Source organism: Dipodomys spectabilis, unplaced genomic scaffold (genome assembly GCF_019054845.1).
Source record: "Dipodomys spectabilis isolate Male_0828 unplaced genomic scaffold, ASM1905484v1 ptg000032l, whole genome shotgun sequence".
In the NCBI taxonomy this organism is placed as follows: Eukaryota; Metazoa; Chordata; class Mammalia; order Rodentia; family Heteromyidae; genus Dipodomys; species Dipodomys spectabilis.
Genome location: NW_024870709.1, coordinates 29,593,303 through 29,665,391, shown reverse-complemented (window position 1 = coordinate 29,665,391; position 72,089 = coordinate 29,593,303). Strand labels below are relative to the sequence as shown.

Below are 72,089 nucleotides of genomic sequence, written 5' to 3'. Positions count from 1 at the left end.
AGGGACTCTGTTGCTCACTGGATGTTGTTGGCCGGAGCCACATTGGATGGTAGAACTAACTGTTCTTTGGATAGTATTTCAGACTCCAACTTGAGCTTCTATGCAACACTCGTTATTATTGACAACTCTTTACGGATCCTATATAATACTTCTCTGACTTTTCCACCTACCCAAAGAACAAAAAAGAACATATACTACTAACATTCCTTTGCAGTCTCACATTGATTTGGTCTTTAAGTTTTCACGAGAAATTTGCATTCTTTTCCTTAAAAGATCGGTACTGGTTTTTATATTAAAAAATGATGTCTAATTCATTGATTAAAATAAACAATTTAGGAAATATACTACATTGTTTGCTTTAGTTGCTTCCCATAATTCTTGGCCGACTGCCCTGTAATCTCTTGAGATTTGGCTATGTCAGTTTCAGGAACATGGTCTTATAATAAATGTATATTACTTGAGTTTTTCTTAGTGTCTGTTCCCTGATGATCCAAACTATTTCACTGGTTTTTAGAAAATCTAAGTGTGTGTGTGTATGTGTGTGTGTGTGTGTGTGTGTGTGTAAATTCTGTTCTAACATACCATTTTAGTTTCAATTGTCAGAAGATAGCATTCCAGATATTTTAATTATTTATGAATTTGGGACAAAACTAAATACTAGCTACAGAACAACAGTCCATTATATGAACCCAATCATGCTTATGTATTTACCTTTTATATCTTCCTGTATATTAATTATATTTTTGTTTTTCTTAAGTCAGTGTTGATTTTAGGAATGAAAGAAATTTATATTCTGTCACATAAATTTCACTAAAGAAATAATAGAAGAGGCAGAAAGTTGACATGGGCACTACAAAGAGAATAAAGGATGAAGATTAGAAAGAAAACTCAGCCAGGGGCTGAGAAGGTGGCTCAGTGGTAGAGCGCTTGCCTTGCATGCCTGAGGCCCTGGGTTCGATTCCTCAGCACCACATAAGCAAAAAGAAAAAAGCCGGAAGTGGCACTGTGGCTCAAGTGGTAGAGCGCTAGCCTTGAGCTAAAGAGCTGAAGGACAGCGCCCAGGCCCAGAGTTCAGGTCCCACAACCAGACCCAAAAAAAAAAAAAAGAAAGAAAGAAAACTCAGCCAAGAGTAAGATCTGTGTGGAAGAATTGTTTCCATTTAGATTTGAGTTGCAATTTAATTATGTTAAGAACAAAGTGTTTTTATAGGCTGAAGTGCCATTGATAGTTATTAATTATTATTATTTATTAAAATCATAATAAGAACTAGATTTTAAATTAAGTATTGATTCTCAATAAATTAAATTTAAATAATTAAGTATAATATTAATGGTGAGGGATTTCAGGAGAGTAGGGAATCTATCATGAAACTCTCTTTTTATAGATATAAATCATATAATTTTCTGAGCCAACTTTTTGTTCACTGCTAGCATTGGTGTTCTTCACTGGTTTATAGGGGCTGGGAAGGTGTCTCAGTGGTAGAGTGCTTGCCTTGCATGCATGAGGCCCTGGGTTCAATTCCTCAGCACCACATAAACAGAAAAATCTGGAAGTCGTGCTGTGGTAGAGTGCTGGCCTTGAGCTGAAGAGCTGAGGGACAGCCCCCAGGCCCAGAGTTCAGGCCCCATGATTGACAAAACAAAAATCAAAACAAAACAAAAAACTGGTTTATACATCCTAATCATGATTACGGCCAGTGACATTTGCGTAGGCCCCAATGATGACTGTGTGCACCTATTCATTTCCAAAGCCTTTATTGGATGTTATCCATACTGGATACAATCACAGAAGACTGAGATCTGCCCCTGCCCCATGAGCCCACTGCCTGGAGAGAGACAGAAATTGGCAAACACACATTGTAGCACAGCATGATACATGCAAGAAGGAAAATGTGTCAGAAGGCCAGGAAACGTCTTCACAAACAACAGAACCTCTGGTAGGATTTTGACAGAAATGCATCTGGATGTGAAATTTCAGACAAAAGGATTTGAGGCAGAAGCACTCAACGTTTGTGGAGGTATGAAACAACAGGGTATGAGAAGGACAGCCAGTATATCAGAATGACTGCAAGAGTTGGGAAGAAATGAATCATCTAGTAAGAAAAGAAATAGGATCACTGTCAGGTTCATCTCCCTCTGTGACCTTTGCCTAATGCTCTGACTCAGTTAGCTCCGACTTCCTTATCTCCGAAGTTTCTTCCTAGAATTAAGGTGAATATAGAATGAAACAAAATAGTTCAAAATTATGGACCAGGGAATGGCCCCTAACAATCTAAGCACATTGTTTCTTGATTTTGACAGATAAACTTGGGGGGTGGAACACCACACCTGTGACCCTGCAGGAACATTTCAAACTCACTACCAGGAGAGTTTGAGAGGCAGAAAAGAGAAGAGTTTGGAGCGGGTTTATTTGTGTGTGGGTGTGGGTGGGGGGTGGGGGGGGTAAGTGACAGGGAGAGAAAGAGACAGACACTACAAAGTAGGAAATGCTTTCCACCTGTGTTCTCTCCCGAGAGATGTGTCCTTCAACCCTGTTTTGGACATTCATGGGAGCTTGACAACAAAGTGTATTTATGTGAGTGATTTCCACTACAGGGAAACATAATGAAATCCTAATTAAAGTCCTTGCTTTGTTTTATTTGAATATATTCTGACTACTTCTATTAGCATGCATATACATAATTAGTGGTGCAAGGGGAAGGTTTTCATTGTGCCATGTCTGAACATGTATATAATGTATGCTGACTAAACTCAGCCTCTCTATCACTCTCCCTTATTCCGCATCCCTTTCTTAAGATAATTTCTTTGTTCTATTTGCATACATACAAGTAAACTACCCCAACTATGTTCATTCTCAACTACCCTCTTTCTTGGCCTTTCCTTTCTAACAGACACCCTCTGCGATAGAGCCTATTTCTTTCTGGGTTTTGATTGAGCAGCCACCTTACATTCCTGAACATTGTGCCCAGACTTGGTTCTCTCAATCACGCAGCACCCTTCCGCAGTTGATGCTGGAACTTACAAATCATAAACCAGGAATTTATAAATCATCCTTGATCCTCTCTCATCCACATCCCCCCAAACTCAATCAGGAGATCTAACTCGAGAAAAACAAGCTCATCCTCTTCCTTTCACTTGAACAGTAGCTTCCTCGGCTCTAGGCTTTGATTTCTTGGCAATGTAGTTGCATGAGCATCCGCACTGGGCCTCTTCACCCAGAAAAGCCATCCCACGTGGATCAGGGAATCTAATACTACAACAACTCTGTTCAAAAACCTTTCAAGGTAAGTCATTGTCTACAAAATTAAGGCCAAACACGGCAGAAAAAAAATCCCCCTTTTCTCTCTAACTTCACCTCTACACATACAGCCTCTGACACGTTGGGCACTGGCTTTACCAAGCTACAGATTGTTTCTTAGATAAAAAAGCTCTCACCTTCCACTTTCATTTCCCTCTGCAAAGCTAGTCACACATGGCAGCATCAGCAGTTTAACCCTGGTCTTGCTGGAAATGAACACTCTCAGGCCCCTCCCAGGAACCACCAAATCAGTAACCACCAAATCAGTAACGATCTTATTCTTTTGATTCATGAGAGAGTCATCTTCTCAGAAAATGAAGTTTTTATTAAAAGTGTGAAACACAGGTATGGTATTCTTAATGACATAAGGTAGGTGTTAAGTTTAGATAATTATAACCAGATTTTTTTTACCTACATGAATGTCTGGTGGGGCATCCGTATATCATGTTGGATACAAGAAGGTTCTTTGCTGTACAAGATTAAATCAAGCATATGAGGGCATTCAGTATTTCTGGCCTTCATCCACTAGAGTTCAGAACTGGTTTCCCATCAGTGACCCCTGTAATGCCCCCTAAAAATTACCTTTCCCACTAAGAACCTTTACTCTGCCTGATAGTCACTGCAGCTCCTTGCAAGCCTGCTTACAGTCACCTTGTGCATCTTTCTAGGTATCATCTTAGAACCTTGTGTATAGTTCTGACCCACCCTCTGGGATACACCAGCTGCTATTAGAGCAGCAATGTCTCGTCTCAACTCTGCATCCCCAGAAATTCACCCAATCCGAAACTGAGTAGATATTCGACAAGGTTGTTGAAGATGGCTCTGAAGTGAAAACAGAAAATAAAATGAAATGAACAAATCTAAGAGTATGTAGATGGAAGATATTATTATCCAATGAAATGGAACTCCCCCTCCCAATTTATCACTTTTCTCTGAAGATAGTATGATCAAATGGACATTTGGCCATCCATTTTTCTGTCCTTTTTATAACATTATTTATATCTGTACAGTCTTTAGTCTTTAATTCAATGTACTCAGTACAAATTATGTGCCAGGCACTCAACTATACTTTTCTTTGACAAATTCACAATGCATCATGAGAAAAAGCTAAGTACAAAACTTGGTATATTTAAATGTGACATTATGCTTCCCCGGGTGGTACCAAGGGAAAGAGTGATTAATTCTGACTAGGATATTTAAGGGGGAACTTTTCAGAGATGGAATCCATACCTTCCATATATAATGGCATAAAGGTTCCTATTTTGAAGCTCTTATGAAAGGGCAATACGAAGAAATACCTGACTTATTCATTATACTTTTCAAAGTCTCTCCAAAAACCTAATGGGAGGTCAGCATTTCCTTAAAGGTTTACTCTCCTATGTATAATCCAGAATCCCCTCCCCCAATTTTTGAGTGACTTGAGGTTTTCCCACAGACCTGAAGCCAACAGCTAAAACTGACCTTACCAAATGAGATAGCACATCCTCGCTCACTTCTCATTAGGCTATTTGAAATTATTATCAAATTTTTCCCCACAAATGTATTAAATATAGCACCGTGCCTGAAAGAAATTTATCACTAAAAAATTTACTTCTTAACTCAAATAGCAAATAGACTAGGCTTGGAATATGTTTGCATTTTTAGGATGGGCTGTGGGAAGAGTGGTAATGTTTTTAAGGGAAACTTTTGTCTAATATTTGAGAACTACAACGTAGATATCTGTCTTCTTCTGTCTTAAAGTAGTGCATGGCTTTTGGCATGTGTGAAGTGTGTAACAAACATTTGTTGGATAAATTAATGCATATATACATAAAAGATTCTGTTTTTCTAAGTTTTGAGCTTCAGAATTTTTATTGAATTCACTAGAATATAGGAAGTAAAAAAGTTTGAAAGAGAGCAACTGGGAAGGTTTATCCTTCCCATCCTAGACTGAATGCTGTCTTTGAGGCACCAAAGACTCAAGGTCAGGGAGTGCTGTGAGCTCTGAACCCAGCACAAAGGTGGCCTTTCTCCCCCTTTTCCTTCTCTTCCCTGGTTTTCTGAGCTGGTGCCAGCTGAGTCTAGATGGTGCGCACTTTACACTTGAGTGAAACACTCCCTGCCCTCAGATCTGGGAGCTCCACGCTGCTGCCTCCATCTGCTGCTTCTGATAAATGCCCATATTTTAAATATATTATCATCAGCATCATACTCCAGCGTGGTGCGCTGGCCCTATCCAGCAAACAGCCCCGCTGGCACAGAGATACTGCTTGGGTGCAAAAATTTGGGCAGGGAGAAGTCTTAGCTCTCTGGCAGGAAAGATGAGAAAAAAAAAGGGTGTGTGGGGGGGGGGGGGGGGGAGGGGAATTGCTTAGAGAAGCTACTGGCAAAGACCAGGGCTGTGCCCGGCAGGCAGACAGAGGCTGTGAGCATCTACACAGAGCTCAGGCTATCCCTGAAGAGGGTGAGGATTTCTCAGCATGTGCATCCTGAGAGCACAGCAGAAGTGCAGTGTGGGCTGCTTTGCTTTCCTCTGAAAACTACTCAAACGTGTTAACCTGGTCTTCTGACAACACTCTTAAGAAAAACCTCCAGGAAATTAAGATTGGCAGGAAATTTGCCTCCAGCCCTCAGAGCCTCCTTAGGACCCCATTTGTATCCAAGCACCCCTGCTAGTTTCAGCTGGCAGTTGCCTCCCTTCAGTGTTTTTTCCTTCCAGCAACTCATCTCTAGCCAGCACAATCACCATTTGCATTTGGGAAGACAGAGCCATGCAGTGTGGAAGGCCTCCCTGAAGGACAGGATCACAGCATGCTATTGTCTCTCAGTTCTGGGACCAGTGAATCTTAGATCTGGAAGGGAAGTTAAGGAACAACCAATCCAGTTCCTTTATCCTAAAGAGGCTTCTTAATTTCTCCCATCCCAAACTGATCCTGATACCCTGCCGTCTACCCACTCCTTTCTTAGTTTTTCTTATTTCAGGGGTATGACTCCATTTTTCCAGTTAGTCATGGCCAAACACTGGGAAGTTGAAATTGATCTCTTGGTTTCTTTTATACATATCCTGTATCTGATCTGGCCCCAAATCTTCCTCCTGCCTTCAAAATACAGCCAGTGTCTGGTGCTTTGTTGCTACCTCCAGTGCTACATCTCTACCTAAGCCTCCTTTACCTTTACCTCCCCTCCGTGTTATTGCAATGGCCATGAGTCTGTCTGGGCCAGACGGGAACAGCCGCCTGTTTGGAAAATAAGGTTTTACTGGAACATAGCCTTGCTTATTAATTGACCTTGTCCAGGGCTGTTTTCTTGATACAATGGATGATTCAGTACATTGCAACAGAAATGTAAAAAATACATACTGTCTCTCACTATTTCCAGAAAGTTTTCCAACATAGGCAGTGGCCTATTTATTAGAGGGTAAGTTGGATCATTTACAGCCTCACTCACATACAAAGGGCTTGTGAGAACTGGAGCTCCCACCTCCTGATCTCATGCCTCACTCTATCCTCCTTGTTCACTTTGCCTTAGCACACTGACCCCCCCCCCCCCACACACACACACTTCCTTATCTCTCTGTAATAAGTCAGGCCTGCCTCTGAGTCAGGGACTTGCAATTTTTCCCCCTCAATCTGAAGAGACATATGCAAGTGACTCTACCTGACTCACTAGCTCTGTGCTCATTGTTTACTCTAATGTCACCTTCTGGGAACCTTCTCTGACCACCTCATGTCAAGTGTCAGTCCATTCATTGCCTTATTTTTCTTCCAGGTATCTATCACCATTTAACCTACCAACTTCAACATTCTTTGCGTCTTTTGTCCCTTCCTTCTCTTCACTAACGTGTCAACTCCAGAGGACAGGGTTTGCTAGCTTTGCTTTCCTGACATGCCTACACTACCTGAGAAGGTTCCAGGTCTTTCACAAATGGATGAGTCCTGGGACTCATGGTATGGATGCTACAGCACAAGTGAAATTCCTCTGTGTTATAGCAGGGTTTCTCCAAACAGTCCTTCTCAGATCGTTGCTAGAACGCTACACAGAGAGGACCTGTGTGCTCCTGAAGGCTTTGACTGTCCACCTCCACTTCCCTTCTTCCTCTTACTTCTTCCCCAGTAACCTGTCTCATGCCCTGGCCCTGACTTGAGACCATGTCTATAATTTCTAAACTGTCTCAGGACTTATTCTTTCCTCTTATGCCTATTTTTATTAAAATGTATGTTCCTGGCTCCCATTACCCAAATTATCTTCCTAGCTGATAAACTCATTAGAGTCCAAATATTAATGAATAATAATGTCTCTACCTCCAGGAAAATAATTTGCATTTAAACAACTTCTAGTGCCTGGATACAAAGAGGTAAGTGATGTGGGAATCACCATCTGCCCTAGGCCTGGACCAGCTGGAAGAGCCATAGAGAGGTCCCTAGAGTAAAATCCAATCACAGCCCATGGGAAACTGTCCACTCGGCCAGTGCAGGGTGAATCCAGCAATATATATACCCTCAGAGCTTGCATGCACACAGCCAGGCAGGGTGCCAATTAGAGGCATTGAGAACATCCTAACTTGCATAGAAATAAGCCTGTCATTTGTGATATATGTACGCACTTACATGTATTACCATTAATTCCTTCCCTTAGTGCTTTGATAGCTTTCTGGGTAGCTTATAGTCATACAGGCACAGAACAGTTTTGGAGTGGGGGAGGAAGGAAACTGGATCAGCATAAAGCTCAGGCCTCAGAAAGGAAAGACTGGTGGTACTGATGGCAGATTATTAGAGTACGAATTGTAAGCACATTCCTCTTTGGGGCAAGCACACAGTTCAGAGTGCAGTGAAGATTCTGAGGGTGAAGAGGAGGACTAGATTGAGTAGTGCCACTTTTTCATTAAAGGACAAGTTATGAATACCAGTGCAAGGACACTAGTAGACTTTCTCAGACAATCCAATACTGTCAGACAAAATTACAGGAACAACATGAAAACAGGAGAGGGACTGACCCATTAACAAGTCCAACAGACTTGTCCATAGCAGCTCATTCCATCTGCTTCCCGCAGAGGAGCAGTACTCACACGTGACCTGTACAAGATGCTGCTGACCTTCCCAGGACAGAGCAGGTAGGGCCATGCTTTTTGCCTCGTGTATCAGGACCAGCTCCTGGTTTTAGGTTGGCCCCTGTGGCTATTGAAAACAAACACTTTTTCCTTCCAATTATGATAGAATATAACTTTGTTCTTCTCTATCCAACCCATGGCCATGTGGGTTCTTCTGAATTGGCCACCTGGTGGAATGGGTATTGATCTGTCTTTCCTCCAGGGGACTCCTGGTTTTGTTTACCTTATTCTGTGGACAAAGAGACACCATTGTGTAATCACATGGAGTCTTTCCACATTTTATCAAAACAGCATCTTTTAGGTGGAAACTCAAGAGAGATTTTTGCAGATTTCATATATTAAATATCATGATGGACACACAAAGGGGAATTTTGTAACTTAGCGTGACACTGGATTTTCAAGCTGTTTCCCCACTCATGAAACATGGAACTAAATAATCCTCAAAGCCCTTGGAAGTATACGTTGACTTGTATCACAGCACAAGTGGTATCTAATACCAGTCCCCTTTAGCATGAACTATTGGACACTCTATGTTGTCCACACCAGGGATTTCATTTGTGGCTGAGATGCTTCATCTCCTGGGTGTTGACATGGCCCACCTGGTGCTTGTCATCTGTAGCAAGTATGAACTTCTCAACAGCTATGAGCAGTTAGGGTTCTGAGGGATTCTGCATTGCACTATTAAAGGATCTCTCCCATCAAAGCACTGGGAACAGGGAGACCAAAGACACTGACCATGATGGATTTCTCTGAAGGAAGAGCACCTGTCTTCTGAGGTCAGACCTCAAACCAGCAGCTCTCAAACCTCAGTGTACGCCAAAATATCCTGGAAAATTCTCTAAAACCGAGACTTTTGAGCTCTACACGAGCATCTGTTTTAGAAGATACATTTCCACCCAGTTTTCAGGTATCACTCTTCAAAAAATATTCTTCAACAACCACCTCTCCCATCTCAGTCCCACATCTAACCTGTTTCCTTCCTGTCACTGTAGTTCAAGGGTAGAAGTTGCAAGTCCTCAGCAGCAGTCAGTATGAAGTCTAGGATGCCACTCAAAGCAGATATATGGAGGTAAAAGAAATATGGAAATGGGCAACCATTTTTATAATTTTTATAATTACAAATACGTATCTATCATCTGTCATCATGATGTTAGTTTGTCCACTTTAAAGCCCACTGGAGCCGGACGCTGGTGGCTCACGCCTGTAATCCTAGCTACTCAAGAGGCTGAGATCTGAGGATCGCGGTTCAAAGCCAGCCGGGCAGGAGAGACCGTGAGACTCCTATCTCCAATAAACCACCAGAAAACCGGAAGTGGCGCGGTAGCTCAAATGGTAGAGCGCTCGCCTTGAGCTGAAGAGCTGAGGGACAGCGCCCAGGCCCAGAGTTCAAGCCCCACGACCGACCAAAAATAAATAAATAAATAAAGCCCACTGGAAGAGAGAGGTTGCATGCATTGGTCCCCACTTGCAGTAATTGGCCAATGTTAGAGTCAAGGAGTTTGGCAGATGTATTCTGAGAACTCATGGACTATAGTAAACAATCTTTACAAGGCAGCTTTTTCCAGTAGTTTTGCATAGGTGTTCAAGCAGGTCTGTAGCGAAGGGCACACATAGCGAGCTGTGGTATAGACAGACAACAAAGACTTCTCAGATGTTTCCTTGCTGCTGTTGGTGGGGAACTGATCTGAAATAGACGAGACTAAATCCAAAACGCAGAAAGCTAAACTGAAGCTAATTTCAAAGAACATTTGTGCTTTTTTCCCCTAGAAAACCTTCCACTGTAAGGATATAAAAGACAAAGCATCTTTAAAGACCTAATTCTTTCTATATCTTGCCTCCAAAGAGGAAAAATGTGGTAAAATATTATCAATAGGTTGGGACTAAGGAACTGTGAGTCTACAGTGTGGTCTTCTATTCAAGGATGTTTCTGTGTGTGAGAGAAAGGAAGTGGGGAGCTGGCAAGCCTGCTGGGGAGATCTCAGAAGAGTTGGACTGTGGTTAAATACTATATATGGTGGCTCTCAGGGATAGAGGACAACACATTTTTCTGTTCTTAGACTCCCTTTGCAGGTCAGCGGAAGCCCTCTTCTACTTCACCTTCATTCCAGGACACAGGCTGAGGTAGCTGCTATGATCTGGCCCTGGCTGTTAGTCATGGAGAAGGGGAAAAGAGTGGTAAATTGCATGCTAAGTTTTGAAGCATTTGTCTATGAGTAAGATGGAAAGAATACCCACCCAACTCAAGTCCAGGCAGAACCTTTGAAAGTGGTTTTGTTCATATGTATTATGGATCTTGGAATAATAACATACTCTATTTAGGGTAGGTTCTAAACTCAGTGGCTACTGTCATAGGTGAAGAGGACAGGACACAGAAACAACAAAGCTCATGTGCAGATAGACAGACACTAGAATGAGATAACTCAAAATGAAGTTACACAGCTTCCCTGGCTTTGAAACAATCAGACAGCCATGTTACCAACTTCTCTGCTTCTCTGATGGCCTTCTCTTGCAGATGGCCTATTGTGGGACTTCTGGGCCTCCATAAACACATGAGCCAATTATCCTATTTAATGGCCTCTCATTCTCTATGTATCTATATCTTGGCTTAGATGTATCAGTGGGTTCTACATTTGCACATTCTATAAAACTTGGAAGGACAAGACTCAGAAAAAATAAACTGTGTCTGTAAGACATATAAAGAGACTATTTTCTTGTTATTGGTTTCTGAAAAGTAAAGTATAACAACTGTTTACAAGTTATTCCCATTATATTATCTATTATAACTAAACTAAACATGACCCAAAGTCCATGAGATAAGGTACACAGGTTGTATGCAAATGCCACACTAAGGACTTAAGCATACTCAGGTTTTGCTACTCACAACATTCTAGATCTAATCCTAAAACTAATACTGTAAAAGTAATGAGTGATATGTATACATACAATTATTGTCTCATAATGTATTTGTATATATATGTAGAATACATACATGAAATATACACATAGATGTATAACTCCTTATATATCTATGTATATATACATATGTATATTATATGAATTATATATGTATATTATGATGCATGTATACATGTATAGTATATGCCATATGCCATGAACATATATATCTTGTGTATATATCTCTTTGGACACATATGGTTAATATAGAAACTGATATAAGCCAGGTACTGCTGGCTTACACCTGTAATTCTAGCCACTCAGGAGGCTGAGATCTGAGTATCATGGTTCAAAGTCAGCTCAGACAGAAAGGCAGTGAGATTCTTATCTCCAATAAACTACTCAGCAAAAGCAGAACGTGGCACTGTGGCTCAAGTGGTAGTGTGCTAGCCTTGAGCAAAAGAAGCTCAGGGACAGTGTCAAGACCCAGAATTCAAACTCCAGGCCCAGTAAACAATAAAAAACAAAGAACTAAGTAAAAATACAATATAACCATGGCAAATTCCATTTCCTCTGAGCTAGTGATAGAAGGAGATACACATATGTAGAAACAACTATTGACACATATTAGTAGTAGTATGAACAAAGTGTCATGGTAGAGGTAATGAGACACACCAAGTGACAGAATTATGGTCAAGAAGTAAAGTAGGGCTGAGCACCAGTGCCTGTAATCCTAGAGACTCTGGAGGCTGAGATCTGAGGATCTCAGTTTAAAGCCAGCCCAGGCAGGAAAATCCGTGAGACTCTTATCTCCAAAACTGGAAGTAATGCTGTCCTCAAAATGGTAGAGTGCTAGCCTTGAACAAAAGAAAAAGCTCAGGGACAGTGCCCAGGCGCTGAGTTTAAGCTCCATGACTAAACACAAAGAAAAAAAAAAGTAAAGGAGGCTAAGAAAGGATTTTTGGAAAAGGTGGTGTTTGGTTTTGGCTTTGAAGGGTGAGGAGAGATGAAAATAATATGAGGATGAACACATAAATAAGAAAAAGCAGATAACAGAAACACAGAAGGCACCTAGGAATGGAATAATCCAATGCTGCTAGTCTAAGTACTTGAGTATGGGACAGAAGCCGGCTTGGATCTCAAAGAGCAGAAGTTTTAATATACAGGATGAAGGAGGAAGAGAGGAGGGAAAAGAAGGAGGAGGAGGAAGAAATAGCGAAAGATGAAAAAGACACATCCACAGGAAATGCAGTCATCTGATAACATAGTAGAGCCAATGATGCTCTAATAAATTAAAATAACTTAAGGGTTAATCTAGCCATTCAGTTCACAGATGTCTAAAACACTCTTCTAGGTTTAAGGCACAGCTCTTCCATGTCAGGTATACTCTCTTGGGGTTAAAAACTTATCTTGAAAGACAACATAACAACTTTGACATTAGAGGGTCAAAGGAAAAAAATAGGGGACTGAGGACAAGAGAGAATGACCTAGAGGAGACAGTTAGTAAGCACGTATCAGTGTGGACAAAGAGAACATTATGCTTCTTTCCCTTCATTTTCTCATCCCTGAACTGGGCTTCATGGTGCCCTGCTCTGAAGATTCATTTAGTTACACATAGTTAATGGGTACTACCTACATTCAGAAGTTCTCAGGTGCATTATTGCCTCCCCTGATGCCCAAGAAACCCATTACAGAAAGAGAAACTGAATTCAAAAAACAAAATGAAAATGTTTTCATAAACTGAAAGAAAATTTTTAAGGAAGTGAGTTATAAGAGTACAAGATGCTCCGGGAGAAGAGAGCAGGTTGCTGTGGGTTTGTACCCTTGCTCCCAACATGAGCCCCAAGAGCAGAGGTGATCACTCAGGTGGCCTTTAATGCCCTGACTTTAGTCTATTCATTTCCTGTACAAAGAAGACATAAAGCAGTCTCAGTAGCTCTCAGCCTGAGACAGAGCATCACTGGATTTCTACCTCTGAAGGTTAGGGACAGTCCTTTCTAGTCACTTGTCAGTTCTGGGAGGGAGGGGTTGGTTGCTTCCAGGAACAGCTGACAGCCTTTTTTAGCCAACCAGCTGCTCTGTGATACACAATGTCCCTAATGCTCCAAGTCTGGTGCCTGATTCTTTTGTATCCACAGCAGCAGCAGTGGGAGAAGAATCGATCAGTTCCTGTGATAGCCTCAGGGGGTCAAGGCTGCCATTCAAATCATGACCACCATAATTATTAACCATTGTTTTAGAGAGATGTCTGCTAGACAATTGTTTTTCTTTCTTCTTCAATCATTAGGAAAAATCAAATTTCATTACGGTAATGTGTGTGCCTCAAATCACATCAACACCATTATTAAGCACCTTCTGTTTGCCCTGTTCAACAAGGAATCTTTCAGGAAGGAATACTAAATGACCTCTCCAGTGTTAAAGAACTGATAATTATGGAAAACAGGAACACATACACAGAGGAAACAATTGTATAGTATGTAATATACTGCTATTGTGTCATAGACAGTGGTGATTTTATTAATTCTGTGGCTATGAGTGCTTGAGAGGAGATACCCAGGAAACAGGAGTAGAATATTTGTTAGCACAGTTAATGTAGTTATCAAACCTTGGGCCTCGAGTGTATGGGAAAAAAAATAAGGCAAGACTAGAAATGCATGTAGTGAAAGTGCTCCTAAAGAGTATTATTAGAGTTACCAAAATTTAGTGCAGCTAATCAACCTCAATCCAATATATCAACCAATATGTCAAACTATAACCTCAATTCCAATATGAATATAAGAAAAATTTAGGTAAGATTCAAACACAGTACGGGTGATAGGAAGTTTATTAGGAAATAAAGAAATCAGAGAAAGGGATTCCACAACAAACATGTGCCAGAAGATAGTATCTCTGTTCCTCTTTAGTTATCTTCTGCCACATTCTGGAGTGCAGGCTCTGACTGTCCTGAGAGTAGGGGAGATTTACTGAATTATATTTGACCCCTAGGACATGGTTTTACTTGCTTGGATAAGGTAAATTAAAGATTGTTTGGCCCAAGAGCTTTTGTTTGTATGCCTCATGTTGGAATGAAGCTTTCCAGTTATCTTAGGTAGACTTACTTTCTTTTTTTCTTTTTTTTTTTTTTAGAAAGACTAGATCAAAGGCCAACAAAATCAGCACCAGGAAATGGGTACATGCAGGAGGCATGTTGGGGCCCTGAGGAGAGGAGTAGACAAATGAAGGGGAAATGAGGAGAAAGCAATCAATAATTCATTGTATACACCACAAAATTAAGAAAAGTAAAGGAAGAGGTAGGTTGAAGGGGGGTGGGGTTAAGAATGTTGAAGGAGGTGACATTGACCAAAATGCACGGACATTCACAAACTGTTTTATTAAATGGCACCTCTTGTACAACTGCTTAAAAATAATTTAGCCAGGTGCCTGTGGCTTATGACTATCATTCTGGTTATTCAGGAGGCTAAGATCTAAAGATTGCATTGGAAACCAGCCTGGGAAGTCCCCGTGAGACTCTTCTCTCCAATTAACCCATCGAAAACTGAAAGTGACACTACAAAGAGGCTCAGGTCCTGAGTTCAAGCCCCATAACTGATCAAAAAATTTAAAAACATATTTTGTGACATTTTAAGACATTTGTGGCCTCACAGGCTGGTCACGTTTGAGTTGGAATTATTTGCAATCTTAAAAACTTGCAATCCCATCTCTCTCTCTCTCTCTCTTTTTTGTTTTTAAGTTTTGCATCTCTTTTAACTGCTACCTATCAATATGATAGTGGGAAATTGCTTTCTTTTCCAGCAGGTGAGAGAAAAATAAGCAGGGGAATGGACAGGATCTACACCTCCATTAGTGCAACCAGCAGAGCCTGACTTTTTGACGTGAGAGTTTTTCTTGCAGGATCAATGGGTAAAGGCAGCTTTAAAAGGGCTTCTGCGTCAGAATGAGTGATGTGGCCCCGGTGATTCAGCCACAAATCCAAAGGCCTCGTCCATGTGGTGGTTGGAATCACATCCTGAACCCATTTTTCAAGCACGTTAAACCGAAGTATGGGGCAGAGGTGGGCCCCTTGGGTAGTGACACACCAGGCTCAAGCACACGGCAGGGAGGGGGAAGTTACGATATTTCAACGCTGGGGTCCATTTGTCAGGATGCTGAGACGTTCCTGTGGTCTTCATGTTCCACTCATTAAAAAAAAGTGCTTGTCATCACCCAGGGACTGGGTTTGATCAACGCTGCTCAGAGGATGAAAACACCCAAGAACAAAGTAAGAAAAGATGGACCAGATCCGCCTCTGAAACGAGATGAGGCCACTGAATGCTTGGGGGGGGAGGGACACCAGCGCCCCTCCAGGGTCCAGAGTGGAAGCTAGTTGTGGGCAAGGCCAGTGTACCGCCCTGCCCATGGCAATGCGCGCGCTCTGGGGCCCAGTGACCCCCTGGGCAATGTAGAGATGGGGCTGTGCTCTGTGATGCCAGAAAGGGGCGCAGGTGAGAACCTAGGACAGTCCTGGTCCAGACCCTGGATGGAAGGAGAGAAAGAGGGAGACAGGATCCGACCTTTGAGTCTCCAATGAAGATGGTTGGGTGAGATCCTGCAAGCGTGCAGAGTGAAGTGGAGCGAGGGCACGGAGGGAGCCGTGGGGCGCAACGGGCGTCGCAGGGGTGTGTCTAATGCGGCTGGAGAGGGGTGGGGAGAGGGGTTCCCCCAAAGCCTGAGCGCACCCCATCCCCCTCCTGCGGCCGACTAGACCCCCCCCCCGAGGAGAGGGGGCGGCGGGACGTGACCAAGAAGCGTAGCGCGCGCCCCTGCCCGGGAGCGGGATCCGGGGCTCGGTGGTGCGGGCGTTGGGGAGGGCGCCGCGTCAACAGCAGAGGCGGCGAGGTGGAGTGGAGTGCGCGTGCGCGGCTCGCGGGAGGGGCGCCCGGCAGGCGAAGTGAGGAACGGGGGGGGGGGGGGGCGGGTTGGAGAGAGGCGGGGGGGGGGGGGGGGGGGGGGGACGGGACGGGAGCGAGCGTGCGCGTAGCCGGAAAGCTTGGGCGGCCGCTCCCGCCTGAAACTGCTGCCCTGCTGCTGCTGCTGCTGCTGCTGCGGCCGCGGCGGCGGCGGCTGCCTGTCCTTCCTGGAACGGCGGCGGAGGCGGCAGTTGCTCCGGACACCAGCGGCGGTGGCCGCTACCCCGGGCGGCGCGGAGATGTGGCCCTTGGTGGCAGCGCTGTTGTTGGGATCGTCGTGCATCGGTGAGTGGTTCCGGGCTCCGGGGCTCCAGGTTGATGCTCTGCGCCCCCGCGGGCGCCCCCGCCGGCACCCCCCAGCTCCGCCGGCCAGGCTGCGCCCCGGAGCCGGGTGGCCAGGGCTGGAAGTGGGGGGGGGGGGCACGACGCGCGGGCCCTGCGCGCCCCGAGTGCCGACGTGGGAGGGCCCAGTGGGGAACCGGGCGCCCCCCTGGTTCCCTCCTCTCCGTCATCTGGCTCTACCCCCCGCCTCCGCCCAGGGGGAGAGCGGGGGCTCATCTCCCTTACCCTATCCGCACCTCCAAACGCGCACACCGAGGAACTCCTGCGAACCTCAACTGTAAAGGAAAGCCAGGCAGCGAGGTGGGGAGGTGTGTGTCGGGGGGTGCAGCTGTGAAGACCCCCCCCGTCTTGCACCCCTTTCCTGTCTCACTGCTCCTCAGCATTTGGGGTTGGAGAATGGGGAAGAGGGCCCGGGCCTCGTGATAATGGAAAGTGCGCATTTTGGCGAAGTCGACCGACCGAGAAGGGGTTTTGCCCTGGAGCGTGAGCATCGGGGCGAATGGGGTGCGAAAGGGCGCAGTTAAGTTTCATTCGGACCCGGCCTTTACTAGAAGAATCTTCTGGTCGCTTATTTGGGTTATTGTGTTCGTTCTGGCTGCCGCCGCTGTTGTTTATAACCTCACAGATAAGCTTTCTGGAAACTCTCTTGCTCCCCGCGCACCCTCGACACTCCCCACAGATCCCAGAATTGTAGGTTGAAGTTTTTGTTTTTGTTTTTTTGTTGTCCCCCCCCCCCCCCACACACACACACTGCATTTGGGGAGAGCGTTTTTTAAAAGTTGTCCGGATTTCGCCTGAAATACGAAGCTGGTAACCTTCAATCAAAATCCTGTGTGCAGCAGGGAGGGAGGGTTTGGGTATCTCTTGACGTCAAAGATGTCCCCTCACTCCCAGCCTTTAGAATCTCTCTCCCTTTCTAAATACGCATGTTTTTCTCCGTAAAAACCCGAGGAAGGGAATTAGGAATTTTCGTGGCTCCACAGTGGTTGGCACAGTTCATACCTAAAAAGCCCTTTGTGAACTTTTTTTTTTCCTGTCCGAATTGAATTTGAGCAGGCAGAACAGCAATTACTACATCTATCCTCGAACGCTAAATTAATTTTAATGTTTAATTATTAGCCTCGGCGTAGCGCGCATAGAGGCTGATGTCTTGGAACTGTTTCCAGGATGCTGTCTGGAAGTCAGCATCCGTCTCTGCCTCTCTCCAAGCACTCTGGATGCTGAACTGTTAATAATCAAGATCTCTGTTGTCTAAATGGCTGATGGTAGCTGTTCCCCCTCCCCTCGCCCCCCCCCTCCCCCCGCCCATCATCGTCTTTAGTGTGCTTGTTGCCACTGCTATCATTATAGCTAAAATGATACGGATTTCAGGTAGCTGTTGTGTAATAGGAAAGCTTTGGTGTGGAGCCAAAGACAAATTTGTATCAGAATGTTGCTAATTCCGGCTGTGGGCCTCAAAGCTTGTTTACAGAATACAAAGTGTAAATCATGCACTATTTTAAAAACAAGTACTGTTTTCAAGTAGATTAAAAAAAGGTTGAAATGGTATTTTGGTGGTTAAATCTGTTAGGCCTTCTTTAGCTACAGTTAACATAACACTTAATTAACACTCATTTTTGTATAACATTAATTAATGTAATTCTCTAAAGAATCGTTAAAATTAAGAATTTGTAGTATTATACTTGCTAATAGGAACCTAAAAAACACTAACCAAACTACAGGCAGGGTGTATTTTCATTATGTTAGGTGTTAACTAGAAAACAGGAAGTGATCGTTGTCATAAGATAAAATGGAATTTTGTGTGTTTAATGCTAAAAGGAACATATGTGGAGGCATGCTGACAGTCTCAGAACACAAGTAACTATAAGGCAAGGGATTTAGGAGGAGATTGAACTGAGACTCTAGAGTAAATCAGTCGTGGATATTTACTTTGATTTATACTGCAGTTTGCTTTTGCTTTTAGTTTCATTTATAATAGAACTAGTAGTAGTAGTAGTAATCAGGTAATTTCTTTGTAACCTTTATAGTTTCATTGACTTTCATGGTAAAAGAAGTTGTGTACGGCTTTTAGCCAATTAAAGGGAGACTGAAGCCCACTGTTATGATTTACAAGCTACAGAATGAATGGCTGTGTTTCTCCCCCGTAAGTCCAATTATACTTAGTTTAAAAGCACATCAGTTTCAGTGGTGATCACTAACTAGTAAATGCAACCTTAAATAAATAATGTCAGTGATGCAGATGAACTGTCTAATGGTTGAGAGATTTTTCTTTGTTCAAAGTGACTTTTGAAAATCAAACATAGTAAAATGACTGAATTGTTGTTTTTTTTTTTTTAAAGTGAAACCATTTTATTGTGTGAGTCTCATAGTAACTTGGTTTGTTTAAATGAGCGTGTTTTGTTTTCTGCTAAAGGATATATTATTTGAATCCCAAATTGCCATTTTAAGGAAGCAAATGCTATGTAATGTCCTTGTTGATGGGCCCCAGAAGTCTAGAGACTTAGAGTGTTGCAGCATTACATGAAATGCCCACCATTAGAGTGCTTGCTCAGACTGCCATCTGTATATTCTGGAAGTGTCTTCTCTTTGCCACTGAGGTGTTAATGGAGAATTGAAAGGCCACATTCTAAAGATGAAAAATAGCTGCCCAGTTCCTACCTATTGGTAAACAGTCTAAATCCAAAATGATCACTTAAGAAAGAAAGCACAGCTAAGTCTGAAGTCTTTCATGTGAATTCAGCTATAGCTGTTTTTTATAGCATTGTTTTTTTAAAAATACAGTAATGTACTTTTTGTGACATAAATTTAAGGCAACCATTTTGCCTGTCTTTGTCGTTTAGGTTTTTTGCTGTCATGGCTTTTTATACAAGACACATTAGTACATTTTTATATCTTATGCCTTAGCCTGCCTAATGAAATGCAGGCTTGGGTTATAAAGTCACTTTCGCTTTGTGTACTACTGCCAGATATTTATTCTGTGACAAAGGAACAAGAATAATAGTGTAGGATCAATTTGACTAAATTCACAGTGGCATTAAAGGGAAGAGCACACAGGAAATTTAATTATGATATACTTAGACTAAGACAACAGACCCTGGACTTTCCCTCTTTAAGGTATGTGGAGTTAAAGCAGGAAGCTGAAGCTCCACTTTCCTCTGAGTATTTCATTCCAGATCTGTAGAGCAGTTGCACAAGATTCAACATCTAGTTAAGTCCAACATCTGAGCTTTAGTTTGGAAGAGTTAATGTGAATGCTTGAATATCAGTCATATTGACAGGTTAAAAGACAAAAAAAATAAAGGGTTTAGTAAGTACAAGGACTGTCTGAATTGCTTTTTTTTTATTTTATTTTTAGCAACTCTCTTGGATTCTCCCCCCTCACATCTCTTGACAGCATGTTTTAGCTTCCTGGTATGAATTTTGTAAAACTGTAAGTTAGTTACTCAAAGGAGTGACACCATTGGAATCCTACCTTACTATGCCATACTTCAATTTGTTTGTATATAACATAAGAATATGAGCCTATATATTTTTTCATCTATGTTTGTAATCTAGATCTAATTCCCACATATGTTTCTGTGAGCTGACTTTCTTAATACACTTAGCATAATTTTTCCAGGTCCACTCAACTCCCTGAAAATGATATTATTCTTCCTGATGGATGAGTAAAATTCCTGTGTGTGTGTGTGTGTGTGTGTGTGTGTGTGTGTGTGAGAGAGAGAGAGAGAGAGAGAGAGAGAGAAAGAGAGAGAGAGAGAGAGAGAGAACCTATATGTTCATAAGTGTATGTATGTGTATTTTATGTGTATATGTATATATATATGCATATCGGTACACACATATACCACATTTCCTGTTTTATCCCTCAGTGGCTCAGTGGTACTTACTGTACTCAAAGTTCTTGAAGTTCTCTGTGAGATCATAATTCTGGCTGATACTGACTTTAAACTGCTTTGCCTCTGTGATATTCTGTACTGACGGCTCACATGGAAACCTTTGAATCCAATGGGGAGCAGTTGCAAATCAATAGCAACACTGTACCCCCCACTATTGAAGCCCCCACTAAGGAGAAATATGAGTGGGTCTTCCTTTCTGTACATAACTTGATTCAGTCTGAGATCACTGTTTTTCCTCACAGGTACTAGTCCTGAGAACAAAACTGATAAAAGAATACTTTGTGACTGGTATCTTTCTTCCTTTTGTGCTTGATTTACCTTAGTAGCTTCAGGGATTTCCCACCTCATCTCTGAGCATCGATTCTTCCTTCTCTGCCATAAAAATAGTAGTGAATGTTATTGACTCTCAGCTGCCCTCTCACTGTTAAACTAATTTGAATATCATATTCAACTTCCTCTTACTTGCTTCCGTCACATTTAGGATTTCTGTTCACCTATCCAGTGGAATGCAGCCACCATCTTGGATACCTGCCAAGTCAACTTGTTCTTCAGTCTTGCATCCTAGATTGTTCCCTTTCCATCAATTCTTTCCGCAGAACTAACAGCCATATTCAATTTTTATCCCATATTAAAAAAACAAAACAAGAAAATTAAAAAACAACATGAGCTGAAAGTTCTTGCCCTTGACCTCACCTCTATTCACTTAACTTTTTTCTTTCTGCCTTCTTCGTGTGCCATCGTTATTATAAGAGACTCACTTCTGCTTCTTCTCTTATTCACTTCCCCAGTGCAATTTCTATATGATTCATTGTGGCCATTGACATTGGGACAGACTTTAAAAATGCTAATTTTCACATAGCAGCTATTTTTACATACTCTATTTAACATGTATTTTGTTCACGTGAAGAGACACCACCCCGCCCTTGGTCTACAGTGGTATTCATTTTTGCCTTCTATTTCTCTTGTTTCTTTACTTCACCTCCTTGACTTATTCCCATTTAACTGTTAGCTCCATAAATATTGGTGTTCCCCCAAGAGTTATCCTCTACTCCCTGCCTAAGTGCTTTACAGGGAGTCTCTGTTCCATCTTTTTTTTTTTTTTTTGTCTGTCATGGGCTTGAACTCTGGGCCTGATTGCTGTCTCTCAGCTCTTCAGCTCAAGGCTAGTGCTCTACCACTTGAGCTACAGCTCCATTTCTGGTTTTTCGTGGTTTATTGGAGATAAGAGTTTCACGGACTTTCTTGCTTGGGCTGGCTTTGAACCATGATCCCCAGATCTCAGCCTCCTGCATAGCTAGGATTATAGGCGTGAGCCACTGGTGCCCGGCTTGTTCCGTCTTCTTTATGCTCATGATTTCAGTTGCCAGCTATATTCATGGTCTTTACAGTGCTGATCTTTTATATCCAGATCCATATGTTTGGAGATTTATTGAACATCTCGTCAGTGAACTTTTAGTACGTTCAAATTCATGTTGAGACCATGTTCTTTCCAGATCTTTAAGCCGCTTTTTCTATAATTAATCCATAACCAAACTAGTTCTACATACTATTTTTGTTAACCAATTTCATTTTCCCTTTTTAATCTTCCTCACCTCCCACATCTGACTTCTGTTGATCTTGCTGCTTTAATTTTTCCTGCCATTTTTAGGCCTTCTGTCTAGCTGTCATGTATCTGGACTTTTGCAGTAGCTCTTAAATAGGTGTCCCTTCTCTACTCCCTTCTTGCCCTTAATCCCCTTTTCATATCACCGGTAATGATATTTTTAACATGAAAATGAATCTTAGTGGTTCACAATTGTTTCTGTTATCAAGTCTAAACTTTTCAGCATGTCATTCAAGGAATTTTAGAGCTCTCTTACAATTCTTTCCTAGAGAAAGGATTTTCTTTACCTTATTTGCTAGAGCTCACTTGAATACTTTTCTGAGTTACTTTCTTGATTCTTCTATGTACACATTGCTGTCTCTTCCTAGGAAGTCCCTCCCCTCTGAACATTCCAAGTCACTCTTGAAAGCTCAGTTTTGATATTGCTCTCTAATAAGTAAGTTTTTGAGGAAATTTTCTATTTCAGCATGCGATAGCTTGATATTTTCCATTAAAACTTGCAGATTCATGAGTCTCTAGTCAGGCTGATTAGAAAATTTTTCCATTTGGAAGAGTGGATCCTCTCCATATGACTTTAATTTTTTTCTTTCTTGAAAATGTGGTATATGTACAATGGAGTTTTACTCATCCATTAGGAAGAATATTAGGACATTGCAGTGAAACAGATGGAAATGGAAGATTATGCTAAGTGAAGTTATCAGGCTCAGAGAGATAAAGGGCGCATGTTTTCTCTCATGAGGAAGTTAGATCTAAATTGTAAATGTATTTGAAAATTTATAAAGGTCATATGCAGATATACACAAACAAATTAACTAAAAGTAGGGTAGACATGGTATACACTGGGGGAAAGTCCAATGTGTAAATTCATATGAGTAATTAACTTACAGTTTACCAAAACAAATACCAGGAATTTGGAGTATGTGTTGGGGGAGGAGGGAAGGTGACAAGATGATGGGCCAAAAAACTAGGTGAACATGTGGGAGGGAAATATATTTGATACTGGAACCCCTCTGTACATCACCTTTACAGTAAATTCTTTTTTAAAAAAGAGGATGGGAGAGACAAATGGAGAGAGGAATGGTGAGTGAATACAGTCATTGTATTCAATGTATGTATGTGAAAATAGAACCAAGCAACTCCAAGGGAAGGGTGGAGTTGGGAAAGATAGGGGAGGAGGAGGGATGGGGAGACAATGATCAAGATTCAGTAGCACTTCCATGGGATAGTGCTATATAAGATAACCGATACATGGATTTTCAACCTGCATATTTACTGTCAAGTATTTTCATCCATGGTCTATTCCAGTGGTTTATTGAAGATTACATTCTTAGAAGAGTTTAAAAAAATGAATTATAGTTGAAAATATATTGTAGTTGTAATGGTTGCTGAAAGAAGATTGCCAAATGGTTCAGGCGGAAAAGAGTTTATTTGGGAAAGCCAAATGGCCATGCCACACTCTAGAGTATTGTATAGAATGAACTAATGGTGGAGAGAGTTTATATAGGGAAGGGCGAGAAGGTTGTGTGTCTATAGTGGATAATGAAGTCACCTCAGATCATGGGAGACCTCCCATTGCCACCAGATACATGAAGAGGAGTTGATCTACATGTGGTTTTACATGGAGAAAAAACAGAGAGAAGGGGCCATTTTCATGGGTAGACCTAAAGTTCTAGCCTTTTGATAGTATTATAAGGGGGCACTGACTCTCTCTGGCTATTTCCTGCTGACAAGGGCTATTGATATCAGGGATAGAAGGCAGAGATGTTTTCTGGTTCATGAGAAGGCATCAGTAACAATTCCTTGGTGGTGAATGCAGGTATGTGTCTTTGGATGAAATCTGAAAGAAATCTTACAAGGCAGGGGCTGAATAATGAGAGAAGAAAGAACATTACTAGAGGGCCCACAAATGGCAGAAGGAAGGGTAGCAATCCATTCAAAGCGGCAAAGAAAAAATTTGATGACTTGGCTAGTTCCTGTTTCCTGCATTCCAGCTGGTCTGGTCCTGGAGTTGGTGGATCATATCCCTTACTACTCTTGAATAATTAACATCCAGTGACTGTGTAAGGGAGCGCATAGTGGATTGGTTAAGAATAACCAGTCAGAAGCTAGGGCTGGATTGGAGTGGTTTAAGGCCTGGTAGGAGTTATTGGACCATAGATGTCTGGACTATACAGAATGAATGAGAGACTCACTAGACATAGAAATTACAGGTAATAGATGTAAGTTCCTGCCCAGCTAGAAGGTAGAAAGGTATGGACATTAGATAGGTGTGCTTATGAATTATTTTCTTTTGGCCTCCTGGCACTGGTTAATTTTGAAAGGGTAAGCACAGAGTGACTATTTAGGATTTGAAACCATCCCCTCTTATCTGTGAAGTTTTTCCCAGCTGCCTCTGGGTGGGCTCTCGTTGCGAGGATTAACTGTCCCAGTGAGTCTAAGATGTGGTCTTCCCATTTGGTGGTTTTGCTCATTGCTTGGCTGGCATGTCTAAGTTGACTTGAGTCGTACATTGGTGGGAAAGGTGACTGACAGATTGAGAGTTTTGCAAATAGTACTTTTGTATTGAAGCAACAAGGAGATCAATAGAAATACTTTTCCAGTAGGGTTTACCTGGAACTTATTAAGAATAAAAGTTGGGCTGGGAATGTGGCTTAGTGGTAGAGTGCTTGCCTAGCATGCATGAAGCCTTGGGTTTGATTGCTCAGCACCATATACATAGAAAAAGCCAGAAGTGGTGCTATGGCTCAAGTGGTAGATTACTAGCCTTGAGCAAAAGAAGCTCAGAGACAGTGCCCAGGCCCTGAGTTCAAGCCCCAGGTTTGGCCAAAATAAAATTTTAAAAAAGAATAAAAGTTGAATTTGACTAATAAATACTTGTAAGAGGTATTTATCCTTCTGTGAGTCCTACTGTAAATTCAGAGGATCAAATCTGTAATAACAAAACTCAATAGTGGTCATGATGAGAGTTTTGAAACAACAACTGATTAAACAATCGAGTTAATTTTTAGCAGAATATAGCATTTTAGGACACTCATTAATATTGAAACCATTGTCAGCTTTGTATCCAAGGCAGCTTACATACTTGAGAAACAGACATTAAATAGATAAAAACAGCATTAGAACCAAAAGGTGTTCATTTGAAAGACCTTTTCATAAACAAACACTTAGAAAAACAAAAGCTTAAAAACAAATATTTTTGTTAACAAAATCCTCAAAGAAACAACTGCCCAATAAATAAGTGGGGTAAAGATTTACAGAGAAACTTCTCTGAACAGGAAAGAAGGATGGCCAATAGACATATGAAGAAATGTTCAACTTCTCTAGCCATAAAAGAAATGCAAATCAAAACAACATTGAGATACCACCTCACCCCTGTTAGAATGGCTATAATCAAGAACTCTAGTAACAACAGATGCTGGAGGGGATGTGGACAGAAGGGAACCCTATTGCATTTTGGTGGGAGTGTAAACTTGTTCATCCACTTTGGAAAGTACTATGGAGGTTCCTCAAAAGACTCCACATAGAGCTCCCCTATGACCCAGCAATCCCACTTTGCGGCATTTACCTGAATGACCACAGAATCCCGTATTCTTACAGTAGGCATAAACAGACATATTGAATTGAAATCCTTTGTCCAACTACTTAAAGAAAACCCCAAAAAAAGGGCTTTACATTTTCTTTCTTAAATTTTTATTTTGAAACCTTTGATTTTGACACTAGGGTTTGAACTCAGGGACTTGGAAAGTGCTCTACCACTTAAGCCATGCCCCTATGCCCTTTCGATTTAGTTATTTTTCAGATGAGATTCACTATCTTCTACCTCAGCTGACCTCAAACTGTGTGTGATCTTTCCTATCTTCTCCATCCAACTAGCTGGGATTCCAGAATCCAATTAATCACTATGCCTGGCCTAAAGATTTAAATTTAGGAGAAATGTATTAATAACAACTTTTTAGACACTTGGAAAGCTCCGTAGTATTTGAAATGAAGACATTGTTTATGAAGAGACTAGTTAAGTAAATCAGTTATTACAATATTCAGCACTGGGTTCCGTTACAGCACATAGGGTGCGGCGTGAGCTGCAGGAAAGTGACAAAAGCAGTTGAGTGATATAGATAGAGAAGAAGGACAGCTGAGAGGTGTTAGAAAGGGGACACTCATCTCATTGGCACTATGTCAGGAAGAGCTGAGGAAAGCAAACAGTAGTTGCAGTTTTATTGAGTTCTTTCCTCCTATATGAGAGGAACTACAGTAAAAAGCTTCATTGTCTCCTTAAAACTTACCAAAACCTCTATTAGGTAGATAATGTCACTGTTTAGGTTTTATAGAGGAAGACATGGAGGTACTGGGGTTAGCAACAACTGTAGCCTGCTTAGACTATGTCTTGAACCAGGCTGTGGAATGTGTGCTATTAACCGCTACACACACCATCTATCCAAGGAAGGATGGCAGTCTCCACAGGCTGGGGGAATAGCATGTGCTGAGGCCTGGCGATGGGATTGCATGTGCTTATTTGTGAGACTCAAGAATGTCATTATGACTGGAGCTTAGTTTGAAACGAGAAGAATACAGGAGGGACTGGAAAGGATCTAGGAGGACCTCATTTGTATTCCACATTAAATACACTTAGAATTGGTTATTTAGCCTGGGAAGAGGGAGAGTGTTGTTAGGCAAAGAGATGCACATTTGCATCGATGCTCTCAATGTATTATTTGGGAGACTGTGGGAAATACATTGGGTTTAGAATGGGAAAACATTGAGGATGGAGGCTGAAAGCTCTTTAGGAGAGTAGGGCAGTAGTTTAAGGGAGAAAGGATAAATGGATAATTCATTCAAGAGATATTTGACTTAGGAGCTCTTAAACAGGGTAAATCTACTCCATGGTTGAGGAGAGGGGGAAATCCAACATGATTTCTTGGTCCAAATCTGGTTCACTGATACATAGTAGAAAATAGGTCGCAAGGTGAGAATTTTGGAGTTTAGTAAGGACAGGTACAGGTTTTGAGCATGTGAACTTAAAAAAAAATTATTTTAAGTAGTTGTCCATAGGAGTTGCCGTTCAACAAAACAATTTCTGAATACAGTGCATCTTGATCAAATGTCACCCGTTTGAGATTCTCACCCATCGCTCCCCTACCCAACCCGTCCCTCACTTTTCTTCATTTTGTAGGATATACATTGAATTTTATATGTTAACTTTTAAATAACTAGTAATCCAAACTGGAATGCACAGTGATGCAGGTGGATGTGTACGGTCAACCATTTAGAAGAAAGTTGGGAACTGGTTCAGTAGGAGTAGTCATGGGTAGTGAAACTGTGGAAATGAAGAGACATTTGTTTAGGGATGCTGATGGTAAAGGATTTATGAACACTGACATTTAGTGGGAACCAAGGCATTGATTTCAGAAAGAAGCTAGTATAGAGTGGACAACAAAGAAGGAAATCCCTCACCAAAGCTCCATATAGGCCAGAGGAAATGAGCAAGACAAGACAAGGAAGTGGCTGTTCAAGAACTCTAGGAAAGCCAAATAGAAAGTGAGCCATGCCTACATGCTTTTTCACAGGGATCATTGGTGATTTTTGACAAGAAATGGAGAGGTGAAATACTGGGGTGCAGAGGGGAGGCCTGCTCTCAGTCTTAAGAGTTGTGTTGGAGCTAAAGAAACAGATATGGATCCTTGTCTTAGGAAAGAGACAATATATTGGGGGGGGGGTTGTAAGTTAGTTGGTGAATAAATTGAGCATTTTAAGAGTTTAAAAATATACTTTGTAAATCAAGTAAGGCACTATGGAGGCTGATAATCGACCCCAGAAAGTCCTTGAGTTAGGTAGATTGGAGGTAGACATGGACACTAGCTCTCAGGAGGGTCAGTTTCATTGCTGGGAAGTAGGAAAAGCAGTGTGGACAGCTGTGGTTGCAGGTAAGTTGTGGGTGGGAAGTGTTGGAAGCTTCTGACTTCTCTACTGAAAGAATGAAGTAGGAAATAGAGAAGGGGAGGACTCCTAGGAAGTACAGAAGAGGAGAGGAAGAAGGAGAGTGGTTTAAGAGATGTTCAAATGGAGACAGAATTTACACAGCATATGGGGAGCACAACCTTCTGTTGTTCTCAGCACCAGCATCACTTTCTCAGAAGTCTGTGAGACAGATACCTTTTGCCCATCCACAGCACTCGGTCCATGCAGAGAAGACAACGTTATGGTTTTGTGCTGTGTACACTCTCATCGTTTCTCGTATGAGAATTCAGAGGTTCTTGAAAGATGATTCTCAGATTTTTTTCCGTCACGTCTCCCCCATTCTGTCATTGTGTTTCATATCAGTAATTCCCAGCAAATGTTGGTTGTGCTTTTCAATTTCTGAGCTGAGCGTGGGTGCTGTGACACAAGGATTGGTCCTCTGTGCAACTACGCAGCTGGGTGAGGGCTGTGGTTTGGGATAGGTAGTGTTGGTCCTCTGTGTTCATGGAACTCCCCAAGGCTAATACTTTTTGGCATTTGATGGAATACAGTGTTGCTTTTTAATTTGCTGATTTTTTTTGTAACTCTGGCATAATTCCTGGTTAAATTTATAATCTGATTCAGATTGTTCTCTGTGTATCTTGTTTATTGGGCATTTTCTTGTGTGTGCTATCTGTGGTTCTTTGTTTACTCCAGCATTTCCCATCTTTCCTTCCCTTTGCTGTTTCCTCAGGAAGCATTAGTCAAGCTGTAGTACTTAGAAGGTCTGAGTTTTGTTGATTGGTTTTGTCATTCTTGTTTTAATTTTCCAGTACTCAACTACTTGAGCCACACTTCTTACCCTTTTGGATTTTAGTTTAGTTTTTAGGTAGTGGCTCATGCTTTTTGCTTAGGATAGCCTCCTACCTGTGCCTCCCAAGTAGCAGGTCTTACAGACGTGTGTCATTACAGCTGGCTGCTTTGCTGAGATGGAGTCTCATTAACTTTTTGCGGAGGCTGGCCGCAAAGCACAATCCTCCCCACTACTCTCTTGAGTAGTTAGGATTACGAGCAAAAGCCACCGTGCCCTTCAGCTACTGAGTAGTTTTGTTTTTGTTTTTGTTTTTTTTGTTGTTTTTAAATAACACAATTTTAGTGAATGAAGTTCTAAGTAATATCATGTTTGGACTACCCTTACTTACTTAATTACTAGGGTAAAGGTTATACAAGTTATATCCAAGTCAGTTTTACTTTCAGTTTTTTTTAACAGTACTTATTTTAAACTGCTTCCTTCGTGGAATCTTTTTAGTAGGAGAAATAATGCAATGCAGTTAGTTCTTTCTCTAGCCGTTAGAACATTTCGTTTTTGAGGAGAAGTTGTGACATTTTGGAGTGTTTGCCAGCCACTTCTTCCTCTGAGCCTCCTCAAAAAGTTTGATAGAATGACGGAGCTTCACTGTGGCTTAACTAAAGAATAATTTCTAAATTGCCCATGCAAAATAATCTTTACATTTTGAAATGACTCATACAAATAAAAAATGAACCTGTGGAGAGTTTGATTTCAGACCTTAATTAAAGATCAAACCAGCAGGAAGAAAAAACCCTCTTACTAGGAACTTAGAAGAGCAGACACATTTATTGGCAAGCAGTAATGCTGAAAGGAATTTTACTCATGGATAAAAAATTAGTCGATAACCTCAAGGCAGTAAAATGAAAACATGTTTTGGAATCCTCTTCCTCTGGAAGGAAAACAGTGCCAAAGTAAAATTTGTATCTCTGTGGATACTAATCATTTGTATCACCTTTAGATTTCAACAAGTTACAAAATCCTAAGAGTCCAGATTCAGTGGCCAGTGGGAAAGGATCCAGGCCTTTAGAGAAAGCAGTTACTTCCTAAGCATCTGTTAGTGCGCACTCGGCCACCCCAACGACAGGACATCCAGCCGAATGTGTTTGCCCCTTTCAAAAGCGTTCACTGTATTTCCCACCACTTGCCTTCCTTTGTGCTTCCAACGCCATCTCCCCTTGCGCACGCTAGTTTCTCTATCTCAATTCTTCTCTCAGGAGAAATAATTCACAACTCCAAGATTTTGGAGAGCACAATTGGAAGTCCAGGTTTTGCCTGGGGCTTCTTTCTATTTGGGTAGTTAGAAATAAAAAGAGATAAGCTGGATGCCCATAGGCGGATTCAAACAGCAGGTCCTCAGAAGTATATGAATATGGCTCAGTCAGAGAAGGTCCAGAACATTACATTAAGTGCCACATTGCCTAGTTGTTATAGTATGGCTTTATGTTTTTATAACATAGCATTGCTTAGGAATGTTGCAAGTATAGGCAAGTGCATGCATGCCTGTATGTTTTTTCTTAGGGTGCTTATTTTGGGCCTAGGGTGTCACCCAGTGTTCAGTTCTGATCCTTTTACTAATAGAGTAAATCATAGCATAGAAAAGGGAATCACTTAATGTTGATACCAGAAAAAGGCAGTACTATGATTTTTACTTGAGGTTTTTGACCGGGGTCCAGATTGTATTCCATTGTGCATTCTTGTATTGAATTCTTCAACTCAATGGGTATTTATTGAATAATAACTATTCCTTGAATGCAAACATCCCATGTCTGTGATTTTAATTACAGTTTATATATAGAAGGAAGAAGTGTGTGTGTGTGTGTGTGTGTGTGTGTGTGTTTCTCTCTTTTTCTCTCACAAGTACTTCAGTTTGAACTCAGGGATTCAACATTGTTCAGCTTTCTGTTTAGGTGTGTGACTTCCCACATGAGCCATGGCTCCATTCTAGTTTTTTTTGCTAGTTAATTGGACATAGAATCTCAAAGACTTTTCTGTTTGAGAAGTCCTTGGCTTTGAACTATAATCCTCCAAATCTCAGCCTCCCTATTAGCTTGAATTACAGGCATGAGCCACAAACACCCAGCTAGTTAACGTTCTATTTATATTTGAAGGAAACTGTCAACTACCTACTTAGAGAAAAGAGTTGCTAAATGACTAAATAATGTGGACAACTAGTTTCTCCACATTCTTATGCATTGTAGTTGAATGGTGAGCACTTATATTTAGTTACTCAGCCTGTTTTATATAATGCTGGTAATTTCTGTCATTGATGAAGAACCCTCCTTCCGAACCAAACCTTATTAGTATGTATGTGCTCTTGGTTTCAACTTGATCCTTGGTTTTCTGAGTAGTTCAGGTTTCAGAGAGGAAGAAACAGCTCTAATTTACCTTTGGAAATTGCCTGTAGCTCAGTAAAACATGGAGCTGGGAAAATGTCATTCAATTGTATGTAATCCTTTGTAAGACTTGTATACCAAACATCTGTTGCTATATATTTTGCAGTAGGGAAATAGCCACAGAGAATATTTTTTTCTTATTAGTATTCTCAAGAGTTTTCATCCTGGTGGAAAGATGTGATTTGATTCATCTGACTTACTTTGTATATAAACTACAGTAGAACTGGCCACCTTTTTTTTTTTTTTGAAATGCAACATGAGGGAAGAGATAAATTTCATATCAGTTTAACAAGTTCCATTTAGAAGAAGTAGATAGAAGTTGAACAGAATATAATGCTTTAGTTTGCTTTTCTGTTCAAAAATTTCCATGGTAAGGACAGTATTTTTCTGACTTATATCAGTAGGCAGAAATTATTACTTCAGAGCTTTCAAAGCTAGATGCTATACCTTGCACAATTGCTAACACAATTGCTGAGTTTACTTCCAAGATTCATGGTAATGTGTAGTTTCTATGTCTGAGAATGATAAGGAAGTTACAGTGTTGTCTACCAGCTGTGCATTTTAATATGGAATGATTTTTTTAATCTTTGAAGCTAATGAACAGTAAAACCTTACTGTTTGCTATGCAGACCTCAATGAAAGCATTTACTGTGAGATTTCTGTTTTCTTTTTTTCCCAAATAATGACATTTTCCCAAATTGCTGCCTTTTGAATCACTATCTATACATTTAATACATTTTTGGTATTATATGATCCTTCAAATCACCAAATTTAGGACATTACAGTAAAGGAAATTAATGATCAAAAATGCCAATTGCTCTAACATCATCACAATATAATTTCATTACATATAGTAACACTGATGATTGCAATCTTTATTTAATAATAATAACTAGTAAGTCCAGCACTGATGGCTCACATCTACAATCCTTGCTACTAAGAATTCATTTTTGTTTTTTCCCTTGTTGACCTTGGTCATTGCTACATGGCTTGTTTGAAGAAACAATTGAAGCATTGTTCTTCATCTTAAGGCTTTGAACACACCTATGATTTATGGTACATATCTTTATAGGATTGTCATATTTGTAGTTTCAACCTTTATATTCTTGTCATAATTAATGAAATACTTCTGTTTTTTATCCTTTCTAGGTTCAGCTCAGCTACTATTCAATAAGACCAGACTAGTAGAATACACCAGTTGCAATGAAACCGTTGTCATCCCCTGCTTTGTCACTAACGTGGGAGCACAAAACCCTGGGGAAATGTTTGTGAAGTGGAAATTCAACAGAACATACATTTTCATCTATGATGGCAGCCGAAACAATTCTACTGCAGATAGCAACTTTTCTAGTGCCAAAATCTCGGTCTCAGAATTAATCAAAGGAGATGCATCTTTGAAGTTGGATAAGGCTGATGCCGTTGTAGGAAACTATACATGTGAAGTAACAGAATTAAGTAGAGAAGGCGAAACAGTTGTGGAACTAAAGTATCGTGTTGGTAAGTGATGTCGTTTGGAGATTGTTTATCCCCTTTGAAACTTGTATTGAAACTTGAACGTCTCTGTGGCAGTTTGGGGAAACGGGGCCTGGAAGAGGTGGTTACATCATTGAGAGGGTTAAGCCTTTCTCAAGGGAATGAGTAAGTCATTGGAGTGGGGGGGTGTTGTAAAGCAAGCCCCCACCCCTGTGCTATGCACTGGCTTCCTATTCTGTCCTTCTCCATGTGATGAGGCAGCACAAGGCTTTTAGCAGCTGGACAGATTTGATGCCAGTCTCTGACTTCTCAGCTTAAGAACCATGAGCCTTGAGCTGGGATGTAGCTCAGTGGCAAAGCGCTTGCCTAGCAAGTGCAACGTCCTGGGTTCGATCCCCAGTACCAAAAAAGAAAAGACAAAAAAAAATACAGTTAAAAAAAAACAAACCATGAGCCAAAGTAAAGCTCCCACCCAGTATTCTGTCCTCACAAAGAAAATAGACTTAAGGAAGATAGGAAGATTTCTATGGACATTCCTTTTTATTTCTCCTGCTACATCTGACGCTATTAGAAAGTAAGTAAAATGGAACTAGAAACTCCTTTGAACCTAAAAGCACACTGTTAACAGTAAGTGCTGATGTAGTAATTAGCACCCCTTTAACATGAATTCTATCTTATTTGCTCTTCTGCTTTCACAATAAAATCTATTGAAGGTTTGTTCATTTGTATATCCTGTGGTTCTCAAACTCTTGATCTGAAGACTCTTCTGTTTGGTTGCTGGATCCTGGTAATCTACTCTGCATTTCCATTGATGCCATCAAAAGTACCTTTTGGGCCTCTTTTCAGTTAACCACTTTTAATTTTAATTTGTTTTGCTTTGTGTAAAGCAAATTAAACAAAAACTGGGTGAGGGTTGTGGAAGTCCAGCTCCCGGTACAGGGAACGGATGGAGGAACCGGAGATTAAAGATGAGGTTATTGTGGATGATTCCTGGAGGTTTCTGGTCTAATCCTTTCTCTTGGTGTTCTTTTCCTTAACCAAGATTCAGGGGAAGGACTAGGAACCCAACTGAACTGGGAATTGGCCTGGTGTTACACACTGAATCTACCCTCTGTAAACTAAGGGTTGGTGAGTTGGTAAAGCAACAATATTAGCTGAAGTTTTCTTTCTTATTTGTTTCATCCTGTGCTAGCTTAAACCATACACAAGGACATTCTGACTTTTTTTAGGGGGGAGAGGAGGACTTAAACACTGGGCCTAGGCACTGTCCCTGGACTCTTCAGCTCAAGGTGAGCACTCTACCACTTGAGCCACAGCGCCACTTCCAGTTTTCTGGTAATTAAATGGGGATAAGAGTCTCACAGACTTTCCTGCTCAGGCTGGCTTTGAACCTCAATCCTCAGATCTCAGCTTCCTGAGTACCTAGGATTACAGGCATGAGCCACCGGCGCCCAGCATCATTCTGACTTTTTTAAAGCTCTGTTTAGAGTCACCAGGGATTACTGGTCTTGCGATTGACCATACTTTGAGAACCAAGATGCTCTAGGTTCTAGAATAGTTCAGTTGGGTCATCTCGTTTTCTTCTGTCCAGGCTTTTATTGTTATAAAATGTCTGTTTGCAGATTGGGAATTGGTATTTAAATTTAATTTGATGAAATATTTTGACATAGCTTGGGTCTTGAAGCAGGAGTTCTGAATAAAATATTCTGTTTGCAACTTAACCCATTCACCTATCTAATCCCAAGCAGTTACTACACTGAGTGGCTTCATCATGAAATGAGGATGAAAGTGCATCTGGTTTTATGATCTACTGAATCTGGGCAGCAAATGAGATCCTTCCTGTGGAAATTCTTGGCAAACCTATGTGTGTGTGTTGAAAATGTTGTTTGTTTTCCTAGGATATTTATTTTATCAGGTAGCAAATTGCTGAAGCTTCCTGGAATACAATATTGGAAGATTGAGAAATGGATAGGGGCAGACCAATAGACAAGGAGAATTTGGAAGGCTTCTCTGCTCAGAAGTGTCACTCACATTATATTACTACCATTGATATTTGGGTCAAGCAACGCTCTTAAACATGTCCCTTTCAGGAAGGGTCTAATCCATCAGCTGTATACACTAGGATAGCTAGAGGGAGACATTCTTACCTCTAGTGGAAGTTTGGTAAGAGATCTTGCAGTCTCAAGGGACTGAAAGAACAAGACATTCGGATTGGTGACTTGGGAGGTGATGTGGGGGACTGCCAATGGAACAGGGCTGGGAAGGTGGCTCAGTGGTAGAGATCTTGCCTTGCATACATGAGGCCCTGGGTTCGATTCCTTAGCACCACATAAGCAGAAAAAAAAAGCCAGAAGTGGCGCTGTGGCTCAAGTGGTAGAGTGCTAGCCTTGAGCTGAAGAGCTAAGGGACAACGTCCAGGCCCAGAATTCAGGCTCCACGACCGGACCCCCCCCCCAAAAAAAATAAGAGAATTAGATAGCCAGAAGATACAATGAAGGTGTATAGAGAGGGAATGCTTGTAGCCCAGATAAAGACAACTTTTATAATTTTGTATGTAATTGTTTTTTATCTTTCTTTGTTTTCTAAATACCCTATGGAAATAAAAGATAGGTTTACTTTTGGAAGGACCATTAAAATGATAAAATATTACTTATTATAGAGAATTCTACAAGAGGTATGAGACATGGCTTTATGCCCATCTTTTTACAATAATTATTTCACAGGAAGAGTAAAAAACAAGTGCTGTGTGCCTTTCCTCTAGTTTCTGCAATGGTCACATCTTACACAACTGTAGCAGTGTCAAAACTGGAAAGTTAACTATGTGTGTCACTTCTGTGTGTCTGTATTTGTGTGACCACTACTGCCTTAGGATTTTGAGCTGCTCTGTCAGCACCACCTCAGCCTCATGCTAACTCTTTAGAACCCCTTCCCCCCACCTTCACCTACCCTTAGCCAGGAAAGCACTGATTTGTCCTCCGTATCTGTCATTTCATTGTTCCAAAATATCGATGACATTGTACAATAGATGACCTATTGAGATGACTATTGGCTTTCTCATTGGGCAAATGCCTTTGAGATCTAACCAAGTAGCAATAGATAATCATTAGTTTTCTTGTTTTATTTCTGGCTCATTCTTGTTTTTGTTTTTCCTACAGAATAGTAATCTATGGTGTGGGCTTATCATAGTTAGTGTATCACATGCCTGTTGCAGGTCACTTTGATGATTTCCAATTTGGGGTTGACAGATTGTGTTTTAAACAATTGTGTTCAGGTTTTTGCTTAGATGTATTCTATTTCTCTGTGATTAGAACCTATGTGCGTGTGATTATTGTGTTAAGTAGTAAGTACATGCTTCGTGTTTTTAAAGAGACTGAACAGTGATTCGGAGTGCCATTCCATAGTAAAAGTAGTCTAGTTTTTCTGACTTTGCCATGATCACTTGTCACTATTTTACAGCCATTTTTTTGCCAGTCCTGGGGCATGAACTTTGGGCCTGAGTTGATTTTTTAAAAATTTATTTTACAGATAGGGTTCAGGTTCATTGCAAGTGTTACCTGATTGGGCCAACTTTCTCTTCCTCAAAGATAACCTCTCTTTCTGAACTTTAACTAACTAGAGGTCTTAATCACATCAGGAAACACACTGTTCCAGGTGATACAAAATACTCCCGGAAAAAAATCCAACATATTGGGCTGGGAAGGTGGTGTTTGCCTTGCATGCCTGAGGCCCTGGGTTCGATTCCTCAGCCACATAAGCAAAAAGAAAAAAGCCAGAAGTGGTGCTGTGGCTCAAGTGGTAGAGCGCTAGCCTTGAGCTGAAGAGCTGAGGGACAGCGCCCAGGCCCAGAGTTCAGGCCTCATGACCAGACCCCCTACCCCCCCCAAAAAAAATCCAGCATATTCAGTCTCACAAATGGGAGAGTAAGGACACAAGGAGAGTCTTGGCTATATTAGTGGAGGTTCACATAAGGAGAGACATAGTTGATTGGAGACATCCATTTATCTTTTTAAGTTGTCTCATTATAATTCAGACAAAAAGAAGTGAGAGGTCCTGAGCTTGGAATAATCGGGGAGTGGGAGCTTGGGGAGTGGGAGGGCAGAGTTGTTGTCCCTGCTTGGGTAGAATACGAATGTGAGTAGCTATGATTACATTGCCTAATCCTGAGGTGGAAATATATCTTAGACTGTTCTTAAGCCATTTTGTGCTTAATTTATTTTCTTATTCCCATAGAAATTCAGAGCTGAAAGGGATCTTACAGAAGTATTGTGTCTCGTGCTCCCATGAGAGAATACGAGTTAATACCATCTGACAATACTTCATCACAAATCAACAGCTTAATAGACATATGAGTGGTTTTATATGAAACATAGGGATCCCATCCTAGCATCTCAAATGGTTCCTTTTTCTTATTGTTTTCGGTTTGTTTGTTTTTGACATAGGTCCCATGCTTCAACCTCCTGTCTATGATTGGAGCCATGTACAACCACATCTAGCTCAATTGATTCTTTTTTTGTTTTGCTAGTCCTGGGGCTTGAACTTAGGACCTGGGCACTGTCCCTGAGCTTCTTTTGCTCAAGGCTAGCACTCCACCACTTTGAGCCACAGTGCTACCTCTGGCTTTTTCCGTATATGTGGTACTGATGAATCAAACCCAAGGCTTCATGCGTGCTAGGCAAGCACTCTACCACTAAGCCACACTCCCGTCCCTCAGTTGATTCTTAAATATACAATTCCATAATTCTCAATTTTTTTCCTACCATGACAAATTAGAGAGAAAGGTTACACATTGTAGTAAGAGATAAACTAGCAGTGATCTGAAACTGAGATTCACGGCCACCCCTCACCTCTCCTAATTACCATCAAGAAATGGAAGTGTGAAATTAAGATTCACAATCATCCACCACTTCTCTTAACTCCCATCAGGTAATCCTGGCATGGTCATTAAAGGGGAGAATGTATGAAGCTTGAGTAAACCCTCACATGATTTTGATGAGCTGCAGCTAAGAATCCCTTAGACAACAATATTTTGTCACACTTTTGTCTCATTGAAATATCCTCTTCTAGTTCTTATCATTTTTCCATAGAATCTGGAAGCCATCCAATAGCCATCTCGTCTTCTTCTTTGTCAATTACTTTTCTCACCACATCCTAGGCCATTGGCCATTCCAAGTTGTTACCTACACACTTGACATGAACAGACACTGTAACGTCTCAAGGTTTTGGTCTATTATCAGGTAGGTCCAGGTCTTCCTGACGCCCAGCTAGAATGTGTTATCTTGTAATTCTCACTCACTGGAGGGCTTCTGTATGTCTCTCAAGTTTATTCTTGTCTAGGGTAAAGTCTGCAATTATTTCAACCATTGCTGCTGGTTTCTGGATCCCAATTCTAGACTTCCTTCTTTTGAGCAATTCTCTGTTGCAACGTTAAATATTACACATAAAATTGAACTCAGGGCAGCGTTTGTTGGTGACATCCTCCTACCTCTCAAGGTGATTTCTGTCATTACTTTCTGACATGTCCTGCTTCTCTGTGATCCATTCTCCGTATGACTGCCAAATCTTCTTTGAAGTCACTTATCACTGCTCTTAGAATAAAATCCAAATCCTCTGAACAAGCTGTGAAGATCCAACACAATCTTGCTCCAGCGTACCCTCACCGCCTGATCCCGCATCACTAAATTCCAGACACAGTGGCCATCATCTGGCTCTTTGAACTGCTCTTCGTTTGGCTAAGTCCTTTCCACCCACGACTCAGCTCCAGTTCCCCCTCCCCCACCCCGGGTCTTTTTCCAGGGTCTGTTTTTCTACTTCATCACCACCTGGAGTTCAGGGCCACTTATTGCTCACTCACTGGTTAGCTAGAGGAGATCCTACCTGTGGTGGATTTTCAATGAATGCTCATTGTTTGAATAAAAAATTGTATGATGGGCTAGAGTTGGAAAAAATCATTGGTTCATAGGTTTCTATTAATATATCCCAACACTGTTTCATTGTGTAGGGTGAGAAGTCAGTGAAAAGATATTTCACTGTCAACACATCTTGAATATGAGATCAGACACTGGCTGAAGGTAGAACCAACCCAACTAGATGTGGATGTGAGAGAAAATAAGTGACTGGAGAAATGGAGTCACCACTATGAAATGAGGAAACCTAAGAGGAGAGGTTGGTGGATGAGTTAAGAGGAGGATAATGAGAATGAGTTTGGAATATGAAAGCATATGATCCTTACAGTTCTCAATTCCCCCTGCCTCTCTTTCCTCATCTTTGAGTTCTCATTATTATGAGGATTTGAGAGTAGACAACTCAAAGCAAAATACAGAAAAAGTGGATAAGGAGAAATAAATTGATTAAGCAGAGTTATTAGGCCGTGAAGGTTTTGAGTTTTGGTTATGAAAACCTAAGTCTTAAGAAAAAACGTTCCCTGATTAATTTTAGGCTGTACCGAGTGTATGTTGTTTTTTATAGGATGGGGTCCAGTCATGAAGCTAGAAATGAAGCTATTGACTTAGAATATCTAAGAACATCTCTGTCACTATAGATAGTCATCATATGAGCATCAAAAATCACATTTTATTTACCAGCTCAACATCTTCTGACTATTGTAATCTTTACCAGCAAACACGGTGGGTCTCTGTTCTGGGCAGGGCAAAATGGCGGATTCTGAAAAGCTAATGTCACCATGATAAAAATTATAATGTGAGCATTTACTGGATTTAACATCATACACTTTGTATGGGAAATACATGGCTGTCATTATCGAGTTGAAACCCCACGGAGCTCCTCCCAGGTTGATGCTGAGGGCAGGGAAGGGAAGGATTGAAGGAAGAGGGGGATTTTCAACAACAGTACTATTCAGGACTGTGTCCAAAGGGAAGCTTCAGGGAGTACATCTCCCCTGCCCAGGTAGATGTTCCAGTGCATGTACTTGGCTTTGTTGTTAGAGAAGAAATCTCATACAGCCTTAAGGGCTTATGAGATGGAATTAAATGTATTGTGTTAAGTTTCAACAAATCTTATTTGAAGTCTTAAAATCACAATTTCCTTTATACTAGATATGTAGATCTATTTTACTCTATGAGTAACATATGACCCACTTTACAACATGTTGTTCCTTAATAAGCTAACCCCTCTCATATTTGTATGAGTGTTTCTGAAGCCTAATTATTCACAAATAAATCATCCTTTCAGAGACAGGTTGAAAGATAGTGGAGCTCATCTCTCTTGGTCTTACTCAGGGGAGGGACACAGTGGTCCCAAAAGCTCGCTCTGTGTCCCCTGTCCATCTCTGCAGACACACTTCAGTGTTGGAGGTTGTTATTTCTGGGTAGCACCTGAGGACACTGAACATCAGAGGTGGGTTCAGCTACAGATCGTACAAAAAGTCAAGTTTCACACTGGGGCAGCATGGCCATAGAATTTTATTCCCAGCTGCTGTACTGTGCTGTCCTTCATGCGGGGTAGAGAAATGGGGTGAGAAATACTTAGGTAATTGTAGCTTTGGGTATCCTAAAGAACAGTTATTATATGAGTAGTGTGTGTGTGTGTGTGTGTGTGTGTAATTGGTTTTCTGTGTGTGTGTGTGTGAGAGAGAGAGAGAGGGCAAACTAAACCCATAGGTTTAGTGAGCCTTTCCTGTATATAAAGAAAGATGTATTTGAGACCCTTATCAGTATTTAAAGTGATTATACTCAACACTAATGGTGATTTTTGTTCTTTCTCCTCAGTTTCCTGGTTTTCTCCAAATGAAAATATTCTCATTGTTATTTTCCCAATTTTGGCTATACTTCTGTTCTGGGGACAGTTTGGTCTTTTAAGTAAGTATTTATTTCTATTTTTTATTTGTGTTTGGTGATGAACTTGTTATTTCTAGCAGGCAATGTGCCTGAAATGTTCTGTGTAAGTTCATTGTGTTAGGATGCGATTATTGTGATAAATAGGAATGTGCAGTTGGAATGTTAATAGTCTTCTGGAAGCATGTAGTATTCTGTAGTTTGCTGAAGTCCACTGATCTCCTAAAGAAGGTGACTTTTTGATATGTGGCTGTTCCATTTCATCTATACAGCACAAATGGTGGTCTGGCCACAAAGGACTTACTTATGTAATCCTGGCTACTCAGGAGGTTAAGATATGAGAATCTCGGTTTGAAGCCAGCCTGGGCAGGAAAGGTTGTGAGATTCGTATTTCCAGTTATCCAGCAAAAAGCTGGAAGTAGAGCCATGGTTTATGTGGTAGAGTGCTAGCCTTGAGTGAAAAGGCTCAGGGACAGTACTCAAGCCCTGAATTCAAGCCCTAATACCTGCACCAAAAAGAAGAAAAAGAAAAAGAAAGTAAAAGAGTACATGCTGGAAACCTTAAGCCCACACATCATTTTCATACTTACATGTGTCGTCTTGTCTGGCAGAGATAGTATGCAGGGCTTGGCTTGAGTGAGGATTCTCTGGTGCTTTAGGATGCCCCTAGCCTGGCTTCCCAGAGTGACTTTCTTCATAGACTTCTGTTCACCTGTGGAAAAGCCCCTTTTGCATCATGCTAATCCTTGATGCAGCTGGGGAGAGCTGTGTCTTTCATCTCCATTTGCCAAGATAGTCATCTAGCCAAACCCTGAGGGCAAATGTCCATGCTCTACCAGATTTAGCACCAGCAGTCTGGAATTGTCATCAGAAGGTAAATCATTCCATGCATTTTGGGGTTAATGTTTATACTCAGCCGTATTTCTAAGTTTGTAAAGGAAATTCATTAATTAGTGAAGTACTGAGGTGTCAGTTTAAACTTTTAAATCTTTACAATATCAGATGTATTTGTACACTGGCTGTTGCTTCCTGAAGCAGTCATTGAAGGCCAGAAAACAACCATACAGGCAAGGAGTAAATAGAGCTGATTTAATTTATTCTGCAATCTTTAGGAAAGTGAACACCATAGTGGATGGGCCTGTTGTAAATAAGAGAAGTTTCCTTTCATTGGGAGTAGAAGCTGTGTGCACCCTCGGTGATACATAGAAATGGAAGAGAGATGGCTGATGTATTTTTGGAGCTTTTTATCAATGTACAGCACTCTGGAAATATTCTTTCCAGATACATTCTCAACCTGAGTCTACAATGCAAAAAGGGGGAAAAAAGGCTGATAGTGGCAACTGCCACGACATTTCAAAATATTACCTTCAAGATAATATCTAGACTTTCCTCAGAAGTTACCTTAGGATGTCTGTAAGCCTTGTATTTGAAGAAAAGGATTGGTAAACACTAGGGTCTGCTCAGTCATCATCAGTGTTAAGAGATTTTTTTTTTTACTATACTGGAGAAGCCAGAGCTCTAAGGGCTAAAACGTTAGGCAGGGAGCTGCTTTTTATGTGTATGTGTGCTATACTTGGACTTGCACTCATGACCTCGAGCTTTTACTTGGATTTTTTTTCTACCCTCACAGCTGGCACTCTACCACTTGAGGCACAGTTCTACTTCTGACTTCTTCCTGGTTAATTGGAGATAAAAGTCTCATGGATTGGTCTCCCCAGGCTAGCTCAGAACTCTAATTCTCATATATCTTAATCTCCTGAGTAGCCACTACTATAAGTACCAGCCATCAGTGCCTGACAGAGCAGCCTTTTTGTTAAGATCATAAAACTCTTTCACATTCATGTGATTTGATTGGGTTAGTTGAACAAATCTAGTGATCCTGGCATTATCATTAATGACATTCTGTTTAGTAGACTGAAAAATGTGGCTACATTTTTTGCAAAGTAAACTTGAACATTTTTCCTGAGTTAAAAAATTAATACAGGCCAGACTCCAGTGGCTCACATTTGTAATCCTAGCTTCTCAGGAGGTTGACATCTTATAATCGCAGTTCAAAATCCACTAGGGCAGCAAAACAGAAGTGGAGGTGTGGCTCAAGTGGTAGAATACTAACTTTGAGGGAAAAGCTAAGGAACAAGCACCCTGGCTGAGTTCTGAGTTCAAGCTTCATTACTGGCACAAACCAAAAAGTAGCATATTTCTCTGTGTATTGATCAGAGTTGCTTCCAGGATCTCACTTGTATAAAATACACAGCATTCCATTAACCTACATATCCATTTGTGTGTTTCAAACATCTATAGATTACTGTTAGTACCTCATGAAGTGTAAATGCTTTACACATATTAGTTATTTTATCTTATTTAGTAAGTAAGGACAGGGAGAAAACTCTGTTACATGTGCTACATATATATATATATATATATATTTTTATTTTTAATATTTCAATTTACTCGAGATTGAATCTATTGATACGGAACTAACAGACACTGAGGGCAAGCCATGCGTATCACTTTAGAACAGATTGTCCAATCTAGAAAGTTACAGGAAAAAATATCATCTACAGTCTCTATACTTAAAAATAAACTATTGATATCATCTAGTGAATTTCCTACTTCCTTTTGTTTCTTTTTCTGTTCTTGTTTCCTTTAAAAAAGAAAAAGAAAAAAAAGAAAATGGTAAATGGATTCTCGACTTATGTACTTGTACCTCCCCATTTTTCTTGTTATGATTACTTAGCTCACCTTGATGAGTGTTAAAATTGTTTCTAATCCATTTGATACTCTGAAAGTAACTCCACTGAGGGTGTGTGAGCAAGGGACAGCAATGATGTTTCAAGCCACTAGATACTCCCGCAGCGTGTTCCAGAACCTTTGTGTCATTACTAGGACTGCACACAAGTGTACCTGCCTTTCACTTCACAGTCCTGACCGCCTCACACTTCTAAATCCTTTGCTGATTTTCTGGGTGAGAAAAGATTTTATTTTAATTTCCACTTTTGTCTTGGTGAGTTTGAATTTTTTTGTAGCTTTTCTACCACTCATAGTTTAAGGAATGTGTTTATGAACCAAAAAAGTATTTTGATGGAAATTTTTATCCTGACTCGTCTTAAACAAGTAAATGTGGCTTATATGTGTAGAAGCAGAACCTCTATACTTGATTTTTGCTGCCTGGATTCGTTTAAAGGTGACGATTGTGAGGGTAGCTCTCTGATGGATAAGCACAGTGCCATCTGCTCTACACCTTACCTCACATTCATTTCTCTGGGAGCAGGTGCTATAGTTATTCCTGTTTTGTAGACAAGAAACTGATGCAGTCACACAACTCTTTCCTGTAGTCCTGGGGTTTGCAAGTGCTATTTACCATTGTTCTGTCCTGCCCGCCCCATGTGAATACAACCATGAATGGATGCAGCTGTTAGTGATAGAGCCGAGATTTGACCTTATTTGTTTCTTTATAAGGCACAGTGCTGGGCTCAGGGATAAATGCTTGCTGTGTGAAGTGAGCCACATTGCCACCTCTGGCTTTGCCTCACATGTCAAACCTCATAGCTGAGGAGACCTGTGTGTCTGGTGCCTGATTAGGATCGAACTTTTCTTTTGGTGCACCTCTCGTCTTACAAAAGCACATCCTGGTTATGGTCTAGGCGTCTTTGGAGATTTCTACTTCTCCTGAACTTTTTCTGACCACTATTTATGACCGTTCTTGGCTACCATTTTCTCTCAGTGGTTTTTCTAGCTCTACATGTCTATGTGGTCCAGTAGGAAAGCTAGTCCTTTGCTAGGCTAAAATTTCCCTAAAGGGAGCAAATCAAGTCCTTACTTTGAGAAGCCTTTCCTCACACTGGAGCTGGGCCTAGCATTGAGTCTCAGGAAGGAAGAAGCCTGGGAGGACTTCTTAGCCTCTGGAACATGCCAGTACTTGGCAAGCCCCAGACCACATTTGGAAAACAAAGTTCTCTTAAAAGGAAACTGTTACTAAATATTTTTGCCTCAGGCTCACAAACATTTAAGACAAGTCTTGCTGCTTAGCAAATAAATCACATATCACCAGCATCAAATACTGAAACTGAACCAAGAGTGTTGCTTTCTGACACTTTGTTTTTGTTCTGAATTGAAGTGACTCAGAGTTTGTCACTCCACTAACACTAACTTCAATAATTAAGTCCCAAGCTGCTTTGCAGGGTCTTCTTTCTTATTCTTTAATATCATAACAGGCTCTGTCATTTAGGTGGCTGATAATTTCAAATGCTGCCCACCTTGTCCTCTAGCTCCTGAGAGGTTGAGATCCAGTGAGAAAAAGAGCGAGCTGACATTCTGTAGCTCTCTGTCATAGGCCTTTATTCCTTTTTTCCCTTTCCTTGAATTTTTGTTGCCTGTAGAAAGCTTTGCTGCTTTGCATAAAACTGAGATCATGAACATATCTACATAAACTGAAACTTTGCAGTTTACTAATGAACTGGAAAACGTTGCTGTTTAAACTCTTTGTCAATACATAAAAAAATGAAAACTAATATTTAGTCCACAGTAAGTCAAAGCATTAAAACCAGGGGGGAAATTTTCTCAGTCATAGTTCGAACAGTGTAGGATTCCTGTTGTATAACTTTGGATACAGGGCAAGCATTGTTTCTGTGCCTAGGTGAATTATCAGACTACTTCCTAAGTTTGGATTCGCTGACAGTGGTTTACCCTTTGCTCTTTCAGCTTCATGAAAACAGTCTGGGAATGCCTTTGATTTGCTGGGCTCTGGTGATTTTTGTTTTCTTTGCTAGAGTCACTTCCTCTGGGATAGCTTCATTCTATTTGTCATTCACCTCTCAGTGGCCTCATTCATGCTGGTGCGTTCACCTGCACTGAGCTACTCTGGCTGCGCCTTGAGAGGCTCCCACATAGCAATAGTGTCTGCTTACCCACAGCAGCTGATTTTCTGCGATTCCACTTAGAGTCTATTCAGATTTCACACTCAGAATTCTTTCTTCTTTACTGTTGGTTTGTTGGTTGTTTTTGGCAGTCAGTACTAGTGTTTGACCTTAAAGTCTCACTTGCTAGATAGATGTGCTACTGCTGTACTCCCAAGCCACCCATCCAGCCCTTTATTGTACTAGTTATTTGGGGGATAAAGTTCCACTTTATTGTACTAGCTATTTGGGGGATAAAGTTCCACTTTCTGCCTGGACATGCACCTTGTCAATAATCCACCTATTTGGGGCATCCTGTTGTAGCTAGGATGATGCGCACTCACCACCCCTCCCAGCTTCTGGGGAGTTGAGATGGAGTTTCATGGACGTTTCTGCCTGCGCTGGAACTACAGTCCTGATCTCAGTCTCCCGTGTAGTTTGAGAAGGCAGATACTTGCCGCCCACTCCAGGCTTCTTTCTGTTGAAGTAGGATCTTGTGGGTTTTGCTGCCTAGCTTGGCCTTGAGTCTTGATCTTTCCAATTCCAGCCTTCCAAGTAGCTAGGATTACAGGCAGGAGCCACCGACTCTCTTATCAGTTCTTTGCTTTTTCATCTTTCTTGCCCAGTTTCCTCTTTTGATAATGTATTGTTGCTGGGAGGCAAGGAGATAACAGGGCCGTGCACTTGGCTATCTGTGCATGAACTGAATAATAGACATGCAGTGACTGGTCACCAGCATTCTTCAAAAGAAGTGACATGGCCCATCCGTAACTGTGATGCACACTGCACTTCTGCTGTTCATGGAGTAGTTTGTGGGCTTAAGAAATAGCACAAAGTCTGTACTTGATGTAGTTTCATTATTCGGTGACTGAATTTTGGTGACTGCATTTTGGGTGACTCATGTTATTTAATTAAACCACACTCACAAGGATTTCTGCATGTCAGAACCATGCAAAGTAAGGACTGTTGTGATTTATTTCAAGTTGTGTATTCTAGACATCTTTCATTTTCTCTTCCAACGCTGGTATCCCAACTCAGGATTATTCAAGGATTTTTGTTACTATTCAGAGGTGTTTAAATATTCCCATAAAAATTATTGTTGGGAAGTAGAAGGAAATAAATTTCTGTTAGCCAGGTATGGTGGCTCATCCCTGTAATTCTGGCTACCCAAGAGGCAGACACTAGGAAGATTGTAACAAAAAGTAAGTAATACTCAATCTCAGCCATCAAGCTGATCACGATGGAACGTATCTGTAATCCCAGCTGTGTAGGAGGCATAGATATGGAGGATCCTGGTCTAAGGCCATCCCTAAAAAAAAAAAACCCTCAATCTGGAAAAATAAATACTAAAAGCAAAAAGGGCTTAGAAGCATGATTCAGGTGGTAGAGTGTGAACCCCTAAGTTCAGACCCCAGTACAACCAAAAAATAAGTAACTAAGAAAATCAGTCAATCAATAAGTAAATAAATAAATATCACAATAACCTTGAGATTCTACTATGTTCTCAAGTCCTGATGTGAGGCTTAGCTTGTCAAGTAAAGTTGGCCCTGAAATCACATTTAAAAGAATTGCAACAGCAGATTCTCCAGAGGAAGTAAGGACATACACTAGGTTGTACTGTATGTTTCTCTCCAACATTCCAATAAATATTATTTCAGTGGATCATTTTGTGGCCTAGTTGATGGCTTCTGGCATTAGGACTTTAGGTTACCAAGGTAAATGTGAACTCTTATCTGATGGCCTTGACTTTAGTCCCATCCACATACCGGTCACATTCTGGAAGTACATTATGGAGTTATCTACTGTAGGTCACACTTAACTTGTTCATGGAAATGGAGTTACTCATTCCTTAGCGCTTTCCAAATCCAGACCTCCTAACTCCTCTGAAACTTTCCACAGGACCAGAGTACTTCAGACCAAAAGGAAAATTCATCCGAAAATTCATTGCTCTTCATTTATATTTAAATACGTAGTACCCAAAGCCTAGCTGTTTTTATTCCTAGGTCCTATGGGCAGGGAATGTGATGTTTATTTAGTATTCAATTTGATAAAATTGTTTCATCAGAGAAGTTGGTAGGATTTGTTTCTTAATGATTTTACTTGCCAGAAGGCAAGTAGGATGGTTTCTAATTGGCAATTCACTTTTCTCTAGCATTGCATTTTCACAAAGCCTTCATTTGTGTGTATATGTGTTTTAAATGAGTGCTAAGCGTTTAAAATTGTAATTCAAATAATATTTTAAATGAGATTATAATGTGATTTTAAAAGTTATCAGATGTTCTTATCCTACATTGAAAATAATATTGGTTTATAGCTCAATAGATTCCAAAAGGATTCTAAATTGCTTTTCTACAGTTATCAGAAAACAGTACTTTATGATCTATTCTTAATCTGACACGCATTTTATCTCACTGGTAAGCCTTTCCACCACTTCAGTTACTGTTTTCTGAATGTCATGTCTTTGAGCAATACTGAATTCTGGGATTTGGGTTTTTGCCAGGTAGACCACAGTTTAGGTGGACCTGTGTCAGCCTATCAAATCTAGTCTTTAGGGCATCATAAAAATTTAACATGATAAACCTCATTTTGTCTGCATGTTGGTTTGGTAATTTTACTACATTTTATCAGCTACAACTTGTTTTCTATCTTATGTATGGTCTGTATCAGTCATAAAGGAATCAGGTCAATCTTGAATTATGACTCTTCCATTCATGTCATTGGAACATAACATCACTTTGTCACATGAATTTGAAAGATTGACTACATGAGAAACCTTTTTTAGACTAGATCAGACTTTCATCTAGGAATATCCAATACTGGCTTTGACTCATGCACACCCACCTGCACAACAGAAACAACATTAAATAACCACTCGAATGAACGTAAGGAGCATGGGGCCTGCCTATGTGTGCCTTTTTTGTGCACCATAGTGGATGTCATGTGGCTTGAGAGTGCTAACATATTATTGTTGGAGAAAATCTTCTTGTTCTTTAAATTTTGATTAATAACAATGCCTGGTACAATGTAGCTACATAGTAGATCTTTGTAGAACAAGAACCTAGCACATTTTTAAGCAGAAGAAAAACACAGTGTATTGATAGCTTACATCTACAACACTAGCTACTCAGGAGGCTGAGATCGGAGAATCACAGTTTGAAGGTATCCTGAGCAGACAGATCTGACAGATTCTTGTCCCCAAATAACTAGCAAAAAAATCATAACTGGTAGAGCTCCAGTCATGATTTAAAAAGTTTAACGAGCTCAAGGTCCTGATGTTAGTCCCCAGTAATAGCACAAAAGAAAGAGGAAATGATGAGGAGGAGGGACAGGAAAATTAAAATTTTTCTCACAATAAAAAAATTAAATTCTTAATTTGTTGATATAAAAAACAGCCTATTGTGCCAGGCATGGTGATGCATTCCTGTAATTTCAGCACCCTGGAGGCAGAGGCTGGGAGATCTCATGTTTGAGGCCAGCTTGGCTTACATAACAAGTTGAAGACCAACTTAGGCTATATACCAAGACCCTGTCTCCAAACAACACAAAAATATCATATTGTGACTTCTGATGTTCCTGTACAGCAGCATTAAGGTTATAGGTTTTAGTTAAAAATATAAATAGCATTATTTCTCATTTATTTCTATATTGATTTCAATAATTTTAGAGCTGGGTGCTGGTGGCTCACGCCTGTAATCCTAGCTACTCAGGAGGCTGAGATCTGAGGATCACGGTTCAAAGCCAGTTTGTTAAAATCCTTATAAATCTGCAGATTGTTAAAAATTATACATATTGTCTTGCTAATCAGCCAAAAAAAATCAAGACGTTTGATAAGAGCTGCTGTTAAGACTACATTAAATTATTTTTATGTTGTTGTTAAGTGTTTGGGGAATTATTTGAATATATTTTCTTTATCATGTTTAATGTTCTAATAAACTTAATAATAAATGAGGTTAAATCCATTTATTAAAGGACAAGAAAAGATCACCAGTGAAAAGCCTTTGTAATTATTCGGTTCCGTGGCCTTGTAGAGTAACTGAGAGAATTGGCAATTGAGCAAACAGTGAGATACCTTCCCAATACTTGCTGGGGGACTTGGTGAACTGTGGCAATTATGAACAAAGAATACAAGCTAAAAGATTCCTTATAAAGATTCCACTGAAGGAAACATAGAACTTCCTTTCATTTAAGTAGAACTTACTAATAAATGTGTTGCAAACAGCTGTTTATTTGAAGGAAAAGTTTAAGATAACCTTAAAAATAAGTAGTAATTGAAGCAACCCATAAGATCTAAAGCTCTCTCCAAGAGACAGTATACTCACACTCAAAGGGTAAAGGCCATTTTAGATTGTAGGATTTTGTGGCATTTTACTTTTGTTGGTATGGTTTGCCTTATTTCTCTTATACTAGCAGCTTTTCTTTTTTGGGGGGTCCGGTCGTGGGGCCTGTACTCTGGGCCTGGGCACTGTCCCTCAGCTCTTCAGCTCAAGGCTAGCGCTCTACCACTTGAGCCACAGCGCCACTTCTGGCTTTTTTCTTTTTGCTTATGTGGTTCTGAGGAACAGAACCCAGGGCCTCAGGCATGCAAGGCAAGCACTCTACCACTGAGCCACCTTCCCAGCCCTAATAGCAGCTTTTCTAAGCCTGAAGGGATTGGATTATATGTGAGGTCCAAACTCTTATTTTTGTTAAGAATGTCATAATCAGCCTTTTGCATGCAATTAGACTAGCCTAAAATATAAATTCTTGTTGCTTGATCTTAGTGACTCTTTCATATATTGAATTAAACCTGGAAGAGTCATTAATGGATGTTTGATAGTGAGGTACATTTGCAGTAGCTTCTATTTTAGAAACCTTTTGCAGAACTTTCAAGCTGTAGTTAGATAACAATGTACATGAGATTAAAATGAAAGCATGACATATATCTAGAGGAAATTTCCTGACTTCTTTTGATCTGTGAATTCAATTTCATGCTAGATGGTATCTGAGCCTAGAAATGGGAAAGCTGTGAAAACCATGCCATAAAAGGAGGCAGGGATAAGACTGAGTGGGAGTCACCTAAACTCCAGATCTGGGTGAAGGTAGCAGATCAAATCAAACCTTGGGGAACTCACCATAGGATGCTTTCTGGTTACTGTGGATTTCTCATTTCTCATGTGGGTGTGAGTCATTCAGCTTCACAGATTATTGCTTAGACCTCCGTCTCCTCCTAAACAGACTACAGTTGGTGTACTAAAGTTTGAATAGGCAGAGATTCAGAATATTCTTCTGAGGCCCATATTACACCATACGCATAGATTTTTGTCACGGCCATTTAGGCATTTATTTGTTGATTTTCTTATGTTTAATTTGTGCATCATTTTAGTAGAGGAAAAATACAGCATTTGCAATATCTCCCCCCTTAGGACAGTCAGCCATTGATTTCTGGCATGGAAAATATCCCTGTGTGGGTGGGCATGTAACAGAATTTCAATCTCTCAGTCTGACTCTTAAGTTAACAATGTTAGGTTAACAATTGGCAAAAAATTAATCTTGATACCAGTGGGAAAAAAAGGCCACTAGAAAATAAAAGATAATATTCTTAGGCCTGTTCATTACATCATTCCCTCAGGGAAAGTACAGAGTACTTGACAATAAACCCAGCATCAGCAGCAGTAACACAAATGATGCATCCCGTTGAGTTTGTGGTTTTATTTTTAATAAAATAAATTTCAGGTGAAAGTTTTAAGCCTGTGTCTCCATCATGATTTTACAAGGTGGTAATTTTTCCCATGTTCTGTTTTGTTCAAAACTAAATGTTCATTATTTCCAGATGTTTTACTAATTTTGCATATGGAGAAACTTAATTCTCTGCTAATTAACAAGCTATTCCCCATCAACAAAATGTGTATCAGTGTTATCTCCTCAGTCAGGGGTGGGTTGCTCATCAGGGGACACTGGTAAGTCTAACAGCATTTTGATTACCATAACTAGGGAACTACCTAATGTGTAGCGTCCACAGATTCCACTAAATGTTCTGTAATGCACAAGCAACCCCCACAGGGAAACCTAACCCAAACCAACTTATATCTAAAAGTATATAAATGTGTCATTTAAGAAAGTCTGCTTTTGCCAGGTGCCAGTGGCTCATACCTGTCATCCTAGCTACTAGCTACTCAGAGAGCTGAGATATGAAGATCACACTTCAAAGCCCAACTGGGCAGGAAAGTTTGTGAGACTCCTATCTCCAATAAAAACTACCAAAAAAGCCAAAATATGGAGCTGTGGCTCAAGTGGTAGAGCAATAACCTTGAACAAAAGAAGCTCAGGGACAGTGCCCAGGCCTTGAGTTCAAGCTCTAGGATTGGTATGTGCAAGCTCTCTCTCTCTCTCTCTCTCTCTCTGTCTCTCTCACTCTCTCTGTTTCTCTCTCTCTCTGTCTCTGTTTCTCTGTCTCTCTCTGTCTCTCTCTCTGTCTCTCTCCATCTCTCTCTCTCTCTCTCTCTCTCACACACACACACACACAATATATAGCAAATCCTGCTATATATTGCTTCCATTTCCAAAGAACAAGTAATCATGTGATATGAAGGAGTTGTTTCCTCAAGATTATGCAATTGCAGTGACCTGTTCTTTTGTCTTTTCAATGGCTTCCTTTGTGGTTGAGTTTATATTTATATAATTCTTTCTTTTCCTTTTAAGCACTTAAATACAAATCCAATCGTACGAATAGGAAAATCATCCTCTTACTCATTGCTGGAGTGGTACTCACCACAATTGTTATTGTTGGAGCCATTCTCTTCATCCCAGGTAAGCTATATAGGTATTTGAGGGATGAGGGATTCAGGACTGATGTCAGAGGTCCTTCCAAGAGGGAATTATAACAGGTTATGGCAAGTAGGTTAGCTTCAAATGATAGAAATCATCTCATTGCTCTGGAAGCCCTAAGTGAATTCACAGTCATCAGAAGTCTCACCCCTCTCCGTGATCTAAGGGCCAAACTATTTTCTGCCACTTCTAGCTTCAGATATTTGCAGACAGTCTGAACATTCCTTACTGGTGACAGCAGAGCTTCCTCTCTGCTCTGTGGTCACACTGTCTCCTCCTCTCCTCTGCTTTTTTGTGCACCTGTGTCCAGTCTCCCTCTGTCTCTCATTCACAAGGTCATTTGTCACTGGGAGAGGGCTACCATTTAATTTAGAGTAAGTCCTCCTTCAGGATCCTAAGTCAAAACTTTTAGCATATGATGCAAGTTTTGCCATGTAAGGTAATATTTCTGGTGTCTAGGCAGTGGGAGAAATGAATATCCTTAGGACTGACATGCAACCCATTATACAGGCAAACTTCATTGTCCAAGATGTGGAAATGGGAAAGACCACGGGAACTGTATCTGTCTGAGGTGGGGGATGGAAGTGTGAGTGGAAAACAAGGGAAGGAACACCTGAAAGAAAGGGAAAGACAAGCTGTGATTTCAAGTAGTAGGATCCCTGAGAATAGCACTGAGACTGAAGTGTAACTGTATTGCGTAGGAACATGGATCTAACAGCTGTATTTGCATCTGCATTTGGTGAGGACCTGGGGAGGAGATGAAATCAGAAGACAGCTTGAAAGAGCAATGATTTCACTTTGGGACAGATTGAATATCACAAAGGAAGGAAATGGTAAAAGATGACTAAGGCTTGTCATCTGGAATTCTTGAAGGTTAGGAAGGAGGTAGCGCTATCCAAGGGCTCAACGTGAAAATTCAGTTGGTCTTAAATCATTGAAAATAATTGCTCATCCTATGGGAATTTTGGAGCAGTTTTAAGTCTTTCATAGCTTATAATTCTAGTACTGAGATTAAATAATTTAATCAAGTCAAGTCAAGTACCTGCACTTCACAAAGAAGTATGTAAGAAAATATGGTAAATATTCTTATTTATTAACAGGAGAATATTCAGTAAAGAATGCATCTGGCCTTGGTCTCATTGTAATTTCTACTGGAATAGTATTAATATTACTTCAGTACAATGTGTTTATGGCAGGTGAGTATCTTACAGCATGATTTTGCCTACCTTTTCATTTTAAAATGGCACTCAGTGAAAATGTTTTTGTGTATTTTTTTTAGTAACTTAACAGAAGCTGGTTTAAAGATTGTCTATTATATCCTTAGTGGAATTTCCCATACAGATTGGTTTTAAGGTTATCACAATATTCAAGACAGTTAATTATTTTATAGAAAACAATTTTCCTACATATTGATGCCATTTGGCATAACTTTAAAGTTTGCTATGTAGTGTTGAATGGTTATTATGTCACTTTTGTAGTTTTTTTTGGGGGGGAGTCCGGTCGTGGGGCCTGAACTCTGGGCCTGGGTGCTGTCCCTCAGCTCTTCAGCTCAAGGCTAGCACTCTACCACTTGAGCCATAGTGCCAGCTTTTTTTCTTTTTGCTTATGTGGTGCTGGGGAATTGAACCCAGGGCCTCAGGCATGCAAGGCAAGTACTCTACCACTCCCAGCCCCTCACTTTTGTAGTTATAAGTAGATGCTAAAAGCACTCTTTTAGGGGGTTAGTTTTATCAAAATACAAATACACTATAAGGAAATAACCACAGTGAAAATTCCTTAAGCAATATGTGTTCTTTTTTTTAAAGCATGTTTTCTTTTTCTGCTTATTCTCTATAGAAGACTCGTTCTACAATATGGGTGATAAATCACAAAAAGTAGAAACATTTTTCAGTTATTGGAAAATCTTGACACTACCTTTAAAAGATAGTATAAAGCCAGGTGCTGGTGACTCATGCTTGTAATCCTAGCTACTCAGGAGGCTGAGATCTGAGGATCATCATTCAAAGCCAGCCGAGGCAGTAAAGTCTGTAGGAATCTTATCATCAGAAAACTAAAAGTGAAGCTGTGGCTCAAAGTGATATAGTGCTAGCCTTGAGCAAAAAAGAGCTCAGGGACAGCGCCCAGGCCCTGAGTTAAAGTCCCATAACTGATGACAAAAAAGAGATAGTATGAATATCCTATCTGTAATCAATATTATAATCTTTGAATTATAAGAACAAACACCCAGCATATTTGTTGTTACTATCAAAGAATCCCACTTAATAGTGGGTCTTAGAGTCTCTATGTAGCTTGTTGTCCTATCAATTTACGATAAGATCACAGATCTTCCAGGTGCAAAAAATAGCAGTCATGGTGTTCATAATCACATTTGTTAATAACTCTCTCCCCCAGACCAACTTTGTGAGCTGGAGGAGAAGCCAGGGTCATCAGCCCTTCATAAAAGAAAATACACAAACATGGTCAATGCAGCATTTTGTTCTCTAATCTGGGCAAAAAACTGCTTGTCCTGCTCAGTTAACTGTGACAGTAAAAGGCTGCAGGAGTATAACTGGAGCAGACACTTGATTAGAAGGGCTAGGGCACTGGAAAAACCTTTACTATCTGACAAGAACCTGCAGCCAGCGTTTGGTTATAAGATCTTACCTTGATTGGCACAGAGGCTAGCAGGAGTGACTGCTTCATCGATATTCCCTTCGTGCTTCGCTAATGTTCTTTTCCTTCCCACAGCTTTTGGGATGACCTCCTTCACCATTGCTATATTGATCACTCAGGTGCTGGGCTGTGTGCTTGCTATGGTTGGACTGTGTCTTTGTATGTTTGGTAAGAGTCACGTTCTTCTGCAGGCCCAATTTGGATTTCTATTGGATAAGGTTTTCCCTTTTTTTTTTTCTCCCTTGTTCTTCTTTTGAGAGTAGTTTTACTTGCACAGCTAACCTGGATTTCTGTACTCTCCACCCCTTCCTTTCACAAACCCCACACAGCCATAGCCTCCCATAACATCACACCAGACTGGTACATTTGTTATAACCAATAAGTCAAGATGGAACCATTATATGTCAGTGACAGATCTATAATGACACATACAACACTCCCCTCCCACCCCCACCATGGTCAAATCATACAGAATAGATTCGCTACCCTGACACTCCTGTGTCCCACTTTTATCTCTGTCCCTCCTTCCAAACCCCTGGCAACACTGACCTATTTACAGTCCCTACAGTTTTACATTTTCCAACATGTCTCAAAGTTGGACTCATATTGTCCATATAAGCTTTTTATGGGCTTCTTTTACTTAGAAATAATCTCAATTCCTCCATGTCTTTTTCACATTGTGATTGCTCCCATGCTTTGTAGTGCAGAATAATCTTCTATCATAGGAAGCTGCCATCCTCTTTTATGCATTCGCCTATTGCAGAATGTCCTGGTGATTTTCAGTTTCTTGTGAGTGCGAATAAAGCATTCATAAACATCCATCCACAAAGTTTTTATGTGAACATGGATTTTCAACTCATTTGGGGAAATCCCAAACACTGTAATTTCTTAATGCTGTGCCAAACACCATTAGTCTTGCAGTAAACTACCAAACTCCATTTGCTACTACCACTAATGAGTGCAAATTCTGTTTCTTCACACACTTTGCAGAATTTGGTGTGGTAGACTTTTCTGTCTTAATTCATTTCCCCCCAGAGAGAGAGCAGCAGTTTCTACCTTGCTTGAAGAATGTGGGCAATATTTGGCTTGTGAGTTGATTGTTCTAACAGCCAAACTGTTATTCCTGTAATTACAGAAGAACTTTTACAGTACCACGCTCCAGTTGATTGGAGGATTAGATTTTGTACACCATTGTCCACTTTATTGTCCTGGTACAATAAGTTGATTCAGGAGCAGAAAGACTTACTTATTATAATATGGAATTATTTCACCGAAGTTAATAATGGATATAATTTTTATTATCTGTAGATGTAAAGCATTTTTATTTATTGATCATTAGGACACAGCTTCCTCTAATTCTTAAAGCTTGATACATGCTTGGATTAGCTCAGTAGGGAAGCTAGCACTTGCCTAACATGGGAGAGGCCCTGGTTTCAATCCCTAGGACCACAAAAAAATAAACAAAAACAAAAAACTATTGATGTGAGTTTTTGTTGATACCATTAAAACATTCTATAGGCACTTCTAATGGGGGATTTCATTTGTTTCTACAGCATGTGTACCAGTGCATGGCCCACTATTGATTTCAGGTTTGGGCATCATAGCTCTAGCAGAATTACTTGGACTAGTTTATATGAAGTTTGTGGGTAAGTCAAAATTACTTTTGCTCTCCTCTGCTGAGAATTTCAGATATATAACTTAGAAAATACTTTTAGTAGGTTTTTCCAATTTAAACCCAAAGAAATGTATTAATAGCTCTAACAATAAGAAATAAGTCAGAATGGAGGTCATAAAAGAGGGTAATGAATAAAATAAATGAATAAAAGAGGCTCATGAATTAATGAAAAGTCCAAATTATAAGCTATCTTAAAAGAAATTGAATGTAGGCTTGGTGATACACATCTGTAATCCTAGCAACTCAGGAGATGGAGATTAGGAAAGATCATGGGTCTAAGGCCAGGAAGGAGAAAAAGGTTAACAAAACCCTACCTCAGCAAATAAAGCAGGCATAGTAGGCATGTCCCTATAATCCAAGCCATATACTTCAGAAAATGGTGGTCTGAGGCTGGCCCAAGCACAAGTGAATAATCCTAGATGAAAAATAACTAAAACAAATAGGGTTAGTAGTGTGGTTCTACCTCAGTTCTACCTGAGTTCAAACTTAGTACCACCAAAACAAAAAAACAACAAAAATGAAATAACAACAAATAAACATAGAAGCCAAAACAACAACCATAAACTGAAGAAAAAGGTTGGCTTTGTGTTTTAGAGTGTATAGAATTTTTCATGCTAAGTTCAGGGACTGGTCTTGGGAGAGAGAGTTCTTGAGTCAAGGAGTGTTTAGTATCTTGTCAATCTAGGCATACTGTGAGAATTTTGTTTCCTATATAACATTATTTCCAAGTTTAAATTTGTAACCTTCATTGTAATTTTAAAGAGTATGACTGTGACTTTCACTTCCTGTGGGCTTTTTGTTTTTAAGGTTTAGTCCTTTTCGAAGGTTTCATTTTAATTACTAGAAACGAGTCTTTAATGTCTTTTTTTTTCTATTTCTGTGGGAGAGCTTGGCAGAGCCAATTTCTCACTTTCTTTCCTTTTACGTAGTTCAAACATAACACCCTAAGAAGATAGAAATTGGACAGTAAAATCTGTCATTTTTGCTAACTTAAAGAGCACTGATCTCCAGTGCATGAGTTTAAAGCAAAGTTAAAACCAATATAGTAAAAAATAATAATAATAAGATTTTACACTTTGGAAGTCAATTCTTCCTAAGTGTGGTATTAACTTCATTATCTCCAACCCTAGTATTCGGTCAGTTATCAAATAATGAATTTTTGCATAGCTTTATTTTTGAGTACATAGAGAGAAGTACATGCTTTTTCTAGTGTCTGAAACTATTATGTTGTCATATGTAACATGTTCCCAACAATATGGTTCAGGAATCTCCCTTCAAAATATTTTATGAAGTAAACTGAACTCTAAAGCAAACTCCAACATTCACTAGAATAATGAAAAGTGACAAGTACATGAAGTTATTTATAAAATCCATTTCTGGCCTATCTTGCTGTGTATTTCTGAACTTTACTGTGTGTTTCTAAAAATTAATGGAAAAACTGAATTATTGTAGTTGAGAAATTTCTATAGACTTTCAAAGAGATTTTACCTTTGTTTCTGAACGTCATCTCTTGACTGATACTTCAATTTGATTCTGTTACCTATTTCCTCCCTTTAATTCAGGCTTATTAGATAAACAATTAAACCACTCAACCAAAAATCTTAAGTACCTTGAATGGATGTGTTCCTGAGTCTTAGTTGCTGCTTAGTGAAAATTCCTAATTTCATGTCACAGAAGTCCTTAAAACACAGCTAAGACATCTGGAGCAGAGTGGCATTCCATGGTAGTGACGAGAGTCTTGAATGCTGATAGGTTCTATTTCCGTCGACTCTCCCAATCAGCCTGTGTCTGGTCTGGAAGGACGATGCTGCTGATTTGGTTGCTCCCCTGAATACCTAAAAGCAGTATGTGACCTGCAGGGTGTGTATAGCTGATGAAGCAGGATGAGACCTGTCTGACTGATGGTCGGCATCCGGGTCATTTTTCCTCACTATTTGGAATGCCTCTCCTTTATTTACCTGACTCCTCATGCCTTCCATGTCTGGCAAAGAATGATGTTAGCACAGTAGGCCATCAGGGCTGAGAATGTGGTTGCCCCTTGACCTTGCTCCTTGACCTTGACAGACCTCCTCTATCATTTGCATCCTTGAGGAGCCTGAAACTTACACTGTGGCTTCAAGTGTTACTGTTCAAAATGAAAATAAATGAAAGCACTAGAAGTACACTTCCCTAATTATTTTTCTTTATCATGGCTTTAATATCTATTATATATATATATGATATGTAAGTTAATACTTAGTCTACTATTACTGACATTTGTGAGAATATATCTAAATTAACTTTTCAAATCAACTTGTCTGATGCCAGAGTGCAGAGAGATGCCTTCGGTCAGTTGAAAGGTGAGAAGAGAACAGGTACAGGAAATCTGCTCTTTAGGTAATGTGGTAGACTAGGAAAATTCATGTGCTTGCTTCTCTGATCTGACGGTGCAAATATAAACATGTAACATTAAGATCGCAAATTTGAGCTTTGTACCAGGAAGTAAAAGTTGTAAGTACTTCCAAAATAATTTATACTCATTGCAGAGAGGATGCGGAAATCCATGTGCCTTGATTTAAATATAACAAAATTCTGAGGTTTTTTTATTTATTAAAGAAACCTAGATCTCTCCTCGAAGTGAGTTAAAGAGAGTTTAGGATCCAGATATCCAATGAGAATTTTTAAGTTTTACATTTCTCATTTCTTCTAAGTAAAATTTTATAGCCTTAATTGTAATTTTAAAGAGTAGGACTTTGACTTTCACTTCCTGTGGCCTCCTTTTTTCTTAATTGTATTGCCTCTTGTTTTCTTTCTTACTAGAAATGTTCTAATTTTACACAGTGAATTAAGGGGCTGGGCAAAACATAATGTGTGGGCTTGTTATTTATATAGGGTGTTTATATAGATTGTTGAGTTAATATTTGTTCATCCTTCAAGACATTGCCAGTTAGTTCAGGTAACGGCTGATAGTAATATTTCCATATCGTCATCTGATTAGCAGTGAAAACCCTATTTACAACATCTCAGATACTTTTAGAATGACACAGAAGCAGAGGAAAAAATATGCACATATGTTGTGTATATATGCATTTATATATTTTTTCTTGCCTATTGTTAATGACAAGTATATATGATTATCACTACAAAGTGTTTCTGAGGAATTAGAAACCTAGAAAAATATTTACAGTAGTATGTGATCAAATGGTTAGCTATCTTGAAAAAAATCACATAAAATTGCGGAACATTACAAAGAAGTTTATATAGAAAGCTTAAAGCTTTATGCTTAAATGCTTAAAGTTTAAATGCTTAACACTTATATAAATGCTTAAAGCCTTGGTTACAAAGTATGGGCCTGCAGTTCCAGGTACTCAGGAGGCAACAATTGGGTTCAAGGTCAGCTTGGGCAAAAGTAATCTCAACAATAATAGAAATGCTTGGTGTGCATCTGTAATCCCAGCTACTTGGGAGTCATAGGAGGATTGATATCTGAGGCTGGTACCAGGCAAGAATTTGAGGCCCTATCTGTGAAAAAAAAACAGAAAAGAGGTAGGGCCATGGTCCAAGTGGAACCATCAGGAAGCATGAGGCCCTGAGTTCAAACCCCAGTACTAAAGAACCAAAAAAACAACACAATTATAGCCGTCAATACCTAGCCTCATGATAGCAACATATAAATCATTCATTCTCTGGGGCTATAACCTTACCGGAGAGAATTAACTCAGAAGTGAACTTCTGCAAGGTTTAGTTTCATACTGCCAGAAGTTCACAACTGGCTGGTATCCCTCAGAATTACTCACTGTTCCTCACAGGTCATTTCTTTGAATGGGCTAGCCAAAGGTGACATTCTCTGTGGTTGAGTTGGAACTTAGAAGCTATCCTTCTTATAGTGTTAGGGGGAAAGGGAGTTTTCATGGCTGTTCTTCATAATAATTGTGATAAACACATCAGTAACTTTAAAAATGTCTATAAAATATTGATCTCTGACCATTCCTATTACCAACTAGAAATTTAGATAGCTATTCAGTTCTCCTTTCCAGGCCTGGTTAGCTGAAGTTGTCTTAACATGGAAGTAACTGTTTTGATGGTCCCTAACTCAGCTTGGTCTATTCATTAGCATGCTAAATGTGAGATGTAACCCATGTCACCCTCTCCCACCTCTAAAGGAGTTTGTGTTTATGTTCAATACAAAGAACAAACCATTCCCCAATGTATTCTCAGCGAGGGCTGTTCATTTAAAGCCACCCGTAGCCCTGGGGCAGGGACATACACGGGCCTCGCAATGTGGGACAGAACAGTGTTTTGGAGTTGGGAGGGGCCAGCACCCTGTCAGGACCGCATGGTCAGGTTGACCTGTTATTCTCGCTGGTTGTTGCTTTTCTGGCAGTTGTGGTTACTGAGTCCTGCTTTGATTCTTCACCAGGAAGGCAGAGTAGGCAGCTAGCTTAGCCTCTCCACTTTGTCTCTGTCTTTTCTCCTCTTCAGGTCTTCTCACCAACAGAAGTCTTTCTTATCTCTGTCTCTCAGCTCCCAGGTCCACTTGCTTCCTTCCTGTTTCTTCTACACCTTCTCCTCCTGTCACCAGTTGTCTAGCCTCCACTCTTTTTCTCCTCTTAAGATCCCAGGTTCCTGTTAAGAAGCCTGATCAAGGTAGTCCATAGACTGTCTGGCTTTGGGTCAGAGCCTACCTACCCCATTTCTCATCAGTTCTAGAAGCTTCATGAATGGTGGGAGTGATAGGAGGCAAACAATATCAACAACAACAACAGAAAGTAGTCTGAACAAGCCAACTGGGGTGTCTACAAGTTTGTTACAGTAGAACTTAGTAAACATAATGTATTTTCTTTCCTAGCTTCATGAGTTCAATTTGCATGACTTAAAAGTGATTCTGCTTTTGCTCCTATTCCTTGTTTAGTGATATTATATACTCTCTTGTTCATATTTGCATGTTTCTTCTTTAATATTTTAATAGGGTTTCTTGAACTAAAAGAGATGATGGGGTGGGAAGATTCTGCATACCAAAAGAATCTTAAGGTGGACAGACTGGCTCATCCCTGTAATCTCAGCTATTACAGATATAGATATCAGCAGAGATAGACATTAGAGAGATAGACATCAAAGGCAGTCTGGGCAAAATGTTAGTAAAACCCCATTTCTATTAAGATACTGTCCATGGTGTTTATATCTAGAATCCCAAGTGGGATAGAAGGATGGAAGTCTAAGGCTGGCCTGGGGAAAAAAAACCACAAGAGCTTATCTGAAAAATAGCAAAAGCAAAAAGGGCTGGGAGAGACTCAAGTGCTAATATGTTTTCCTAGGAAGTCCAAAGCCAGGAGTTAAAACCCCAGTGCTTCCAAAAAGGAAAAATAAATTATTTTCTTGTCTGTAGGACTCTGATCTGTTCATTAAGGACTCTTCAGTGGCTCAGGAGCCACATCTTAGTCTTACAAGGAAGTAATCTCTTCTTTCCTGCACAGTTAGAGTAGTTCTTTTGTTACCTGTTTTATGCCCTGTATTCCTTCATCTTCATTAATTTAATTCATTGAAAAGCAGTAAAAGGAAAACTCAGAGAGCTAAGGAGGAAGGCACAGAAGACTTGGTTGTGGCTGTGCTGGATGCATGGGAGAACTCTTGAAACACAGAGGATCTGATACCTGATTTAGTTTGTGAGCTCTCCAGAGCTTTGAAAACTAGAAAGAGAAAAGAAAAAAGGCTGGGCCACCAGAAACATGAGCAATGCGGTCATGAAGCAGTGGGGACGAGGGTAGGAGAGAGAGGTCAGTTATTGCTACTTTCTGACCATATCCAGGTGGAGTGGAATAGGGAGAGATGCAAAGTACACCTGAGTGTACTTTGCAGGTAACAAGCAGCTGATTATAGTAAAGAATATTGTTTACTTCTGAGTAGTTACTCAAAGCAAGAATTCCTTCAGTGGAGTCTCTGGTACCCTCTAGTCTTTGCCCTGAGTATTTTATGTTAAAATCAAATGTTATATTGTCTTAATCCGTTTTATTCATTAAATTTTTGTTCTTATTTACATTAGCTTCCAATCAGAGAACTATACAACCTCCAAGGGTAAGTTCAAATTTATGAAATGAATTGAAAATGATCGCTTGATGGAGGAGAGTGAGAATTGGTCATAAATGAATTGAGAATGATTGTTTGATGGATCCGAGTGAAGATTGTTCATTGGAATATTGAACTGTTCCTCTCTCTCTCTGCGTAGTGTAAGATCAGATTAAGATAGTATTGAAGACATTTCTTGACCTTTACATGAATGAGTCCAATTCTCCTTTAAAACTTAGGATTGCTTATTTAAGTATTAGCGGAATGGGATGAGTAATTCCTTAAGAATTTAGCCACTTCTCATGGGCAGGACTGAAATTTAGAAGTAGGAACAATGCCAATAGATTGCCTCATGTGTGGGATTTACTTTATGTCAATACAACGAATGAGAATTTCAGGATTGACAGTGAGGAAGAGAGCTTTATATACTAAATTGACCTCACAAAAAATTGTAGTCTATAAAATAAACATAAACATTGCTAATTGTTCTGAATTATGATTCATCTCCCACTCCCATTTTGTAAACATGTTTCTCCCTGAAAACTTCCCTACATATTTTACTGTTCTTTGGATACCTCGCTGAGACAGTTCTAAGAAAAGGAGCAAATTGAGGAGAGGATAAATGAAGAGAAAAGGTCATTATAAATATAGACACATCACAGAGACAAGCTTAAGAGCTATATTACACTGACGGGGACTATGTGCTATTTGGCTTCCTAGAAATAATTGATAATAGCTGTGTCGGGAAGCAGCCCTGAGTCTGTGGCAGGAAGTGCCTCTGAGTCTCTGGAAAGCCACAGAGGGTACACCCAGTGGGCAGGTTGAGGCAGGCTGCCGAGTGTCACCTCAAGGGTTTGTTGTGGATTGGTGCCATAGCTATATTATGCAGCCAGCAGTTCATACAGTGCCGTAGAGATAACCAATCTGCTGGACCTTTAGAACCTAACAATACTCTTTTCCTGTTTCTGAGCTCAGTTTGCATAACTTGAAAATGATTCTGCTTTGCTCTACTCCTTATTTAACTGATACGTACTCTGTTGCTGTTTGCCTGTTAGCACTTTAAATTTTGAAGGATTAAGATTTCTTTAACTGAGAGAGGAAGGTAGGATGGGAAATTCTACATAGAATATGAAGAGAATGATACAGTCATTATTAAACTATTAAATAGTTTAAGACCAGCTTGGCTTCAGCCTTCATTTCCTTATTTGTTTTACTATAGGGTTCTGCTTACTATATAGTTTATATGTTAGTATATATATAACTTTTAGCATTAAAAAGATATGCTACAAATTATGTTTTTACATAAATATATTTTAAATATTTTCCAGAAAGCTGTAGAGGAACCCCTTAATGGTATGTGATTATTATAAACATTACATTTTCTTCTTGATCCTATATCAGATCATAATTTGAACTGGCCCTCAAAGAAGTTAGAATGCTCACTTATGCCTTGGGGAGAATCTAGTTGGGAGTTTTCTTAAAAAAAATTTTAACCTATTTTTGATTATTCATTAAGAATTAGAAATACTGGTTTTATAATGTTATCAGCTCTGGGTAAAATACAGTTTTGTATCCTGTGAGTAATTACTAACCCTAGCCCAGTGCTTATTTGATCCAGGAGACCTTTGTACTTTATATTGGCCAGGGTAAGTAAGGCAGGGCATCCTGAGGAAGGAAGTCTCAGTTCCTTCCAAGTTTCTCATTTGTAAATTCTAGACTGAAACAGACTGTCCCACAGAGCGAAACCAATGTGCTTCACTTTCTGTCCATGCAAATCTAAATCTGCATTTCCAGCTAAGCATGTTTCCTTTGTGGCTACTATGAATGTGATCCATAGAAATGCTTCATAATAAAGTAGCCTGCAGATGAATTTCGTTTTAGAATTGTGGGGTAGTTGGCATTATGCTGCTGCTTATGTTTGTTTATTTTGGATGTGATCTCTAATCACAGAACCTTACTAACTGCCTTTTTGGCTTGTTACTAATCCTTAGCATTTAAAGAATCAAAAGGAATGATGAACGATGGTAAGTAGAAACTGCACCTATGATTATTGACTGGTTGAAATAATGGCATTGGAAAGAAAGCAAAAAGCTCCTTGAATGTGTGACTTGAAAGGAACACTGTCAAATCATAAATGTTCACATTTCCTAAAAGTTGGAAAACTCTTTGATTGTAAATTGTCAGACTGTACTATACAAATGAGACTCTCCAGTTCTCAGTCACCCAGTAGAGAACTGCACTGTGGGTAAAACATTTTTTGGAGATGGGACTGGCTTTAAAATGCTTTCTGTAAGGCACATAGATTATCTGGCACCATCAGGAAGCAGTGGCTCACACCTAGCTACTCAGGAGCTGGCGATCTGAGGATCATGACTCAAAGCCAGACAGGGCAGAAAGACTGTTATCTTCAATGAATCACAAAAAACTAAATAGATCTGTGGTTCAAGTGGTAGAACGTTAGCTTGGATGAAAAAGCTCAAGGATAGCACCCAGGCTTTGAGTTCAAGCCCCAGTACTAGTTTAAATAAATTAACAAAAAAAGATAATCTGTCATCAGTCTTTATCATTTGACAGAGTTTCTTCTGCCGTGGTGACGCTCTGTCCGCTCTCTATTTTCCCAAGCAGGAACTTGGTTGATGAAAGGGAAAGAGAGAGATTCAATTCTAAGATACTTAGTGCGGCTAACATTCATGTGGATGTTTACCTTAACATGCTATGATTCTTTAGATCCACTGGCATTTGGTTAACTTATGCTTGGAAGTTTTGTCTCATTTTCAAAATTTCCTTTATACCCCAGACATCGACTAGTTAGTTATGCCTTGCTCCTCTAAACATTTATCTTTATGTTTTTACTCTTGCAAAGTTTGTGCTCACCTCTTTAACACAGTGAAACATTGAGCTCAAGAGGCTTTGTCCTCCAGAGTACAATTAATTTTTGCATAAGTTTCAAAACACTTGGATCTAAATGTAAAACAATGTTCAGGCTTGTGTTGGGGAGTCACAGCATGATCCCATGTTTCTAAGTCTGTAAATGCATGTTTTGTTATTCAAGCTACTGCATTCTAAAAAATAAAAGGGTGCTTAGTGAAGATAAATTGAAAATGTTTTAAAGTATTGTTTCCTAGAATTACAGCATGGCTTATGCATATTTACTTCCGGCATCCTATTTTTCAATTTCTTGGTTCTTTCTCCTAAGGTAGTGAGAGTTTTCTGTAGATGTGTGAGGAAATGGCTCCTTTTTCAGAAAAACACTACAAGAACCTTGAGTGTCTCTTCCTTTGTTAATTTACCTTGATGTGACTTTCTGTACATTTTTTTTGGAACCACTACATAAGGAGGTCTAATAAAGCTGTTTCGCCTTAAATTTTTGTGTCTTTATAACATTTAAAGTCTATTATGACCTTTGAAATGGCCTTGATTTTGCTAATCTTTAGCTGGCCTGAATTTAGTTTTTAAATATCTGTATGTTGGGCTGTTTCTCTTGACATCTGCTTGGTGCTCATAGTGCATCTGTTGAGTTCAGATTACCTCCCTGGGTGCTTTCTCTCTCACCTCTACCTAATCATATGTCTGTTTTATGTATATTAACTGTCTGTGATAAAAATGTTACTCAAAGGTCAGTATCTTTTGCTTTGGAAAATTATCATCTCTGCTTTTCCTCTGCATACCTAACAAGCCAACATTGTCAGACTGTTGATTTTTCACTTTGCTTGGCATTGACATTTTACAAAACCAAAAAGGCTAATGATTTGAATGGTTTCTGTCTTAGATCATTGCAGATATATGTTTTAAAACATTTTAGATACAGTTTCTGAAACAATTCCAGATTTTAAAAATGTATCCATTTCTTAATTTGTAGAACAGCATGAACATTGACAATAATCCATTTCTCCACTTTCCAGAATAACTGAAGTGAAGTGGTGGACTCTGTTTGGAAGCCGTAAATGTGAAGGAATACAATTATGTTTAAGCACCATGGCCTTGATGAGTCACTGTTGAAAAGAAGAAAACAAAACAGTAACTGGTTTTCATCAATCAGAGAGCATTGATAAGTCATTTATCCTTAAATGATTATTACAATTGTTTATATTCAAAGAAACTGTCATTTAGTTAATAAAAGAATAATGATCCGTGTTGTGTGCCCAATTGATATCCAGTTTTATGATACTTTTATTCAATTAGGGGCAAAAGTAGATAAGGCAACTTCCAAGAATGATGTCCTTCAGATCCTGGGGTCTCTAGACTCAAGGTTTAAATTGGATTTGCCTAGGAATTACTTAGCACTGACCTGGTGGTTACCCAGAGATCTCCTTGAAAAAGAGTGGCTCTTATCAAGCCTTTGTGAAACTCAGGTTCCCAGCAGCTCTGGCTGAATAATGTGTCTGGGTGAGGGGAATAGTGACTTCAGTAAAGAGAGAATTAGCTTGGGAACACCTTGTATGGCACCTGGGTGTGCTGTGATGCTGTTGGAGATAGTAGTCTTCATTCTTGGGGGTTGCCATTCACACATTCCCCCTTTGACATTCAGTGTCCTTCCCAGATTCAGGATACTTCTGTTGGTGGATGTGGTTTCCTTTGATTCACACAACCCTTTGAACCCTGTCTTGTCCTGTTACTTGCTTCTGCTGTATAAGATGTAGCACTTTTTTTTTTCTTCTTTGAACATGGTCCAGTGATGCACTGGCATCCTTGCAGAAAGGAGCTAGCTTGTTCTCAGAGCACTGTGTTCATCCTTTTCAGCAAAAAATAGCTATGGTTGTAACATATGTATTCCCTTCCTCTGATTTTGAAGGCAAAAAAAAAAAAATTCTACAGTGTTTCTTCACTTCTTTTCTGATCGGAGGCATGACAAAGCAAGACTGAAATCCGAACCCTGCGTATCCTCTGCATGGCAACATAATGTGTGTCTCCACCAGGCCTCAGGCCAGCCCTGGGAAGGTGGCTTCACTCTCGTTGTGTCTCTGTTGCATGATGAACACTCATCCCCTTCCTCCTGTATCCTACCTCTTGCTTCCCCCTCCCAAGGTTGAAAAGTAAAACAAAACCACCATTATTTCCTACCCCACTTAGAAGAAAATCAGCGTTCTGACCGTTGTGATTGCCTGGAGTACTTTAGATTGTTAGCACTTGTTTTTTACCTTGTTTGTGGGTGTGTGTTTGTATGTGAACATGTATAAGGTAGGCACAGGCATCTTCTGTATGGACGGAAGTGGCAAACCTACAGGAGAGCAGATGCTAACTTCGTGCTTTTAGTAAATACATTTAAACACAAAGATCCTTATTGGGTGGAAGTATATTTGATGCATTTGATCTCTTAAAACTTTAAAAAATGTCTAGGAAATTTGTCACGCTTTTTGACTGCTCACCAACACCCTCTAAAAATACTAGCAATTGTTCCTGTTTGTGTAATGAGACATTCATATTTGTGGTTAAGTGGATCACAGAACAATAAGTTATTTTTAGTCCATTGAATGTTTTTCCATGTGCCTCTTGTATGCCAAACTTATCGTCATATTTCATGTGGGACCAAGTGGTTTGCCTAGGGCAAACCTCAACTTAAGACCTGCTAGGCCTCTCAGAAAACTGAACACATTATCAAGACAGCTTTTCTTGGAGAAAAAAAAAAAATATATATATATATATATATATGTGTAAAAGTTCCCTGAGTATGTAACTCTCCAAAATATTAGCATATGGAGAGGGAGCTGTAATACTTTATACAAATCTGATGGCTCCTGCTGCTCTTTTTCCTTCTGAAAATATTTACACTTTCCTAATATTGTTTGTTACTTTAGAAGTCAGTTTTGATGAAAGGAGGGGGGGCAACAGATGGACTTGAAAAAGCTCCAAATTCCTAGTCTCTATTAAGAAAGGTATGAGAACCTTTAGAGTCAGATTTTTTATGAACTGAAGTTGTACATTTTAATACACAGTAAAGTCTTTTATTTGGGTTCAGTCATGGGGGGTCTGACCATCTGTTCTGATCACCTTGAGGCTGTACCTTTTGGAAGCGTTCACTGCCCTAGACTATGCCACCAGAGGTAGCAGAGAAAGTGCCATGTGAAATCAACTCTTGCTCCTGTTAGCTTCTCTGGATAAGGAACCACGGCAACAAGAGACCTCTTGCCTGGGCATCATTGGGCCAGTTCACTCTCTTTAAATCAGACTTACAATGACTGCCAATTCTAGTCAGAGCAAATTTAAATTGCTAACAGTGTTTTGAGCATCAGATATCCATTTTGCCCCATAATATACTTTTCAGTCTCTGATACCAGTTTGGGCTGTCATCTCCTCCATTCAGTTTTTATTTATTACACTTTTTCCATTTGTACAACAGTACAGAGTGATACCATTTGTCACTTTCTGCAGCAACCTTTCCAGCCTTTTGGAGCAAATCACATTTTTTCTCCAGCCCTTTCTCCCCCACTGACTGTCCTTTGCAGTCTGTTCACATTTGTCTAGTGCTCTCTTTCATCTCTGCCTTACCATTCCCTGGTACATCATATATCTCTGCTTAGCTTTATTGGGTTTTTGTCTTGCTCTTCATACTGGGTTTTAAGGTTCTTTCTACAGCAAGAGCTCCCCTCCCCACCCCGCTCCTTTTCTTCTCTCTTCTTGCTGTGTTATACATACCTTAGACACTCAATACATAAAATATGATGACTGAGAATTGGCTGTGTTTAGATTTTTCACTATTTTTTCATAGGGTGAGCTAGAGAGTATTCTTTTGACAAATATTACAAGTTTTGAAAACGTTAAAAGGTAATGATTTTGTAAGCTGGAAATTCTAGGTTCATTCTGTTTAAGTTCTTAAAATGTCAGAATTAACATAATGGGGCTATCTCATAATAAAGAGTATTGCTCTTTTTAAGACATGATAATCAATTTAGTAAGTGACCAACCAAATTGTGATTTCAGCTGATAAAGCTCAAGAAGTGATGTTTATTCCTGCATTTCATTAATAAAAATTAAACTTGTCACCTCTAGACTTGTCTTGTCTTGTAAAAGGGTAATAAATAATGGTCAGTGGTACAGAAATGGAGGTACAACCCCTTTACTTGCCTGTTGTTGGAAAGCAGAGAAGGAATTGTCTGGCAACTCTTTCTTTTTTTTTTTTTTTTTAGTATATATTTTTTATTGTAACGATACTGTACAGAGGGGTTACAGTTATATGAGTAAGGTAATGAGTACATTTCCTATCAAGCATTGTTACCTCCTCCTTTGTTTTTCTTTTTGTTGTATATTCTGTCTGAAGAATCATAGAAATACAAGTTTTACATTTGTGTCATATTCAAAGTCACTTAACTGACATCATCCATTGGGGGTCCTTGTACGTCGTTTTCAGTGGCAAATAGGGATGATCCAAGTTAACTTTGAAGAGATGGACAGTATCCAGGAAGTGTTCCTGCCTTTAACTTAGATAGCTCTTAATTATGATCTAGTCATTTGAAAGAACAAGAACATGTTTGGAATAAGCTGTCTGAAAGATGGCATCGGTGAAGCTTTTAAAATGCGAGGGGTGAGAGAATACGACACTTTTGTTTTTATTAAGCAGAACATTATTTACAAAAGCCATGTTGAGAATTAGATCCCCATCATATAAATATCCATTAACCATTCTAAGTAATAGAGAGAACTCCAGTGTTGCTATGTGTAAGATGCTCCCTGGGGGCCTTTTTGCATAGCAATTAAAGGTGTGCTATTTGTCAGTAGCCATTTTTTGCAGTGATTTAAAGACCAAAGTTGTTTTACAGCTGTGTTACCGTTAAAGGTTTTTTTTAAAAAAAATATGTATTAAATCAATTTATCACTGTTTGAAGCTTTGAATATCTGCAATCTTTGCCAAGGTACTTTTTTATTTAAAAACATAACTTTGTAAATATTACCCTGTAATATTATATATACTTAATAAAACATTTTAAGCTATTTTGTTGGGCTATTTCTATTGCGACAGCAGACCTCAAGCACATTTCTGAGAAAGTTAGTCTATTAATGTTATTTTCAAGTTGTCCATAGACTATATAAGAATGCAAAGAATGACTTAAAGTATTAAGGATGTTCCTTTTGAGAGTAATGCCCAGTATATAAATTTTTTAACTGAAGTGGCATGTTAGATAAAAGTTTTAAACAGGTCCAATGTATGTAATAATTACCTTTCAGTTGATTTCCCAGTGGTATTGTGAAAATATCACATGGCAAAACAGGAGATGTGGTTCTAGTTACTGCCTGCGTCCTGCATCCTGTGCAAGCCACTAACCTGTGCTACTCAGCTGTTCTTGTCTCTAGAATAGGGAGACCCTGTGCAAAAATAAAATTAGGGTGCTTTATTTGAATTGGTTGTCATAGCTATTTTGATCACTTAAAACCTGAGACTACAGAGGGAAGTGGGATCTGTTGGCTAGTGTGCCATGAAAATTCAGCTAGTACACCTGAATTCTGAACATCTGTGTTGTGTCAAGGACCTACCCAATGACTTGTCAAGCTTTCAGTTTTATCTACCTGTGACCTTCTGTAGGTTCCCTATGATGCCAAAGGGCTGATCCCAGACCCATTATCTCCTAAGTTTAGGGAGACTCGAGACGCAAGAGAGTGTCTGTCTGTTTCTCGGTCGTTTTATCCACTCTAGATTGCACCTGGAACTCTTACTGGGTCACTTGAGATCAAGTGCTCTGATGGGCCAGCCTTGCTTCGCCAAATAGCCTGCAATGGAGGTGTGGCCTGCATTTGGAGCATGTGGAGTGGGCTTGGGTAGAAGGCAGAGGGGCAGCCTCACCTGAACCAAAATCCAGAAATAATTACTCAGATAAGATGTCATTTAGTAAAGGATTCTTAGTCAAGACTGCAATCCATTCAGGACTATGTTCTCATTCTGCTTTATGTGTGATAGTAGACCACATGAATGGAAAATAATCTTTGGCAGCCAAGTACCATCTCATTCCCCACCTCATAAGCAATTTTTATGCATTTATGAGGACTTTTTCACTCTCAGCAGGAGTAACTAATGGAGTTCAGAAAGTATTTAATGGCCTACCTCCTGCACAGAAAGCTGCCCAAGGTAGCAGAGAAACTGTTCTCAACCTGATTAGAACTCCCATGGAGGTGTACACTTCCAAATGCACCTGGGCTTTATTTTTGTGTGGCGTCTCTCCACCTGAAGGCATTGGATTTGACGACGTTAGAAAACAATGGATTATGGAATGTTGTCTGGGTGGCTACTGCTCAGTGGTTGTGCAATTGGCTGGCTGGCTGGGCCAGAACTCTCAGACAGTATCCCTCAGCAGAGGCAAGTGATGTATTTAACACTGAGTTACAGATGATTGAACTGGTTATTTTTATTTATTTTTTTATTGTGAAAATACCGTACAGAGGAGTTACACTTACATGGGCAAGATAATGAGTACATTTCTTATCAAGCATTGTTTTACCACTACAGATCAATATGCACTCTATTTAATAAGAAATTATTTTTTCTGGGGCTGGGAAGGTGGCTCATTGGTAGAGTGCTTGCCTTGCAT

At 39.9% G+C, this 72,089-nt stretch overlaps 1 protein-coding gene across 4 annotated transcripts; it reads left to right on the top strand.

The window, feature by feature from the left end:
* The first annotated feature begins 16,280 nt into the window (after positions 1 to 16,280).
* Positions 16,281 to 66,724, top strand: Cd47 (CD47 molecule). 4 transcript variants are annotated; one of them, XM_042676953.1, is made up of 11 exons: positions 16,281 to 16,510; positions 32,393 to 32,740; positions 40,441 to 40,530; positions 52,080 to 52,187; positions 53,306 to 53,401; positions 54,933 to 55,025; positions 56,411 to 56,503; positions 62,552 to 62,583; positions 63,903 to 63,927; positions 64,566 to 64,598; positions 66,477 to 66,724. In XM_042676953.1, exons 1-11 carry the CDS (start codon positions 16,465 to 16,467, stop codon positions 66,479 to 66,481), a joined length of 969 nt encoding a protein of 322 aa, XP_042532887.1. In that variant the 5' UTR covers positions 16,281 to 16,464; the 3' UTR covers positions 66,482 to 66,724. The 4 variants fall into 4 exon arrangements, with proteins under 4 accessions (XP_042532887.1, XP_042532889.1, XP_042532888.1 ...); XM_042676955.1 differs by lacking the exon at positions 63,903 to 63,927; XM_042676954.1 differs by lacking the exon at positions 64,566 to 64,598 and having other exon boundaries at positions 16,282 to 16,510.
* Positions 66,725 to 72,089: the final 5,365 nt, after the last annotated feature.

What these genes read in the sequence shown, in the direction of transcription:
- Cd47 (XM_042676953.1), top strand. Translation starts at nt 16,465, where the DNA reads ATGTGGCCCTTGGTGGCAGCGCTGTTGTTGGGATCGTCGTGCATCG. An exon ending in AGCCATTCTCTTCATCCCAG is followed by an intron (nt 52,188 to 53,305) that starts GTAAGCTATATA and finishes ATTTATTAACAG; the next exon opens with GAGAATATTCAGTAAAGAAT. An exon ending in GAACTATACAACCTCCAAGG is followed by an intron (nt 62,584 to 63,902) that starts GTAAGTTCAAAT and finishes AATATTTTCCAG; the next exon opens with AAAGCTGTAGAGGAACCCCT.